General features: G+C 42.0%; 1 protein-coding gene across 2 annotated transcripts; it reads left to right on the top strand.

The window, feature by feature from the left end:
- Window positions 1-26821: 26821 nt before the first annotated feature.
- On the top strand, window positions 26822-71825 carry LOC106590934 (uncharacterized). 2 transcript variants are annotated; one of them, XM_045713387.2, is made up of 24 exons: window positions 26822-26892; window positions 44403-44480; window positions 44760-45104; window positions 45267-45479; window positions 45719-46060; window positions 46163-46381; window positions 46518-46877; window positions 46989-47204; window positions 47444-47785; window positions 47888-48106; window positions 49708-50067; window positions 50179-50394; window positions 50635-50976; window positions 51079-51297; window positions 51437-51802; window positions 51914-52129; window positions 52370-52711; window positions 52813-53031; window positions 55406-55669; window positions 55969-56059; window positions 56228-56267; window positions 56581-56634; window positions 56812-56904; window positions 57118-71825. In XM_045713387.2, exons 2-24 carry the CDS (start codon window positions 44426-44428, stop codon window positions 57139-57141), a joined length of 5157 nt encoding a protein of 1718 aa, XP_045569343.1. In that variant the 5' UTR covers window positions 26822-26892; window positions 44403-44425; the 3' UTR covers window positions 57142-71825. The 2 variants fall into 2 exon arrangements, with proteins under 2 accessions (XP_045569343.1, XP_045569344.1); XM_045713388.2 differs by lacking the exon at window positions 55969-56059.
- The last annotated feature ends 264 nt before the right edge of the window (window positions 71826-72089 follow it).

The following is a 72089-nucleotide window of genomic DNA, read 5'->3' as shown; positions in this document are numbered from 1 at the left end:
CTTGAAGGGGTCAACAGCAGAGCTGTCCTGCTCTTACACATATCCCAGTGGTACAGTCACAACAACACTTTGGTTCACTGAATGGGGGACTGGTACAGAACCTAAAAATCTAGGTCAAGACCCAAAGTATGCAGGTCGTGTGGATTATCATCTGGATAAGAAGAAAGTCTGCAACCTGAAAATCAGGGACCTGAGAGAGAGTGTCTCAGCTACGTACAGGTTCAGATTATTAACAGATCAGACCGGAGGGAAATATTCTGGAAGTCCAGGAGTCACTCTGCCTGTCACAGGTACAGTTACATTCAATATAGTTAAACTGTTGAGTTCCATATAGTTCAGGAAAAATGTATTGGATTGTATTTATGTCTGTATAACATAGGATTTCTTCCATCTTTGTGTTAGAGTGATAAGTCAGTGATAAAGGGATTTACAGTGATATTGTTTTTTCTCCAGGTCTTCAGGTGAAGGTGACTGGTGGACATCAGGATAAGACACTGACCTGTATCACCACCTGTATTCTGACTGACAACCCCACCTACATCTGGTACAAGAACGGACACAAAGTAAAGGAGGACACTTCCAGCCTGTACTCAGACTACTTAAGTGATGCAGATAGTTACTCCTGTGCAGTAAAGGGCCATGAGGATCTCAGCTCTCCTGCTGTGTGTGAGTCTGGACTTTTTTTATACATATTTTTAGGAAATACAATGTTTCAGGTTGTGAGACTAATGTCAATTAATCCTGGAATTGATCATCTTCAATAAGAGGGTGAATCTAAAAGTCATTTTGTGGAAAAGTACAATTGTGGAACATGTATGTAATATTTATAACTGACCTAATTTGTTCTCTTACTAAATCCACTGTCTTTTACATCAGATGGACCAAGGAACACCTCAGTGTCAGTCAGTCCCTCTGGTGAAATAGTGGAGGGCAGGTCAGTGACTCTGACCTGCAGCAGTGATGCCAACCCACCTGTCCAGAACTGTACCTGGTGGTACAGGAAGAATGGAGGTCACTATCAGAGTATTTCCAATCAGAACACAGAACCACAGCATGTCTTCAACGAAATCAAATCATCTGATACTGGGGAGTACTACTGCGAGGCCCGGAATGAGATGGGGACAGACAGGTCTGAGTCTATCAACATCGATGTGAAATGTGAGTAAAATTCAGCTTGGTGTTGGAATGCTAAGGCTGCTAACACGTAGTAATGAAATAAAGAAGTCCTTAAGCATAGCATCTCCAAATGTGTTCTCGTTAATGTTTTGTGTAAGTTATAGTTTTAGATAGTTCTCTGAGAATTTCATTTTGACATGTAATGTGAAGTTGTAATATAGCTACTGTCTTAATAATCTGACAAATTATATTTTACCAGATGGCTCAAAGAACACCTCAGTGTCAGTCAGTCCATCTGGTGAAATAGTGGAGGGCAGTTCAGTGACTCTGACCTGCACCAGTGATGCCAACCCACCTTCGGACAAATACACCTGGTACAAGAAGAATGTAACCTCACCAAAAGCATCAGGACAGAGTTACAGCATCAATAACATCATTTCTGAGGACAAAGGAGAATATTACTGTGAGGCCCAGAATGGAAGAGGATCTATGAACTCTACAGCTCTGATGATCATTGTAGCAGGTAAAGTTTCATCTCAATACTTCAATACAAAACTACATCTTTCAATCTAATCTTAATCATTATACTTTGGCATGTTACACCTTAGTTTATAACTATACATTGGGTTGTAAAATCCCTTAACAAGTATTGCATTAAGTTCATTTTTAGTTCATTATTTCATGCCATCTACTCATATAATCCATATTTATTACAGGGAAACAGACCTCAGTTCTGACTGCAGCTGTAGGAATCATAGTGGTTGTTCTGGTTCTCATCCTCTGTCTTTCTGGACTCATGTGTTTCAGGTGAGTGATCGTTTAACCTCTTACATCTAGACGTTCCACTAGCGGAACACCTGCTCCAATATCCAATGATGGGCGTGGTGCGAAATACAAACTCCTCTAAAATCCGAAAACTTCCATTTTTCAAACATCTGACTATTTTACAGCATTTTAAAGACAAGACTCTTGTTAATCTAACCACACTGTCCGATTTCAAAAAGGCTTTACAGCGAAAGCAAAACATTAGATTATGTCAGCAGAGTACAAAGCCAGAAATAATCAGACACCCATTTTTCAAGCTAGCATATAATGTCACAAAAAACAAAACCACAGCTAAATGCAGCACTAACCTTTGATGATCTTCATCAGATGACAACCCTAGGACATTATGTTATACAATGCATGCATGTTTTGTTCAATCAAGTTCATATTTATATAAAAAAACAGCTTTTTTACATTAGCATGTGACGTTCAGAACTAGCATACCCCCCGCAAACATCCGGTGAATTTACTAAATTACTCACGATAAACGTTCACAAAAAACATAACTATTTTAAGAATTATAGATACAGAACTCCTCTATGCACTCGATATGTCCGATTTTAAAATAGCTTTTCGGTGAAAGCACATTTTGCAATATTCTCAGTAGATAGCCCAGCCATCACGGCTAGCCATTTAGACACCGACCAAGTTTAGCCCTGACCAAACTCCGATTTACTATTACAAAAGTTTGATTAGCTTTTGTTGTCTTCGTCAGAATGCACTCCCAGGACTGCTACTTCAATAACAAATGTTGGTTTGGTCCAAAATAATCCATGCCGCGGCGTTGCGGCGTCAGCCTATCCGAAGGATAGGGCCGGCGCGCTCGTGCGTTCCTCCGTCTCGGCTGTCCCGCTGTTCTGCCCCGTAAAAAAGCGATAATATTCCGACCGGGAATCTGCGTTTAGGTAAACAGACGAAAGAAAACATAGCATGGGGTCGACGCGGGCATGCGGCTGAGTCTCGCAGTACTGTAACCAGCCACTACCCAAACGCGCAACTTTTTTTCAACCAGAGCCTGCAAAGCCACGATTCAGCTTTTTGCCGCCTTCTGAGAGCCCATGGGAGCCGTAGGAAGTGTCACGTAACAGCAGAGATCCTCTGTAATGGATAGAGATAATCAAGAAGGGCAAGAAATTGTCAGACAGGCCACATCCTGCATGGAATCTTCTCAGGTTTTGGCCTGCCAAATGAGTTCTGTTATACTCACAGACACCATTCAAACAGTTTTAGAAACTTTGGAGTGTTGTCTATCCAAAGCTAATCATTATATGCATATTCTAGTTTCTGAGCAGGAGTAATAATCAGATTAAATCGGGTACGTTTTTTATCCGGCTGTGAAAATACTGCCCCCTAGCCATAGCAGGTTAAAGATTATTTCACTCTAACACTTTTTTATTTTGACGTTCATAAATTAATTAATTAATCTGCAAACCAGGAAGAAGGCCTCCAAATCCACCTCTGACACAAGAGACACATCAGAGAATGTACAGGTGAGTCAGAATCAGATTATTTGTATTGCTTTGTGGAACATTCCTACTCCTTATTCTGTCTGTCCTCTTCCCATCAGGGAGACTCTAGTCCCGTGTATGACAACATTTCAGGCATGGCCATGGCCCCTACAACAGCACAGACAGCGGCCACCGTCGACCAGGATGATGTGCACTATGCCAGAGTCCACGTCTTTCACTCCGAAAACCAGGAAGTGCCTCTGTACTCCACCGTCCAACTGCTTCAACCCCGGAAAAAGGAAGAGGATGTCCAGTACGCTGCTGTGAAATTCAACCTCCCCAGTGCTGCCATCTGGTGAGCATATTCTGCTATTACAACAACATATAGTCATTACTACATAGAACATTGTGAACACACAGACAGCATCAAGGTCATTCATATGTTGCTGCTTATTGGAGGAGTAGACAATTATGTCATCAATAAGCAAATAAGTTGTCCCCGAGTCACCGCTCCTTGTTCCCTGAGAACTCCCTCCATCACTACCTGAAGAGTTGAAGGAGCATTCTTCAGGTCAGATGACATTTCATTGAACTCATTCTATTGTGTAACAGTGGACATTTTGAAAGTCGCAGTTTCAACGTCTAAAAGTTTCAGGGGTATTCTTCAAACCAAATGGCATTTCCTGAAACTACTCAAGACAATTACTATGACATGTCTATAATGAAGGAGTGATGTGATGTGAAGATCTGAACACAACAAACCCAGAACCAAGAAGACCTGAACACAATGAACACAGAACCAAGAAGACCTGAACACAACAAGTTTGACCAAAAGGCTCTGTAACTAGACCCGTATATTCAAACTGAGTGATAATAATATATATATAATTAATAATATACACTGAGTGCACAAAATATTAAGAACATGTTGTGTACCCTTAAAAGCACTTATATCTTTTGTCCATTCACCCTCTGAAAGGCACACACAATATGACACAGTAATCACAGACAGACAGACAGACAGACAGACAGACAGACAGACAGACAGACAGACAGACAGACAGACAGACAGACAGACAGACAGACAGACAGACAGACAGACAGACAGACAGACAGACAGACAGACAGACAGACAGACAGACAGACAGACAGACAGCGCGTTCAGTATGTGTATCATGGGGCACAGGTATGGAGTGACAGTGCCAGTGACATCAACTGTGAAATTCAATGCCATAAACTTTGTGTTAGCCAGTGTGAGATTTTTTGGGGTGGGCTTTGTGAAAAGGGCAGGAGGGTATCTGATACTTTGAGGTGAGCGTGAAAGTGTTGGTTCGTGAGGAGGAGTTTGAGTATATGTGTGTGAATACACCCCTGTTTGATGACCTCTCACCTTTGCGTTTGAGGAAGTTGAAGGAATGGCAGAATCACCCTCTGATCCCCCTCCAGCCTCCTTGGGGGTCTTGGGGCCCCCCTCATTCCACAGCAGCAGGGAGAACTCAGCCCCCGGGAGGTCGATAAGGCGCGTCACGTTACTCAGCACCAGCTCTACATACACTCTTAGAAAAAAGGGTTCCAAAAGGGTTCTTCGGCTGTCCCCATAGGAGATCCACTTTTGATTCCAGCTAGAACTCTGTTTGGTTCCAGGTAGAACTCCTTAGGGTCCCATTTCAAACCCTCTTTGGAAAGGTTCTACATAGAACTCAAAAGGGTTCTATTAGGAACCAAAAGAGTTCTACCTGATGATCAATATATATACCACAATTATCAAAAGAGAATGTCCTTCCTGATGGTAGCATATGCAGTGGCGACCCATCATTCACGCAGGTGGAGCGTGTTTTTCCTGTTTTGCATGTTATTTTGGCATTAATACATGTCACATAAAAAAATTGTCACGTAAAAAATGTTATAATTGAGTTACTTTAACCATATCTACATGTACATACTACCTCAATCAGCCTGACTAACCGGTGTCTGTATGTGGCCTCACTACTTTTCTAGCCTCGCTACTGTATATAGCCTCGCTACTGTTATTTTTCACTGTCTTTTTACTGTTGTTTTTATTTCTTTACTCACCTATTGTTCACCTAATACCTTTTTTGCGCAATTGGTTAGACCCTGTAAGTAAGCATTTCACTCTAAGTTCTACACCTGTTGTATTCGGCGCACGTGTGTCACGTCCTGGCCAGTATAAGGTCAATTGGTATTGTAGTTTGGTCAGGACGTGGCAGAGGATATTTGTTTTATGTGGTTCGGGGTGGTGTTTTGGAAAATAGGGTGTTTGATTTAGTATTTCCGGGTTTTTGGTTTATGGTCTGTGTTTATGTATTTCTATGTGTTATCTAGTTAGTTGTATGTCTATGTTTGGTTAATTGGGGTGGACTTCCAATTGAAGGAGGCTGTGTGGTGTTGCCTTTGATTGGAAGTCCTATATTAGTTGGGTGTGTTTGTTTGTCTAATTGTGGGAGATTGTCTTTGGATTGCTGTGTTGCCTTCAAGGCTGTCATTTTGTCGTTCATCGGTTTGCTTATTTTTTGTATACGTGGTTGTTTGGTTTTTTCCTTCTTTTCCGTTAAATAAAGAAGATGAGTATACACATACCTGCTGCGTTTTGGTCCGCCATTTCTAACGACAAGCGTGACAACGTGACAAATAAACTTTGATTTGATAATAAAGCCGCATACAAACATGGTCTCTTTTTTCCTTTTCTTGAGTAAGGCAGCTCCAAAATACAGGTGTTTCATCCTAGCTCAGTGCTTTTTGTGGTGGGTGGGTGGGGGGGGGTGGGGGGCAGCCAGCGGAAAATACGTAGTGTAGGGGTTGGTAATGTTCTCTAGTTGCGCTGTGATTGGCTCAGTGTTCTGTCACTCATGGGGACACTACATCACCGCAGAATCTACGGGAGAGCTTGAAAATTCAAGCCCCTTTAGGTGCTGCCATAGAGTTACATTGGAAGTGCCCATTCAAGAAGGCTAAATGTCATTGGCCACAGATAAAATGACGTCAAATCACGTTATATCTACTGTAGCTTTGATTGGACTGATCATGTCAACATCATATTTTCAAAACCTTAGCTAGCAAGCTAGCAGTCATCCTCATGAATCAAGTCAACAATATGCTGGCAAATCTTTTTCAATCCTTGTCATGTGAAGAGAAATAATGAAGAGAAATTATAGATAAAACGTATCGGTGCTCGTCGGCCATTGGACATAAACATTACACAACAAGTTGGAAATTGCAAATTCAACAATGAGTGGTTTGGAAGGAATCAGTGGCTAACTGCAAGCATTGCAAAGCAATCACTAGCCTGCTATTCAGTAATACTAATTGTAATACTAATTGTATGTTGTGTAATAAGCTGTTAGTAGCCCATGTGCCTCGCCCTAATAATTTGGTCCCTTTTCCCCTCATAACTTAGCCTACTGTTCTGACTTAGTGCACATGTAGCCTATAGCTTGTTTTAAAGAAATGTCATCATCAAAAATTGTAAGAGCTTTCATTGTCTGCATCTAGGCCACCTTTATTTATCCTAAGGTTCTGACTTGGTGTACACTGAGAATACTGTAAGAATTCTGTATATTTCAAAAGAAGCTGAACAAATAGTTACATTGACTACGTTCGTCCTAGTTCCCTCATTATTGTCTTAATCGAAATTACGAATCCGCCCGTCGTCCCTTTATGCCATAGTATCTCAATTGTAAGTAGAAACAACATTTGTTTAAGCAAGTCAGCCATATCAGCTATGTTTTTTAGAAGACAGCAAATGAGGCTGAATGACCTGTTTCGCTGCCAGACAAGGCTACGCTGGTAGGTGTTGGGACAGCTTTATGTAGGGCCTAACAGTTTGTGGGCACTGTTTGTCACCGTTTAAGTGCAATTAATGTGTTGTTTTGGCATGCATCAAAAAAATACATTTGTTTGTTTGCCCCACCAAGATGTACATGCTTAAAACGCCGCTGAGCAATGGTGTAGTGGTTAGCCAGATAGGAAAACTTGTATGTAGCCTATGTCAGGGTTCAGGTTGGGTCCAATGCTCTGAAGATCAGTAAGCTGAAGACACCTCTTTCACAAAAACACACAATTTAGTCTGCAGTTCAGAGCAGCTTGCCTCGGCATCATAACAGCTCAGCTCACTGTTGTCTAATGTCACTAGCTATCTAGATAACATTGTTAGCTATAAGTGAACTAACTCGCTGTCTAGCTAAGTAGCTCACTAGCCAACTATGCAGTCTTCCTGTAATTCAGTGGCAGCGTAATGTATTGTTCATAATCCAGTCTGTTCTAAGCAGTTGTGTGATGCAAAAATAATTATTTTTAAGTTAGTCAGATCCCTTGATTGTCAGAGCTAACAGAGTTACTAGCTAGCTAACTAAGGATAGCTAATTTCCAATAACAACAGCTGCTTCATCTAACAAGCTAGCTGATATAGCTAGTTCACCAAATTCAAATACCAGTCCCACAACAACTCTTAACAACTGTATCTTTATGTGCATGGTTTATTCTGTATACAATTAGTATATTTTCAAATATTATTTTACGTTCTATTTTGTGTACCTACCTTTGCCTGCCATATGAGTTCTGTTAAACTCACGGACACCATTCAAACAGTTGTAGAAACTTCAGAGTGTTTTCCATCCAAATCTACTAATAATATGCATATCCTAGCTTCTGAGTTTGAGTATGCCCTCCGACGAACCATCAAACAGGCAAAGCATCAATACAGGACTAAGATCGAGTCGTACTACACCGGCTCTGATGATCGTCGGATGTGGCAGGGCCTGCAAACCATTACAGACTACAAAGGGAAGCACAGACGAGAGCTGCCCAGTGACACAAGCCTACCGGACGAGCTAAACTACTTATATGCTTGCTTCAAGGCAAATATCACTGAAACATGCATAAGAGCACAAGACTGTGTGATCACGCTCTTCGCAGCCGATGTGAGTAAGACCTGCGGCCTTTGTGAATGTTGACCTGCCTTAAGCTAATCATTTAAATGTAATTAACTAGAAAGTTGGGGCACCACGAAATAATGTTTATAGAGCGGTTATCTTCCGAATAAACTCTTAACCTCTATGGGCTAGGTGGGACGAATTCGTCCCACCTACGTAACAGCCACTGCCAGCCTGTGGCGCGATTTTCAAAACCTTAAAAATCCTATTACTTCAATTTCTCAAACATATGACTATTTTACCGCCATATAAAGACAAGACTCTCGTTAATCTAACCACACTGTCCGATTTCAAAAAGGCTTTACAACGAAAGCAAAACATTAGATTATGTCAGCAGAGTACCAAGCCAGAAATAATCAGACACACATTTTTCAAGCCAGCATATAATGTCACCAAAACCCAGAAGACAGCTAAATGCAGCACTCACCTTTGATGATCTTCATCAGATGACAACCCTAGGACATTATGTTATACAATACATGCATGTTTTGTTCAATCAAGTTCATATTTATATCAAAAACCAGCTTTTTACATTAGCATGTGACGTTCAGAACTAGCATACCCCCCGCAAACTTCCGGGGAATTCGCTAACATTTTACTAAATTACTCACGATAAACGTTCACAAAAAGCATAACAATTATTTTAAGAATTATAGATACAGACCTCCTCTATGCACTCGATATGTCCGATTTTAAAATAGCTTTTTGGTGAAAGCACATTTTGCAATATTCTAAGTACATAGCCCAGGCATCACGGGCTCGCTATTTAGACACCCGGCAAGTTTAGCACTCACCATAATCATATTTACTATTATAAAAGTTTGATTACCTTTTGTTGTCTTCGTCAGAATGCACACCCAGGACTGCTACTTCAATAACAAATGTTGGTTTGGTCCAAAATAATCCATCGTTATATCCGAATAGCGGCGTTTTGTTCGTGCGTTCCAGACACTATCCGAAATAGTAAAGAAGTGTCGCGCGCATGGCGCAATTCGTGACAATAAAATTCTAAATATTCCATTACCGTACTTCGAAGCATGTCAACCGCTGTTTAAAATCAATTTTTACGACATTTTTCTCGTAGAAAAGCGATAATATTCCGACAGGGAATCTCCTTTTCGGCAAACAGAGGAAAAAATCCCAAAGGCGGGGGCGGTCGGGGTCACGCGCATAAGCCAGTGTCCCTTGATCGGCCACTTGAGAAAGGCGATAATGTGTTTCAGCCTGGGGCTGGAATGACGACATTCTGTTTTTTCCCGGACTCTGAGCGCCTATGGACGACGTGGGAAGTGTCACGTTAGAGCAGAGATCCTTAGTAAATGATAGAGATGGAAAAGAAGTTCAAGAAATGGTCAGACAGGCCACTTCCTGTAAAGGAATCTCTCAGGTTTTGACCTGCCATTTGAGTTCTGTTATACTCACAGACACCATTCAAACAGTTTTAGAAAATTTAGGGTGTTTTCTATCCATATGTAATAAGTATATGCATATTCTAGTTACTGGGTAGGAGTGGTAACCAGATTAAATCGGGTATGTTTTTTATCCAGCCGTGTCAATACTGCCCCCTAGCCCTAACAGGTTAAAGACCTGGTAATCTTTTACCTCAATAGCAGCTGATATTTAATCGTCACCTTATTTCAGTCTCATCTGAACATCGAAGAATTCTTTGCGAACCCAGGCTAACAAGTTGAATCAGCAATACAAACTTTGGTTTAGTTATTTATTTACTAAACACCTAAATAATCACACAGAATTACATAAACACAGAATGGATCATACATTGATTACTAATTATGTCCTACAAGAAAACGTCCCTGGGGGACGGAAACTGTATGATGGCTGGTAACACAAAGAGAGGGGGTTGGGCTTGAATAAATGCGCAGAAGGACTGAAGAACAAAGGGAGAAGCTATGCTATCGTAAAAACAGAATCTTATGCATTCTAAAAAAACGCCCATTTGGAAAAGGAAAATGCAATAAATATTTACTCTGAGCTGCGCTTCAATAGGTTGGTTGTAGATGGCAGGCCGTGTTGCCCAACTGAGATCTTCCTTGTCCTTTGAAGAGTGTCTCTGGTGGTAAACTGGATACGTTGTAGTATCGTTGTTGTGTGGTAGACTGGATACGTCGTCCGTCCTTTCCTATCCCATGTTTACAGCGGCTGCTGCTAACTCAATGGCTAGGAGGTATCACTTCTGGAGTGAATAAGAGTTCAAAGTTCATATCAAGTTGCCATACTTTTAGCTCATGCTATATTCTGGCTGGTATAGTCGAAATTCATCCTTTCGGCGTGTTGATCATCATCTTCACGTTGAAATTCGATGCTAATTTCGTTAGGTTACTATCTGATCCCTTTCGACGTGGGGACCGTCGTCCTCTCGTCCTCGGAACACAAAGTTACATTTTCGTCAAGGGCTTTATATAGGAGGGGAGAGAAGGGCGTGTTTCATAGTTTATAACCAATGTCTCTTCACATGGGCGGGGCCACTGTGTGAGCAGGGTTTAACCTTATGAAAACCCAATTCTCTCATTTGGAATCTAAAATTACATTACATCTTTTCACAAATAGTTTCATATTTAAACATTTAAATTGCACAACAATTTCATGTGAATCTGATAACTATAATGTGTAGACTTTCCAAGATACAGTTTATGTCATCCTATCATTCGTAAGAATGTCTCAGACGCCAACTGATCTGGCATCATATTCATTAACCCACCGTCACCCCTGGTACACCCTATCGCGCAAACGTCCCACCCCTGGTACACCCTATCACCAGTAGGTGAAATATCAAGAGCGCCAAATTTGAAAACAATTAAATGTCATAATTCACATTTCTCAAACATACAACTATCTTACACCCTTTGAAAGATAAAAATCTCCTTAATCTAACCACATTGTCCAATTTCAAAAAGGCTTTACGGCAAAAGCATAAAGTTAGATTATGTTAGGACAGTACATTGAAAATAGCTGTGTGTAATGTTTTGTCAATGCAAAGACAGGCGTCACCAAAAGCAAAAAACCAGATAAAATTATGCACTAACCTTTGACAATCTTCATCAGATGACACTCCTAGGACATTATGTTAGACAATACGTGCATTTTTTTTCTATCAAGTTCATATTTATATACAGCGGTGACGTTCAGAAAATATTTTCCCTCCAATCCTGCGGTGAATCAGCACAACAAATTAAAAAATGCTATTCATTAACGTTGATAAAATATTAAACTGTTATTCAAAGATTTATAGATTAACATCTGAACGCAATCGCGTTGACAGATTTTAAAATAACTTTACTGGGAGAGCACACTTTGCAATAATCTGAGTACTGTGGTCAGAAAAATACAGCAGGCAATTATAGACACCAGCCATCTCGGAGTCATCTAAATTCATAAATATCATTATAAATATTCACTTATATAGGCCCACTGCTCAAAAGAAGAAATGCAACTCTTTTCTGACATGTTGTTTCTGCATGTTAACTCTTGAAAGGCTGGTCCCGTATGCGGGATCAACATCCAGCGAAAAATCAGAGCGCCATATTCATAACCTAAACATAACCAAATCTAATTTTTTTTCTTCTCAAACATAGGACTATTTTACACCGTTTTATAGATACACTTCTCCTGAATCGAACCACGTTGTCCGATTTCAAAAAGGCTTTACAGCGAAAGCAAAACATTACATTATGTTAGGAGAGTACATCGTCAAAATAGCCACACCGCCATTTTCCGACCAACCACATGCATCACAAATAACCAAAAAACAGCTAAATGAAGCACTAACCTTTGACAATCTTCATCAGATGACACTCCTAGGACATCATGTTACACTATACATGCATTCTTTTGTTCGATAAAGTTGATATTTATATATAAAAACAGCATTTTACATCAGCACGTGACGTTCCGAAAATATTTTCCCTCAAATGCATCCTAAGGCTTCCACTAGATGTCAACAGTCTTTACAAAGTGGTTTGAGTCTTCTCCGGTAAAAACTGACCAAACGAGAAGGCTGGAAACTTGGTCACAGGCCGATGGCCATTACTACTATGGCGCGCCTGCAAGTGGGGACTGTTTTGTTCCGGAACATTTTATAAGACAATGCAATCATCCGCCTTGAATATTATTGAAGTTCTGATTGAAAAAGGCCCTAAAGATTTATGCTATACAACGTTTGACATGTTTGAACGAACGTAAAAAAATAAAAAAGTACTTTCGTGGCGACATGTTCCACGCGCTTCGTACATTTGGAGTAGCCTTCTGAACGCGCTAACAAGAAGGAGCTATTTGGACATAAATTATGAACTTTTTCGAACAAAACAACATTTGTTGTGGACCTGGGATACCTGGAAGTGCCTTCTGATGAAGATAATCAAAGATAAGTGAATATTTACAATACTATATTTGATTTTAGATGACTCCAAGATGGCGCTAGTCTGTATCGCCTAGCTTATTTTTCTGAGCATAGTACCTCGTTTATTGCAAAGTGTGATTTCCCAATTAAAGTTATTTTTAAATCTGGCAAAGCGGTTGCATTCACGAGATGTTAATCTATAATTCTTTGAATGACAATATTATATTTTACCAATGTTTTCGAATAGTATTTTAGTAAATTGTAGCACTGATTCACCGGCCATATTGGAGGGAAAATATTTTCTGAACATCACCGCCATTGTAAAATTCTGTTTTTGGATATAAATATGAACTTGATAGAACAAAAAATGCATTTATTGTCTAACATAATGTCCTAGGAGTGTCATCTGATGAAGATTGTCAAAGGTTAGTGCATAATTTTAGCTGGTTTTCTGCTTTTGGTGAAGCCTGTCTTTGCATTGAAAATAGCTGTGTGTAATGTTTTGTGAATGTACTGTCCTAACATATTCTAACTTTATGCTTTCGCGGGAAAGCCTTTTTGAAATCGGACAACGTGGTTAGATTAAGGAGATGTTTATCTTTCAAAGGGTGTAAGATAGTTGTATGTTTGAGAAATTTGAATTATGACATTTAGTTGTTTTCAAATTTGGCGCCCTGATATTTCACTGGCTGTTGATAGTGTGTACCGCGGGTGGGACGCTAGCGTCCCACGTAGCCCATAGAAGTTAATAGTCTTCATCAGAAGGCACTTCCAGGTATCCCAGGTCCACAATAAATGTTGTTTTATTCGATAAAGTTCATAATTTATGTCCAAATAGCTCCTTGTTGTTCGCGCGTTCAGTTCAGCTACTCCAAGTGTAGGAAGCGCCCCCAAAATTTCACGACGAAAAGTAACAAAAAAAAATCTATTTACGTTCGTTCAAACATGTCAAACGTTGTAAAGCATCAATCTTTAGGGCCTTTAGAACGTGAAAATTCAGTAATATTCCAACCGGACCCATCCTGTGTCTTGAAAAAGGTTTTGGAACCAGAGGTCCCAACTCTAATGAATGCGCCCCAATGAACAGTCGGGTCAACAGCTTCCAACTTCCTTTGTTGGCTCTGTGTTCACCATAGAATCTTCAAACAACTTTCTAAAGACTGTTGACATCTATTGGAAGTCTTAGGAAGTGCAAAATGTACCCTAACTCACCGTGTGTTTGATTGGCAATTACTTGAAAGGACTACAAGCACCAGAATTCTCACTTCCTGCTTAGATTTCTCTCAGGTTTTTGCTTGCCATATGAGTTCTGTTATACTCACAGACATCATTCAAACAGTTTTAGAAACTTCAGAGTGTTTTCTATCCGAATCTACTAATAATATGCATATTCCAGTTCCTGGGCCCGAGTAGTAGGCCGTTTATTTTGGGTACGTTTTTCATCCGGCCGTGAAAATACTGCCCCCTACCCTAGAGAGGTTAACATGTGTCAACCACAGCACTTACAGTAGGCTACTTCTTATTTCTCTGCACTGCCAGTAAGTGTTGTTGGATTAGATGAAGTGACTCAGCATCACCTTCCTGTCATCCATAGACCTCTACAGCCTGAACCATATCAGAGTTCTTTATATGGACATTATACGGTATGTACTTCATTAGCACTTTATATTCACAGAATAGTATATGGACTGCAGGCTACATTAGACTATATATGGATAACAGGCTACATTAGACTATATATAGATAACAGGCTACATTAGACTATATATGGATAACAGGCTAAATTAGACTATATATGGACAACATGCTTCTTTAGACTATATATGAATAAGGGGCTACATTAGAATATACAATATGAACAGCAGCATTCAATACTGCTAGCTAAGACTACTACAGCAATTTACACAAGGGTCAACAGTGTAACAGAATATGACAGCGGCATGTTTTACAGTGTTTGGTGCTTAAATGTGACTTTGTCAAGTAGCCAGTGTTGTGTTTCACCATTCTATCTGATGTATTGTCAGTTTGTTATGTTGATATTAGCCCAACATTATTGAGGACATTATTATTAGGAACCAGTACTGTTCAAGGGCCCACAGTGTAACAGAATATTATATTGGCATTATATATTACTGTCCAAATGAATGAGGACATCAAATCAAATCAAATATTATTTGTTACGTACACATGGTTAGCAGATGTTAATGCGAGTGTAGTGAAATGCTTGTGCTTCTAGTTCCGACCATGCAGTAATATCTAACAAGTAATCTAACAATTTCACATCTACCTTATACACACGTGTAAAGGAATGAATAAGAATATGTACATATAAATATATGGATGAGCAATGGCCGAGCGGCATAGGCAAGATGCAGTAGATGGTATAGAGTACAGTATATACATATGAGATGAGTAATGTGGGGTATGTAAACATTATATAAAATGGCATTGTTTAACTCTTTGGGCTAGCGTCCCACCTCGCCAACATCAGGTGAAATTGCAGAGCGCGAAATTCAAAATACAAATATTGTAACATTAGACATTCATGAAAATACAAGTGTTTTACATTGTTTAAAAGCTTAACTTCTTGTTAATCTAATCGCTTAATCAGATTTCCAAAAGGCTTTACGGCGAAAGCATACCATGTGATTATCTGAGGACAGCGCCCTCATTATCCAAACAAGCAGAGGCATCACGAAAGTCAGAAATAGCGATAAAATAAAACACTTACCTTTGAAAATCTTCCTCTGTTTGCAATCCTAAGGGTCCCAGCTACATAACAAATGGTCGTTTTGTTCGATAAAGTCCTTCTTTATATCCCAAAAAAGTCAGTTTAGTTGGTGCGCTTGATTCAGTAATCCACCTGATTCCCTCGTTCAAAATGCATATAAAGGAATCCCAAAAGTTAACAAGAAACTTCGTCCAAACAAGTCCAACAACGTTCTAATCAATAAAAATTAATACGGAGAATAGTATGTTCATTACCGGAAATAAATAACGAAGTGCGCGCCCTCATCCACGCATGCCACAATACTACAGTCAAATTGAGAGCCACCTAGAAAAAGTACAAATTCTAGCTCATTTTTCAAAAAACAAGCCTGAAACTCTTTCTAAAGACTGTTGACATCTAGTGGAAGCCTTAGGAACTGCAATCTGGGAGGTATTCCAATGATTTCCCCATAGACAGGCATTTTAAATCGTGTCACCTCCCCCCAAAAACATTCCGGATGGATTCTCCTCGGGTTTTCACCGAGTGACTTTGCAGAGAGCCACATCAATTTACAGAAATACTTATCATAAACTTTGATAAAATATACAAGTGTTATGTACAGAATTAAAGATACACTTCTCCTTAACCTCTATGGGCTAGGTGGCATGATATTCAAATACCTCAAAAATGCAAAAACTTCAATTTTTCAAACATATGACTATTTTACACCATTTTAAAGACAAGACTCTCATTAATCTAACCACACTGTCCGATTTCAAAAAGGCTTTACAACGAAAGCAAAACATTAGATTATGTCAGCAGAGTACCCAGCCAGAAATAATCAGACACCCATTTTTCAAGCTAGCATATAATGTCACATAAACCCAAACCACAGCTAAATGCAGCACTAACCTTTGATGATCTTCATCAGATGACAACCCTAGGACATTATGTTATACAATACATGCATGTTTTGTTCAATCAAGTTCATATTTATATCAAAAACCAGCTTTTTACATTAGCATGTGACTAGCATGTGACTAGCATTCCCACCGAACACTGCCGGTGAATTTACTCACGATAAACGTTCACAAAAAGCATAACAATTATTTTAAGAATTATAGATACAGAACTCCTCTATGCACTCGATATGTCCGATTTTAAAATAGCTTTTCGGTGAAAGCACATTTTGCAATATTCTCAGTAGATAGCCCAGCATCACAGGGCTAGCTATTTAGACACCCAGCAAGTTTAGCACTCACCAAAGTCAGATTTACTATAAGAAAAATGTTATTACCTTTGCTGTTCTTCGTCAGAATGCACTCCCAGGACTTCTACTTCAATAACAAATGTTGGTTTGGTCCCAAATAATCCATTGTTATATCCAAATAGCGGCGTTTTGTTCGTGCGTTCAAGACACTATCCGAAAGGTTAAATAAGGGTGACGAGCATGGCGCAATTCGTGACAAAAAAATTCAGAATATTCCATTACCGTACTTCAAAGCATGTCAACCGCTGTTTAACCTGTTGGGGCTAGGGGGCAGTATTGAGAATTTTGAAAAAAATATGTGCCCATTTTTAACTGCCTCCTACACCAACTCAGAAGCTAGGATATGCATATTATTACCAGATTTGGATAGAAAACACTCAGAATTTTCTAAAACTGTTTGAATGGTGTCTGTAAGTATAACAAAACTCATATGGCAGGCAAAAACCTGAGAAAAAAATAATAATTTTGTGGCTGTACTATTTTTTTTGAGTCATTGTTATAGATAACACAGTGACAAAGGATTCATTTCGCACTTCCTACGGCTTCCACTAGATGTCAACGATCTTTATAAAGTTGTTTGAAGCGTCTATGATGAACAGAGACCGGATGACAAGGAAGAGAAGTTGACCTCCCTGGGATGTCATCACTTCATTATTGGCTGCACCTGCGCAATCATGTGATGCGATACATTTTTCAAGTACGTTTTTCAAGACACAGGAGAGGTCGGGTTGAAACATTACTGATGTTTCATGTTAAAAATGGCTCTAAAGATTGATGCTAAACAACGTTTGACATGTTTGAACGAACGTAAATAGATTATTTTTTTTACTTTTCGCCGTGACTCCCCCCCCCCCGCGCTACTTTTTAGTAGCCTACCGAAGCGCTAACAACTTGGAGTTATTTGGACATCAATTATGAACTTTGTTGAAAGAAACCACATTTGTTGTGGACATGGGATTCCTGGAAGTGCCAATGGATGAAGATAATCAAAGGTAAGGGATTATTGACAATAGTAATTTTGATATTACATGGTTACAAGATGGTGCTGACCTGTATAGCCTAGCCTATTGTTCTTAGCACAGCACCCGGTTTATTGCATATTGTGATTTCCCAGTAAAGTTATTTTGAAATCTGGCAATGCAGTAGCATTTACGAAATGTTAAACTATGAATATTTGAATGACAATATTATAATTTACCAATGTTTTCGAATGGTAATTTTGTAATTTGTAACGTTGTTCACCGGAAGCATTTCAGAGAAGAAAAAAATCTGAATTTCACCGCTACTGTAAAATGCTGTTTTTGGATATAAATATGAACTTGATGGAACAAAAAATGCCAGTTTTCTCATAAAAAAGCGATAATATTCCGACCGGGAATCTGCGTTTAGGTAAACAGACGAAAGAAAATAAAGCATGGGGTCGACTCGGGCACGCGCCTAAGCCCATAGTACTCTGATCGGCCACTTGCCAAACGCGATAATGTGTTTCAGCCAGAGCCTGCCTCGATATCATTCAGCTTTTTCCCGGGCTCTGAGAGCCTATGGGAGCCGTAGGAAGTGTCACGTTATAGCAAAGATCCTCAGTCTTCAATAAAAAGAGCCAAGATGAACAACAACTTGTCAGACAGGCCACTTCCTGCATGGAATCTTCTCAGGTTTTGGCCTGCCATATGAGTTCTGTTATACTCACAGACACCATTCAAACAGTTTTAGAAACTTTAGGGTGTTTTCTATCCAAAGCCAATAATTATATGCATATTCTAGTTACTGGGCAGGAGTAGTAACCAGATTAAATCGGGTATGTTTTTTATCCGGCCGCGTCAATACTGCCCCCTAGCCCTAACAGGTTAACCTCTTCACTATAGGGGGCAGTATTTTCACGGCCGGATGAAAAACGTACCGAAATTAAACCGCCTCCTACTCAGAGTCAGAAGGTAGGATATGCATATTAGTAGATTTGGATAGAAAACACTCTGAATTTTCTAAAACTGTTTGAATGATGTCTGTGTGTATAACAGAACTCATATGGCAGGCAAAAACCTGAGAGGTATCCAACCAGGAAGTTTGACCTCTGAGGGTTGTAGTCATTTCAAATGATGTTCTATCCAAACTACAGTGTCTGTGATGTCATATTGCACTTCCTAAGGCTTCCACTAGATGTCAACAGTCATTAGAACCTTGTTTGAGGCTTCTACAATGCAATTTAATTGAATGATACCCGGAACAGTAAGTGGTTGGGCTGGGGTCATTGACTTACCTCGTGCACAGTGACGCAGGGCTAGTCATTTTTTCTTTTTCTTCTGTAATGAATCTGCTATTGTCCGGTTGGAATATTATCGAAATTCTACGTTAAAAACACCCTAAAGATTGATTGTGAACATGGTTTGACATGTTTCTACAAACGCTGAGGGAACTTTATAACTTTTCGTCAATGGTGGATAGATGCATTTTGGAATGGTGATCTGGACACGCCATCAAAACGGATTTATTTCGACATAAATGATGGACTTTATCGAACAAACGAACATTTCTTGTGGAAGTAGGAAACCTTCCGAGTGCATTCAGCCGAAGATCAGCAAAGGTAATAAAATATTTTTAACATATTTTAGAGTTTTGTGGAAGCCATGGCTGGACGGCTAACTCTATAGCTTGGGGCTCAGTACTCAGAACATTGAACAATGTGCTTTCTCCGTAAAGTTATTTTGAAATCTGACAAAGCGGTTGCATAAATTAGTAGTTTATATATACTTCTTAATTTAATTGTTGTATATTTTGTCAACATTTATGATGAGTATTTCTGTAAAGTGATGTGCCCATTCACCGGAAATTTTGGGGTGAATACATTTTCTGAACGTCACGCGCCAATGTAAAATTGTTTTTTTGGATATAAATTGATAGAGCAAAGAATGCATGTATTGTCTAACATAATGTCCTAGGAGTGTCATCTGATGAAGATCGTCAAAGGTTAGTGCATAATTTTAGCTGGTTTTGTGCTTTTGGACGGCTACCCTTGCTTGGAAAGTGGCTGTCCGTGCTAGGAAAATGGCTGTGTTGTTTTTTTTTTGCTGTGGTGGTATCCTAACATAATCTAATGTTTTGCTTTCGCCGTAAAGCCTTTTTGAAATTGGACAACGTGGTTGGATTCAGGAGAAGTGTATCTTTCAAATGCTGTAAAATAGTCATATGTTTGAGAAATTTTAATTATTAGATTTTTGATGTTTTGAATTTCGCGCCCCGCTGTTCCATTGGCTGTTGGCTAGGGGTTCCGTCTGTCCACAACAGGTTTAATGCAACAACGAACTTCAGCTGTGCCTGACTGGGAATCACACACGGCCCAAAACAAAGAAATACAAAAAACCTAGAAAAAGAACATAGAACGCCCACCCAATGTAACACCCTGGCCTAACCAAAATAAAGAACAAAAAACCCCTCTCTATGGCCAGGGCGTTACAGTACCCCCCAGGTGCAGACTCCGGCCGCCGAGGGTGGCCTCTGCCCCACCCTTGGCGTCGCCCTCTTAGGTGGCGCACCTGGCCGCGCCGAAGGTCTGGTGGGCGACCTTGACTTCGCCCGGCTGGCGGGCGACCCTGGTTGCGCCCGGCTGCCGGACGACCCTGGCTGCGCCCGGCTGGCGCGGGCGGCGATGGCTGCGCCCGGCTGGCGGGTGTCCCTTGCTGCGCCCGACTGGCGGATGACCCTGGCTGCGCCCAGCTGGCGGGCGGCGATGGCAGCTCCTGACAAGCGGGCCACTCTGGCAGCTACTGACAAGCGGGCCACTCTGGCAGCTACTGACAAGCGGGCCACTCTGGCAGCTCCTGACAAGCGGGCCACTCTGGCAGCTCCTGACAAGCGGGCCACTCTGGCAGCTCCTGACAAGCGGGCCACTCTGGCAGCTCCTGACAAGCGGGCCACTCTGGCAGCTACTGACAAGCGGGCCACTCTGGCAGCTACTGACAAGCGGGCCACTCTGGCAGCTCCTGACAAGCGGGCCACTCTGGCAGCTCCTGACAAGCGGGCCACTCTGGCAGCTCCTGACAAGCGGGCCACTCTGGCAGCTCCTGACAAGCGGGCCACTCTGGCAGCTCCTGACAAGCGGGCCACTCTGGCAGCTCCTGACAAGCGGGCCACTCTGGCAGCTCCTGACAAGCGGGCCACTCTGGAGGCCTAGTCCTGGGAGGAGGCACAGGACGGACCAGGATGGGGAGACCCACTGGAGGCCTGGACCTAGGAGGAGGCACAGGACAAACCGGGCTGTGGGGGAGCACTGGAGTTCTGGTACGGACGCTCGACATACTTACTCCAGGCTGAATGCCCACTTTGGCCCGGCACGGGCGGAGAGCAGGCATTGGGCGAACTGGACCCTCCCAGCGCCCTGGAGACCCAGTGTGCAACGCCGGCGCAGGATAACCTGGACCGAGGAGGCGCACTGGAGACCAGACGCGCTGAGCTGGCACAACCTGTCCTGGCTCGATGCCTGCTCTCGCTTGGCACTTGCGGGGGGCTGGCATGTAGCGCTCCGGGCTATCAACGCATACTGGGGACACCGTGTGCTTTACCGCATAACACGGTGCCTGACCAGTACTGCGCTGCCTCCTGTAAGCACGGGGAGTTGGCTCAGGTCTAACGCCTGACTCCGCCAATCTCCCCGTGTGCCCCCCCAAAAAATGTTTTGGGGGCTGCCTCCCGTGTCCGTTGCGCTCCCTCTCTTCGTACCAGCGCCTCTCAGCTCTCGCCGCCTCGATCTCCCACTGGGGGCGGCGATAATCCCCAGCCTGAGCCCATGGTCCTTTACCGTCCAGGATTTCCTCCCAAGTCCACGACTCCAGATAGCTTCTCTCCACTTCTTTCAACGTCCATGAGTCCCGATAGCTCTTCTCCTTCCTCCGCTGCTTGGTCCGTTTCTGGATGGGGGATTCTGTAACGGCTGTCGTCGCAAGAAAACCAAGATGCAGCGGAGGTTGTGGGTTCATTATAAATATTTAATAAAATGAACCACTAATAACAAAACATCAAACAGCAACGAAAGCTAACAGTCCTGTCTGGTCAAAACGAACGAGACATAAAACAATCCCCCACAAAACCCAAAGGAAAAACCTGCTCCTTATGTGTGACTCACAATCAACAACAACGAACTTCAGCTGTGCCTGACTGGGAGTCACACACGGCCCAAAACAAAGAAATACAAAAAACCTAGAAAAAGAACATAGAACGCCCACCCAATGTAACACCCTGGTCTAACCAAAATAAAGAACAAAATACCCCTCTCTATGGCCAGGGCGTTACATTAGTGGTATGATCACCTACGTCAATGTATGTGTGTATCAATAAGCTGAGGTTACCTTATAAGGCAACCTAGTACAGTAGCTTCTCTGAATTTATTAGAATTGTCCACTCTCCCAAGATCAAAATATCAAAACCAAACAGTGGTTACTTCTCTTTATCTAGTTTCGGTCTGACTCAGACCTAGCCTACAAGCACACTCTCGCAACAGCCAGGGCTTAACCACAAAGACAAATATAGACAGCTTGTGCAATGTTTACTGGCAGAGTTTTTAGACACATAGCAACAGTATCTTATTATAAGGCCTGCAGCAAAGCATATGAATCTCAAGGTCGCCTTAATCAATAATGAGGAGGGTCTTTGGGACCCACCCCCTACAAGTCCCTGGTTCGAAGCCAGGCTTTATCACATCTGGCCGTGTTTGGGAGTCCCATAGGGCGGCGCACAATTGGCCCAGCGTCGTCTGGGTTTGGCCGGGGTAGGCCGTCATTGTAAATAAGAATTTGTTCTTAACTGACTTGCCTGGTTAAGGTCACACACACAAACACACCGACCAAAAAGTAATTTTGTTGGCATTTACGTATGTCCCCATTACCAGTAAAACATAATCAAAACCTATTTCTATCACTTACTTGCTGTGCTGTTTCATTGTTCAGTCGTTTCTTTCTTAGCCAGGATTTCTATGGAACACCGTTTGGGTCTTTGCTATGGAACGCCGTTTGGGTCTTTGCATGTCAAAAAAGATATGCGTCAAATAACACTATTTGACGTGTCAAATAAGCTTGTTGACCAATCAGGACCTGAATGACTTTATGTCACATAACAATTTAACTCGTTCATACATTTTTTACATAGTTATTACACTATCACTCGTATTTCATATGTCACAACGATTAATCGATACGTATGCCATGATGCTGGCAAAGTTGTCTTGTGCACTTACAGTGCTGGTTATAAAAAAAATCTAGCTAGCTCATGGATGCAAACAATGTTCTTCCCCAAAAACATAGCAAAATGACATAATCTGTTTCAGTAGCTATAGTTAGCTAGCTAACTATATAGCTAGGTGTCATCATCTAAAATAACCCTAATTTATAAGACAGTTCTTATTTGATTAATGGTGGTCGGCCCCATCTATGTGACGCTAGCCACAATAAGGATTAGTCACAATGGTTGACTTTGCAGTTAGCCTTCAAAACAATACTATTTCTCTTAATTTGCATCACTGTCAATGGCATACTTTTATTTTGAAGGCAAACTGCAAATTCCACTATTATGCCTAATCCTTATTGTGGCTAGCTTCACAACACATAACCCGGTCCGGTTGAGCCTCACTAGCCAGATGAAGCTTGCTGGCTGCTTATAACATTAGCTTTGGGCAACAGGGTTAAGTAGCTGGCTAGCTATTTATTTTCATGAACTGAAGTTCAATTTCAATAGGCGAACAAGTGGCAACCTAGCTAAAACTTACTCACAAGGATTCCTAAATCATTGCTAAGAATAATGAAAATGACTGCAGTTTCTACTGGTCATTGTTTTCAGGCTGGTTCCAATAGTGCTAGCTAGGTACCAAGCTAAAGCTAGCTACCCCAGAAGTTGTGGTCAAACAAATGATGCTTTATTACCAATGCGGTATTGTAAACACATCGTTCGTGGCCGGTGTTTGCTTGTTTGTGACTTTTTGTACAGCTTTGACAGTGCTACTGTATCTTTTATGACACGCAAAGAACCAGATGGCATTCCATAGTATGTATGTCGTGAAGCTAGTAGCAGTGATGCTATCACTGTGTAACTCCGGAAGGGCAACATCTGAAAAGTAGTGCACTTGGTAGTGTGTACCGGTGTTTGACCAGTTGGCGAAAGCCAACATCACCCACGACAGAGAATGGTTGATTGTCAAGGGCAATGAACTCCATTATCTTGGCATTAATGGATTTCGCCTTTGAGTTGTGTCGCTGTGTAGCACCAAATGACTGCTCAACTTGTTGACTGATCAATCCACACAGCAGACATTGTGGGCTAGGTTAGGAATGCTGTGTTGCATGTGTAGTGCCACATTTTATGTGGCATCATTACGTCATGCAACTACGTTATATAGGTATGCACATCAGCTTTGTCATCGGTTTTGCACATCGGCGTTAAACTAGACATCGGGCCGATACCGATGTTGGCATTTATATATATATATATATATATATATATATATATATATATATATATATATATATATATATATATATATATATATATTTCATTTCTTTTTCTTTTTTCTTTTTTATATATATATATATAGAATAATATATGTACAGCACTAGTTCAATAGAATGAACTTGACTAGAGCACAGTATATACATATGAAATGGCTAAAACAGTATTTTCAAAGTGACCAGTGTTCCATGCCTATTAACATAGGGCAGCAGCCTCTAAGGTGCAGGATGGAGTAACTGGGTGGTAGCCAGCTAGTGATGGCTATTTAACAGTCTAATGGCTTTGAGATAGAAGCTGTTTTTCAGTCTCTCGGTCGCAGCTTTGATGCACCTGTAATGACCTCGCCTTCTGGATGATAGCGGGGTGAACGGGCCATTGCTCGGGTGGCTGAGGTCTTTGACAATCTTCTTGACCTTTCTGTGACACCGGGTGCTGTAGATGTCCTGAAGGGCATGCAGTGTGCTCCCGGTGACGCGTTGAATTTATTGCACCACCCTCTGGAGAGACCTGTGGTTGCGGACGGTGCAGTTGTCATACCAGGCAGTGATACAGCCCGACAGGATGCTCTCAAGAGTGCATCTGTAAAAGATTATGAGGGTTTTTGGGGTCAAGTCAAATTTTTTCAGCCTCCTGAGGTTGAAGAGGCACTGTAGCGCCTTCTTCCCAACACGGTCTGTGTGGGTGGACCATTTCAGATTGTCAGTGATGTGTAAGTCGAGGAACTTGAATCTTGTCACCTTCTCCAATGCAGCCCCATCGATATGGATGGGGGTGTGTTCACTTTGCTGTCTCCTGATGTCGATGATCAGCTCCTTCGTTTTGTTGACATTGAGGGAGAGATTATTTTCCTGGCACCACTGCACCAGGGCCCTCATCTCCTCCTTGTAGGTTGTCTCGTCGTTGTTGGTAATCAGGCATACCACTGTTGTGTCGTCTGCAAACTTGATGATTGAGTTGGAGGCGTGAGTGGCTACGTAGCCATGGTTGAACAGGGAGTACAGGAGGAGGCCGAGCACGCATCCTTGTGGGGACCCTGTGTTTAGGATCAGCGTAGTGGAGGTGTGTTTCCTACCTTCACCACCTGGGGGCAGCCCGTCAAAGTCCAGGACCCAGATGCACAGGGCAGGTTTCAGACCCAGGGCCCAAAGCTTAATGATGAGCTTGGAGCGTACTATGGTGTTGAAGGCTGAGCTGTACTCAATGAGCTTCATTCTTCCACGCAGTAGATATTCCTCTTGTCTAGATGGTATTTGGTAGTGTGCAGTGTGATTGCGATTGCATCATACGTGGATCTATTGGTGCGGTATGCGAGTTGCAGTTAGTCTAGGGTGTCGGGTAAGGGTGAGGTGATATGATCCTTAACTCAAAGCACTTCATGATGACAGAAGTGAGTGCTACGGGGTGATAGTCATTTAGTTCAGTTACCTTTGCTTTCTTGGGTACAGGAACAATGGTGGCCATCTTGAAGCAAGTGGGGACAGCAGACTGGGATAGGGAGAGATTGAATATGTCCTTAAAAACTCCAGTCAGCCGATCTGCATATGCTCTGAGGACACGCCTAGGGATATCGTCTGGGCCGGCAGTCTTGTTAGGGTTAACACGCTTAAATGTCTTACTCACATCGGCCACGGGAGTGGCACATGTCGGCGGCACTGTGTTATCCTCAAAGTGGGCGAAGAAGGTGTTTTGCTGATCAGGTTGCAAGACGCCGCTGTCCGCGACATGGCTGGTTTTCCCTTTATAAACCATGATGGTCTGGAGTTCCTGCCACATACAACACATATGAGAGTGGCATGTTGTACGACTACAGAAATCAGTGTTTGTGTGCTTAAATGTTACTTTTTTATGTGGAATCAAGTGTGTGCTGCTGATAGGGAAAGAACTAATACAATTTGCCAAACGTTTGTTCTGTTGCAAAATGTTTTGTAACATAAACTGTCTACTGTATACTCTAGTAACCAAACAGAGCAAACAGAAAGAAAACGGGAAGGGACCTACCTGATTTTGTCCAATAGACACTGTTTTTGTTGCGAAACTTTTTCCGACTGGGTGAACAGTTTCAATTTCAAAACATTTTGCAACAGTCTAAATGTTTCACAATGGTCTGTGACTAATAAAAACACACCAGGACCAGGATTAAGAAACACCAGCCTACACAGTCAATACAGCAACACTATGGTGATTATACTGATGCTGTAATGATCGTCAAAAGGAGTAGACCAAGGTGCAGCGTGGTATGTGTTCATCTTGATCTTTATTTGAACTCTGAACACTAAAACAAAATAATAAACAATGGAACACGACCGTCACGTCTTGCAGGCTTTACACAGCAGTACAAAAAAAGATCCCACAACACAAGGAGGGAAAAAGGGCTGCCTAAGTATAGTTCCCAATCAGAGACAACGATAGGCAGCTGCCTCTGATTGGAAACCATACCTGGCCAAAACATAGAAATATAAACCATAGAATGCCCACCCCACACCCTGACCTTATAAAATAGAGAAATAAACCGTCTCTCTCAGGTCAGGGCATGACAGATGCCTTTACTACCAGTAGTGTACACAAGGGTCAACAGTTAAGGTCTTAAAGAGGAAGGAAAGGACAGTTCTATACCAGCTTTTCCTGTCCTGACTACTTTAAATATGTGTCAACCACAGAACTGACACAGTTCCCACACACTGCCAGTAAGTTGACTCACTGTACAAGACCTCTCCCCTTCACTTCACTCTGTAAGTACTCTTGACAATATCTTGAAATATAGTTTTTGGTTAGAAGTCATATACTTGAGGGTAATGTATCATTTTACTTCTTGTTACTTTCATCCAATGTAAAAAACACAATTTCAAACGTTGATACATAAGACCGGTTTGAGCTGGTCAGTCACATTTGTGATGTGCATTTGTGACCCGATTCAGGAAACTAGGCGTATGTCGCAAGTCACGACTTCACAGGAGTGCCGTTTGAACGTAAAAAAATGTTTTATCAGATTGCGAACATGTGAAATTTAATGTGCCTTAATATCAAATGTGTATGTCATCTGTAAATACAAATAAAATTGTTACATTTCGAGCCAAGTTGGTTTAGCCACAGAAAAAGTGAGCAACCTCCCCACTAGCCATGATTGGCTTAGATAATGAGTGGGCTGGACATGCCGAGAGATGAGTTTGGATTGGTTTTCCATATAGCACACGTCTGTCTATTGGAGCTGGTCAGTATGCCTAGGTAATCGTGTCAAACACAGCTTTTTTTATGTATCAAGTAGTAAAACTGCATAAACCTAATGTCAAGTTAGTGTACTGTTAGCTAGCTAACATTAGCTGGCTGGCTTGCTAGCTAATGTTATGTGTATTGTTAAGTTGCGTCAATTCGATCTGGTATCAGAACAAAATAGTCAGCACATAGTAACTTCAGATTTATTTGTACTTTAATTAATGCAAACACTTGAATGGTTAATAAACTTATTATTATAGCATCTGTGTTATATTATATAGGTTATGCAAACAAATTGTTATATTATATAGGATATGCACACAAATATTTGGTCAAACCCTAACAATCCCCCTTTTCACACCTGATAGGTGTGAATACGTAAGTTCTTAAAATTTCAGGGAAATTTTGAGATTCCCCCTTTTGACACCCCCTAGGATGTCACTCAACACAATTGTAAATTACCAATTTAAGGATTATATGATTAGTTAAAAACCTTCACGTCCTTCCGGCTACACCTAACCTGTACTAGGTTGACTACCAGTCACCCAGGAACTTCAAACCCTCACATCAGGAAAGACAAATAGTACACAGGATATATTCAGAACATATTATTCAAAACGTATAAAAAGAAGACCTTCTTGCGGCAGGGGCTACACCTAACATGTGTGGGACAGACTCTTTGTCCCAGAACTTAAAACCTTCACATCCACCTGCCACTACATTCAATACATATAAGAACATTTTGGATAAGCTTTATTCAACCACTTCCTCAACAGCAAACCAAGGGTCGTCCTCAGACAGACCCTTCTTTTGCCCAGAGGTTGATTCAGTATCCACTGGGGTTACTTCCATCAAGGCATCATTCCGGTTGCCCATCTGCTCCGTTATCAATCTCTCCAGAACCCTGGAAATGAGACCTCTCGCACACGGGACCAAACAACAACCATACAACACAAACACACTCATACAGGTGAAAGCAGCCCATAACACAGTGATTATAACATTTTTCCATTTTTCCAAACATACTATCGCATCACCCAGTCAGTGAGGTATCCACCCCAGAGTTCTCTACTAACTCGTTAGCCAATGTGGTTAAACCTGCCAGGGCGGGGCCACTGATCCATCTGGAGCTGTGTTATCTGGGATGAAAGTACAGCACATTGATCCGAATATCACACACACACCACACTTCTCCACCAGTAACATATCCAATGCTATTCTATTCTGCCAAGCCATCAAACTAGTTGCCTCTGTCTGTTCTGCTAATCCTTTTATTGCATCTCTAGTATAGTTGATGAACTGCTGTTGGTTATAATAAATATAATTTATCCAATCTACATTTTTATTGAGGGTTGACCAACAGAAGATGCTTGATTCCAATCCAGCCAATATCTGATTCCTAGCTTTAAAATCATTAGGCACCCCCCTTGGAACCCCAATGCTATCAATTTAAGCTCTATTGTCTAAGGACCCAGACGGAACACTCCTTCTCTCTCTCTGTTCTATTGCGTGTTCTCACTTCCCCTACATCCCGTCCGTGTATATTGTGTCAAGCCATACAATAATAGTCTCCTCCTGCGACTGTGAAAGGGGGAAGTCTGGATCTAATGGGCACATAGGATACAGATAATGCAGATCAGTGCAACTGTTATTGTCTGGCTTCCCTGCCTTCATGACCAGCTTTACCATACAGGCCATTCCCCTTGGTAGATCAATTCCATCGAGTGGAAAGGGGATGGTTGTCAACTGAGGTTGGGCTGTTGCGGAGCCATAACATTCTTCTTTAGCTACTGATCTAGCTGTATACTGAATCCATTCCAGCCATAGGTTGGAATCCCCAAACCAAGTCTCCACATCAATCACTTCCTTAACCTCTTACATCTAGACGTTCTGCTAGCGGAACACCTGCTCCAATATCCAATGATGGGCGTGGCGCGAAATACAAACTCCTCTAAAATCCGAAAACTTCCATTTTTCAAACATATGACTATTTTACATTAGCATGTGACGTTCAGAACTAGCATACCCCCCGCAAACCTCCGGTGAATTTACTAAATTACTCACGATAAACGTTCACAAAAAACATAACAATTATTTTAAGAATTATAGATACAGAACTCCTTTGTGCAATCGAGGTGTCCGATTTTAAAATAGCTTTTCGGTGAAAGCACATTTTGCAATATTCTGAGTACATAGCCCAGCCATCACGGCTAGCTATTTAGACACCCACCAAGTTTAGCCCTGACCAAACTCCGATTTACTATTACAAAAGTTTGATTACCTTTGATGTTCTTCGTCAGAATGCACTCCCAGGACTGCTACTTCAATAACAAATGTTGGTTTGGTCCAAAATAATCCATTGTTATATCCAAATAGCGGCGTTTTGTTCGTGCGTTCAAGACACTATCCGAAGTGTAAATAAGGGTCACGAGCATGGCGCAATTCGTGACAAAAAAATTCTAAATATTCCATTACCGTACTTCGAAGCATGTCAACCGCTGTTTAAAATCCATTTTTATGCAATTTTTCTCGTAAAAAAGCGATAATATTCCGACCGGGAATCTGCGTTTAGGTAAACAGAGGAAAGAAAACAAAGCATTCGGTTGACGCGGGCACGTGCCTGAGTCTCACAGTACTGTAACCAGCCACTACCCAAACGCGCTACTTTTTTTCAGCCAGAGCCTGCAAAGCCACGATTCAGCTTTTTGCCGCCTTCTGAGAGCCCATGGGAGCCGTAGGAAGTGTCACGTAACAGCAGAGATCCTCTGTAATGGATAGAGATAATCAAGAAGGGCAAGAAATTGTCAGACAGGCCACTTCCTGCATGGAATCTTCTCAGGTTTTGGCCTGCCATAGGAGTTCTGTTATACTCACAGACACCATTCAAACAGTTTTAGAAACTTTAGGGTGTTTTCTATCCAAAGCCAATCTATCCAAAGCCAATTATATGAATATTCTAGTTACTGGGCAGGAGTAGTAACCAGATTAAATCGGGTACGTTTTTTATCCAGCCGTGTCAATACTGCCCCCTAGCCCTAACAGGTTAATGTGCACCGTCCCTGTAAAAATAAAATTAACTCCACCTGTAATTCACTTTAATGACTTGATATTTTTCCATGCAATGTTCAATTCACTGGTGTTACTAAACAATCAATATCACGAATCAATAACCAGAATTTATCACAAAACTTTTACGATTCCATTATTCAGACCAGAATCGCTTCCAGCCACATACTCATAGGAAAAAAATATTACCTCTTTTCAAACAGCGTTCTGCCTTTCCTCTATCGCAAGATTTAAAACCAATGTTGCAATTGTATCTCTCTTTCGGCTTCACACTTATGAAATGTCTATGACCTTAAATGTAACATTTAAATCGCCAAACGTACTTTTCAACTTTCTTAGTAACTTCCTTTTTCGTTCCACCCTCTGCTCCTTCCTCGTTATCTCTGTCTCTCTTTTTCTCCTTCTCAGACTTTAGGAATAATTACTGTTGTGACTTTTGATAAGTTATTAGGTCTCACACACATACGAGTTACCTTTAACTGGTCAGTAAACCTATCTCACACGCACATAATTATTTATTTTTTTCCTGCTGATATCCTTCTTCAAACTTTCTCTCTCTCTTTCTTTACACTTGCCTTTTTGCCTTCTTATCCGGGCTTTAGACAGCCATACCCTGGCTACGTCTAACCCTCGACTTACTTTTTCCTTGTCTTGTCTCCACATACCTTATGCATCTTTCTTACCATTAGTCCCAACTTTAACCCATCATTTAAAACATATTTTTCAAACTTAACCACACCCATAGTATATCAGACCAAGTAATAACTCTCCGTTAGAGCCAACATTACCCCACCATTCAAAACATATACTTTACAACCCTAGCCACGCCCGCAGTACGTGCCTTGCCAATAGCCACAATTATTGTCCTATCTAACATATTCCTCCAGTCCTTTTGATGCTTTTTCGTTAATAAATTCAAACAGTTAAATATCACCTTTTATTCTACACCTAAATGAAGCATATAATCTTATCTTCAAACTTCTATTATACTATCATTCTCTTGCCTTTACATTCCTAAGTTACTATTCCTCTTTTATCTCGTCTCCAACCTCACCTCCTTTCCTAAGAATTACTCCGCCGTCTCGCCGGTCACCCAGTATTCTTATCTAAAATTTTCCGACCCCAGTCGTACTCTCGTAGTTACAAACCTCGCCGGCAGCAATTGCTATTTCAATTATTCCCTATATCCCCGGGTCGCACCCTCTAAGTTACGATCCCAGCCGGAGATTTCAGTATTTTCTCCGGTCCTAATCGTGCCCTACAGTGTCACGGATCTTGCCGGTAGAACAATACTCAAGTTACCAAGGTAATAACAACACATTCACCATGGGTTTGCATGTCACAATAATGACTCTATAATATTTCTTATCTACTCATAATAATTCATAATTTGGTTCACTTACATCGAACAGGTGCTTCACAAAATTAATTTGGATAAAGCCAATATGCAGATCTTCAGTTATTATAACAATAGGTGTCTGCTTACCTGTTTTTAGTTGTCATGATGTTTGTGAAACACCCCTCCCACGACAGCGATGTCCAATTGGCTGATCAATACTCAGTGAAGTTCCTCTACCAGAACGTCGGGGTCACCATGTTAAGTTGCGTCAATTCGATCTGGTATCAGAACAAAATAGTCAGCACATAGTAACTTCAGATTTATTTGTACTTTAATTAATGCAAACACTTGAATGGTAAATGGGTGGCTCGTATATACGGGCTCTCTGTAACACCTCGCAGGGCAGACAGAGAACTGGTAATGACATCACATGTTCTTCCTTAAATACTGGACAGACTTAGTTCCCTCTCCATGAGGGCCTGTCATAGTAGAGGCTAGAATATGGTTTAGACTTATTCCAGCCTATCGTTGGTGTGCAGATTGGTCCCAACCTCTAGACGCACTCCTGTTTCCTGGCGTAGCTGTTGTCTCTGGCGGATGTCTCATCTTGTGACTTCACAATGCACAGTTCTCTAAAACCCTTACACCCCCTGCATATACCTTTCACCCATATCCTGTTATTGCTATTATTCTACAGAAAAGCTCTTGCAAAACCCTGTTTTAAAGCATCAGCATTCTGTCCACATGACCCACCATCACATGAGCCACTTCCTCTTAACATATAGCAGTATTCAATTATCTTATAGTTAATAAAGTTATTATTATAGCATCTGTGTTATATTATATAGGTTATGCAAACAAATTGTTATATTATATAGGATATGCACACAAATAGTTGGTCAAACCCTAACAGTATGCTCTCTACTTTCTGGAGGACCGAGTTTTGATATCAGTGGAATTTGAGCATGATAGCTAAGGACATGGAGAAAACACCAGTCTGGATTATATCGTCAAACTAAGGGCAACCATGCATGGCATCAGACAGGAAACGTGTCCAACCATGATGTATACTGGTAAGATGGTCTAGCCATCTACATTTTCAGATATTACACATTTCTAATTTTGACAGGAAGTTGTTTCATTTCAAGTGCACTGTTAGCTAGGTAACGTTAGCTGGCTGGGTCGCTAGCTAACGTTGTGTATGATCTTATTCTTTGTATCTCAGACACATTTGCTTGATTATTTATAACAATATAACCTGGTTGGTTAGCTAACTGCAGATTCATGCAGAGTAGTAACGTCATGAGTTGTGATTATGGTCCATTGTTTTGCTAGCTAGCTACATGTCTTAACAAAAGACTCCACTCTAATTTTGACAAAGTATTTTAATTTTAGGTTAGCATACTGTTAGCTAGCTAGCTGGCTGGCTCGCTAACTAATGTTAAGTCATGCATTGGGATTCATTGTTGAGCTATCTGTCTAGCTGCATTTCTTAATAAAAGACTCTCGTCTTAGTGTGCCAGAGTGCAGAATAACTGATGCATTTTTGAATGCTCAACACCCATTGAATATGTCTGGTGTCAGTAAACGTCTGCAACAAAGCATAATTAAATTGTTGCCAGCAGCACAGTTAGTCACCAACGCTCCGGATAACATGAAAACTGCCTAACAGGCCCTGCTAGGGGGAGTAAAATGGTCGGAGTGGGGTGTTCTCTCGTTATGTGTTTGGAAGTAGCTAGCCAATGTTAGCTAGTTAGCTTGGGTGCTTGACTGTCGTTGTGAGGTCAGAGCTTTCAGAACAACCCTACTTATTGGCCAGAGAGTCCAGTGTGCGCTCTGAAAGCGAATCGCTCTGAATTTACTAACGTACAATCTGACAGCACAGTTGCAGTCACCAACACTCTGGATAACATAACAGCATAACCAGCTTTACTAGTGCGAGTAATGTTCAGTGAGCTGTTCTCTCTCTCTCTCTTAGATGTCTGGAAGTAAACTCAGCAAAAAAAAAAACATCCTCTCACTGTCAACTGCGTTTATTTTTAGCAAACTTAATTAACATGTGTATATATTTGTATGAACATAACAAGATTCAACAACTGAGACATAAACTGAACAAGTTCCACAGACATGTGACTAACAGAAATTTAATAATGTGTCCCTGAACAAAGTGGGGGTCAAAATCAAAAGTAACAGTCAGTATCTGGTGTGGCCACCAGCTGTATTAAGTACTGCAGTGCATCTCCTCCTCATGGACTGCACTAGATTTGCCAGTTCTTGCTGTGAGATGTTACCCCACTATTCCACCAAGGCACCTGCAAGTTATCGGACAACAGGTCCCAGACGTGCTCAATGGGATTCATATCCGGGCTCTTCGCTAGCCATGGCAGAACACTGATATTCCTGTCTTGCAGGAAATCATGCACAGAACGAGCAGTATGGCTGGTGGCATTGTCATGCTGGAGGGTCATGTCAGGATGAGCCTGCAGGAATGGTACCACATGAGGGAGGAGGATGTCTACCTTGCAACGCACAGCGTTGAGATTTCCTGAAATGACAACAAGCTCAGTACGATGATGCTGTGACACACCGCCCCAGACCATGACGGACCCTCCACCTCCAAATCGATCCCGCTCCAGTGCACAGGCCTCGGTGTAATGCTCATTCCTTTGACAATAAATGCGAATCCAACCATCACCCCTGGTGAGACAAAACCGTGACTCGTCAGTGAAGAGCACTTTTTTCCAGTCCTGTCTGGTACAGCGACGGTGGGTTTGTGCCCATAGGCGACGTTGTTGCCGGTGATGTCTGGAGAGGACCTGCCTTACAACAGGCCTACAAGCCCTCAGTCCAGCCTCCCTCAGCCTATTGCAGACAGTCTGAGCACTGATGGAGGGATTGTGCGTTCCTGGTGTAACTCGGGCAGTTGTTGTTGCCATCCTGTACCTGTCCCGCAGATGTGATGTTCGGATGTACCGATCCTGTACATGTGTTGTTACATGTGGTCTGCCACGATCAGCTGTCCATCCTGTCTCCCTGTAGCGCTGTCTTAGGCATCTCACAGTACGGAAATGTCAATGTATTGCCCTGGCCACATCTGCAGTCCTCATGCCTCCTTGCAGCATGCCTAAGGTATGTTCATGTCACGCTCTGATCTGTAAAATAAAAGTTGAAATGAGCACTCAACCCGCTGCGCCTTGGTCTACTACATACGACGACCGTTACAGAACTTCCCACCACCAACGGACCAAGCAGCGGGGTAAGGAGCTTGAAAGGAGTGATTTTGAGTCGTGGACTTGGGAGGAGAATTTAGCCGGAGAGGGACCATGGAGGAAGCCTGGATTGGACCGGGACTGTTATATTAGTACACAGTTGGCATTTAAGCCTGAGAGGCAGCCCCAATAAATATTTTTGGGGGGGCACACGGGTAGTTTGGCTGGGCCAGGGTTAGGCCACAAGCCAACTCTCCATGCTTACCGGAGGCAGCATGTTACTGGTCAGGCCCCGTACTATGGAGTGATGCGCACGGCGTCGAGGCCGAGCATTCACTGGCCGGTGTGCGCGGTGCCAGCGCCCCGCATTTGCCAGGGGGAAGCGGGCATCCAGCCAGTAAGGGTGGTGCCAGTACTGCGCTCGAGACCGCCAGTGCGCCTTCACGGCCCAGTGTATCCTGTTCCCGCTCCTCGCACCAGCCCCGAGGTGCGTGTATCCAGTCTGGCATATACAAAGCCAGCACCATGCACCAGGCCTCCAGTGCGTCAGCCCAGTCCAACTCGTCCTGTTCCTGCTCTTCGCACTAGCCCTGAGGTGCGTGTCTCCAGTCTGGTACCTCCACTACCAGCACCACGCACCAGGCCTCCAGTGCATCAGCCCAGTCCAACTCGTCCTGTTCCTGCTCCTCGCACTAGCCTTGGGGTGCGTATCTCCAGTCTGGTACCTCCACTACCAGCCCGATGCATCAGGCTTTCAGTGCGCAGTCCCTGTCCAGAGCTTCCAACGACAGTACCCCATCCAGAGCTTCCGGCAATAGTGCCTCGTCCAGAGCTTCCGGCAACAGTTCCCCGTCCAGAGTGTCCGGCAAAAGTGCCCCGTCCAGAGTGTCCGGCAACAGTGCCCCGTCCAGAGTGTCCGGCAACAGTGCCCCGTCCAGAGTGTCCGGCGTTATATCCAAATAGCGGCGTTTTGTTCGTGCGTCCCAGACACTATCCGAAATGGTAAATAAGGGTCGTGCGCATGGCGCAATTCGTGACAAAACAATTCTAAATATTCCAATACCGTACCTCGAAGCATGTCAACCTCTGTTTAAAATCAATTTTTATGCAATTTATCTCGTAAAAAAGCGATAATATTCCGACCGGGAATCTCCTTTTCGGCAAACAGAGGAAAAAAACACAAAGACGGGGGCGACCAGTGCACGCGCCTAAGCCCACAGTCCCTTGATCGGCCACTTGAGAAAGGCGATAATGTGTTTCAGCCTGGGGCTGAAATGACGACATTCAGGTTTTTCCCGGGCTCTGAGAGTCTATTGGAGCCGTGGGAAGTGTCACGTTACCGCAGAGATCCTTTGTAATTGAATGAGATGTCAAAGAAAGACAATAAATGGTCAGACAGGCCACTTCCTGTAAAGGAATCTCTCAGATTTTGACCTGCCATTTGAGATCTGTTATACTCACAGACACCATTCAAACAGTTTTAGAAACTTTGGAGTGTTTTCTATCCAAAGCCAATAATTATATGCATATTGTAGTTACTGGGCAGGAGTAATAACCAGATTAAATCGGGTACGTTTTTTATCCAGCCGTGTCAATACTGCCCCCTAGCCCTAACAGGTTAATACTAGCACACAGCTCGGACACCAATGCATAACCCACAAGAGATGCCACCAGAGGTTTCTTCATAGTTCAGAAAAGACTATGGGAGGCACACAGTACTACATAGAGCCATGGTTACACGGAACTCTATTCCACATCAAGTAATTCACACAAGCAGTAAAATCAGATTTGAAAAACAGATAAAATACACCTCATGGAACAGTGAGGACTGTGAAGAGTCACAAACACAGGTACAAACACACATATACACACTATACACACACGTACACCTGGATTGTGTATTGTGGTAAAGTAGTGGCCTGAGGGCACTCGTATTTTTAAATCTGTTGTAAAACGTATTTTAGTGTTTAAATATTATATTATAATGTATATTACCACTTTAATTGTTGCTGGACCCCAGGAAGAGCCTTGGCAGCAGCTAATGGTGATCCATAATAAATACAAATACAAAATATTAAGGAAGGAAGCAATCTCTGCATCAGCTTTTTGGCCCCTGGCATAGAGTTGGATAGAGGCCACATCTTTGCATCTTTACCATGATGGAATGGAAAGGGAAATGGGGATACCTAGTCAGTTGTTCAACTGAATACATTCAACTGAAATGTGTCTTCCGCATTTAACCCACCCCTCTGAATCAGAGAGGTGCGGAGGGCTGCCTTAATCGACATCCTCGTCTTCGGCGCCCGGGGAACAGTGGGTTCTGTAACAGTCAATTTCTTCTTATTTTACTACTTCTATGTGTTTAACGACAGTCGTTAAACAAACTGAATGGGTGCATACAATTGCCGCTGCCCTGTAACAATGGTTAATGCAGTTCTGATGAATAAAAAAGTATACCAGTTTCATTTAAGTTTCAAATAATTGTCAGATGTGCTATATAGATGGCAAAATAGTTGGGAAAAGGTTTTTGATGAACTGACACACAAAATGACACCAGAGTTTTTCAATTGAAATTGTTATAGAAAATTATTGCAACGAATAGATTGTTAAATATATGGGGGATACAACCATCCCAGCTCTGCAGATTTTGCTGTGAAGAGACAGAATTATTAGATCATTTGTTTTGGTACCGTCCATATGTAGCTTGTTTTTGGTCGCAGCTACAGGAATGGATGAAGAATTGAAACATTTACCTGGAGCTAACTCTGCAAATAGCACTGCTGGGTGATTTAAAAAGTCATAGTCAATCTATCAATAATATAATAATCCTCTTAGCAAAAAAATGTATCTTTAATTTACAATCGTTATAAACAATGAGAATAGAAAGGTTAATAACTTTTGTGAAACATCAAAGCACAGTAGGGAAATATATAGCAAATAGACATCAAAACTGGATGAAGGGACAGAAAAAAAGATAACTCTTGTAAAATACAGTGCAGTGGGAAAGTATTCAGACCCATTGACTTCTTCCATATTTTGTTACGTTACAGCCTTATTCTAAAATGTATTTAAAAGAAAATCTCTCTCATCAATCTACACACAATACAACATAATTAGAAAGCAAAAACAGGTTTTTAGATTTTTTGGGAAAATGTTAAACAAATTTGAAATGTAAGTATCATATTTACATAAGTATTCAGACCCTTTACACAGTACTTTGTTGAAGCACCTTTGGCAGTGATTACAGCCGCACATCTTCTTGGGTATGACGCTACAAGCTTGAGACACCTGTATTTGGGGAGTTTCTCCCATTCTCCTCTGCAGATCCTCTCAAGCTCTTTCATGTGTGATGGGGAGTGTCGCAGCACAGCTATTTTCAGGTCTCTACAGAGATGTTCGATCGGATTCAAGCCCGGGCACTGGCTGGGTCACTCAAGGACATTCAGAGACTTGTCCCGAAGCCACTCCTTGGTCATCTAGGCTGTGTGCCCAGGGTCGTTGTCCTGTTGGAAGATGAACATTCACCTCAGTTTGAGGTCTTGGGCGCAGGTTTTCATCAAGTATCTCTCTGTACTTTGCGCCATTCATTTTTCCTTCGATCCTAACTAGTCTCCCAGTCCCTGCCGCTGAAAAACATCCCCACAGCATGATGCTGCCACCACCAAGCTTCACCATACGGATGGGGCCATGTATGATTGGTGGAGTGCTGCAGAGATATTTGTCCTTTTGGAAGGTTCTCCCATCTCCACAGAGGAACTCTGGAGCTCTGTCAGAGTGACCATTGGGTTCTTTGTCACCCTGACCAAGGCCATTCTCCCCCAATTGTTCAGTTTCACCGGGCAGCCAGCTCTAGGAAGAGTCTTGGTGGTTCTAAACTTCTTCCATTTAAGAATGATGGTCGCTCTGGATAAGAGCGTCTGCTAAATGACTAAAATGTAAATGTAAATTTCGAGTCTCATAGCAAAGGGTCTGAATACTTAAGTAAATAAGATATTTCTGTTTTGTATTCTTGATAAATTGCAAATAATTCTAAACCTGTTTTTGATTTGTCATTAAGGGTTATTGTGTGCGGATTGATGAAATTTTCCACAAAATGTGGAAAAAGTCAAGGGGACTGAATAACTTACAAATGCACTGTAGATAACAGTTAACATTTTATTATATATAGAAAACAGACACCATTCGATTATATATAAATAGCAGACTACATTTGACTATATATGGATAACATGCTACATTATATATATTAATAACAGACAAAATTAGACTTAATATGGATAACAGGCTACATTAGACTATATATGGATAACAGGCTACATTAGACTATATATGGACAACAGGCTACATGAGACTAAATATGGATAACATGCTATATTAGACTGTATATGGACAACATGCTACATTATATATATGGATAACAGACAAAATTAGACTATATATGGATAACAGGCTACATTAGACTATATATGGATAACAGGCTACATTAGTCTATATATGGACAACATGCTACATTAGACTATATATAGATGACAGGCTACATTAGAATATATATGGATAACAGGCTACATTAGACTACATATGGATAACATGCTACATTAGACTATATATGGATAACATGCTACATTAGACTATATATAGATGACAGGCTACATTAGACGATATGGATAACAGGCTACATTAGACTATATATGGATAAAATGCTACATTAGACTATATATGGATAACAGGCTACATTAGACTATATATGGACAACATGCTACATTAGACTAAATATGGATAACATGCTACATTAGACTATATATGGATAACATGCTACATTAGACTATATTTAGATGGCAGGCTACATTAGACTATGTATGGATAACAGGCTACATTAGACTATATATGGATAACATGCTACATTAGACTACATATAGATGACAGGCTATATTAGACTATATGGATAACAGGCTACATTAGACTATATACGGGTAAAATGCTACATTATATATATGGATAACAGACAAAATTAGACTATATATGGATAACTGGCTACATTAGACTATATATGGATAACAGGCTACATTAGACTATATATGGATAACAGGCTACATTAGACTATATATGGATAACAGGCTGCATTAGACTATATATGGATAACTGGCTACATTAGATTATATATGGACAACAGGCTACATTAGACTAAATATGGATAACATGCTACATTAGACTATATATAGATGACAGGCTACATTAGACTATATGGATAACAGGCTACATAAGACTACATATAGATGACAGGCTACATTAGACTATATATGGATAACAGGCTACATTAGATTTTATATTGACAACAGGCTATACTAGACTATATATGGATAACAGTCTACATTAGACTATATATGGATAACAGGCTACATTAGACTATATATGGATAACAGGCTACATTAGACTATGTATGGATAACAGGCTACATTAGACTATATATAGATAACAGACAAAATGAGACTATATATGGATAACTGGCTACATTAGATTATACATGGACAACAGGCTACATTAGACTAAATATGGATAACAGGCTACATTAGACTAAATATGGATAACATGCTACATTAGACTATATATGGATAACATGCTACATTAGACTATATATAGATGATGACAGGCTACATTAGAATATATATGGATAACAGGCTACATTAGACTATATATGGATAACATGCTACATTAGACTATATATAGATGACAGGCTATATTAGATTATATGGATAACAGGCTACATTAGACTATATATGGATAAAATGCTACATTATATATATGGATAACAGACAAAATTAGACTATATATGGATAACAGGCTACATTAGACTATATATGGATAGCACGCTACATTAGACTATATATGGATAACAGGCTACATTAGACTATATATGGATAACAGGCTACATTAGACTATATATGGATAACATGCTACATTAGACTATACATGGATAACAGGCTACATTAGACTATATATGGATAGCAGGCTACATTAGACTATTTTATGGATAACATGCTACATTAGACTACACAGTATATGGACAGCAGCAGTCAATACAGCAGGCTATGGTGATGATGATACTGATTCCTCTGCTAACTAATGCTACTACCAGTACTGTACACAAGGGTCAACAGTGTAACAGAAGATGATCAAATCAAATGTTAATGGTTGCATACACATATTTAGCAGATGTTATTGTTGGTGTAGCAAAATGCTTTTTTCTTAGCTCCAACTGCGCAGTAGCATCTAACAATACACAACAATACATACAAACCTATTAGTAAAGTAATGGAATTAAGAAATATTGAAATATTAGGACGAGCAATGTCATTTTCCGGAGTATAAATACATAGAATAGTATGTGTACAGCAAAAGTCCAATAGGATGGACTTGAGTAGACTACAGTACTTACATATGAAATGGCTAAAGCGTGTGTAATTTTTTTTAAGTGACCAGTGATACATTACTAAAGTGACCAGTGTTACATTAAAGTGACCAGTGTTACATTATTAAGGTGACCAGTGTTCCATGTCTATTAACATACGGCAACAGCCTATGTTGCAGGATTGAGTAACCCACCCGGCTAGTGACCGTGACTAAGTTCAGGGCAGGGTACTGGGTGGAGGCCGGCTACTGATGGCTATTTAACAGTCTGATGGCCTGAGATAGAAGCTGTCTTTGAGTCTCTCGGTCCCAGCTTTGATGCACCTGTAATGACCTCGTCTTCTAGATGATAGTGGGGTGAACAGGCCGTTGCTCGAATGGCTGAGGTCTTTGATTATATTTTTCTTCCTGTGACACCAGGTGGTGTAGATGTCCTGAAGGGCATTCAGTGTGCTCCCGGTGATGCGTTGGGCTGATCGCACCCCCCTCTGGAGAGACCTACGGTTGCGGATGGTACAGTAGCCATACCAGGCGGTGATGCAACCCGACAGGATGCTCTCAATGGTGCATCTGTAAAAGTTTGTGAGGGTCTTAGGGGACAAGCCACATTTCTTCAGCCTCCTGAGGTTAAAGAGGACCTGGTGCGCCTTCTTCACAACACTGTCTGTGTGGGTGGACCATTTCAGATTGTCAGTGATGTGTACACCAAGGAATTTGAAGGATTTCACCTTCTCCACTGCAGCCCTATCGATATGGTTTGAGGTGTGCTCCCTCTGCTATATCCTGAAGTCCACGTTTAGCTCCTTCATTTTGTTGACGTTGAGGGAGAGGTTATTTTCCTCGCACCACTCCGCCAGGGCCCTCACCTCTTCCCTGTAGGCTGTTGTGTCATCTGCAAACTTGTTGATTGAGTTGGAGGCATGCGTGGCCACACTAATGGGTGAACAGGGAGCACAGGAGGGGGCTGAGCACGCATCCTTGTGGGCCCCTGTGTTGAGGATCAGCATAGTAGAGGTGTTGTTTCCTACCTTCACCACCTGGGGGCGGCCCATCAGGATGTTCAGGACCCAGTGGAACAGGGCGGTGTTCAGATCCAGGGCCCCGAGCTTAACGATGAGCTTGGAGGGTACTATGGCGTTGAAGGCTGAGCTGCAGTCAATGAACAGCATTCTTACATAGGTATTGCTCTTGTCCAGATGGTATAGGGCAGTGTGCAATGCGATGGCTATTGCATAATCCGTGGATTTATTGGGGCGGTATGCAAATTGCAGTGGGTCCAGGGTGTCGGGTAAGGTTGAGGTGATGTGATCCTTAACTAGCCTCTCAAAGCTCTTCATGATGACAGAAGTGAGTGCTACGGGGCGATTGTCATTTAGTTCAGTTACCTTCGCTTTCTTGGGTACAGGAACAATGATGGACATTTTGAAACAAGTAGGGACAGCAGACTAGGATAGGGAGAGATTGAATACGTCCATAAAGCCAGCTGATCTGCGAATGCTCTGAGGACCCGGCTAGGGATATCGTCTGGGCTGGCAGCCTTGTGAGGGTTAAAATTCTTAAATGTCTTACTCACGTCGGCCACGTAGAACGAGAGCTCATAGTCCTCGGGAGTGGCCCGTGTCGGCGGCACTGAGTTATCCTCAAAGCGGGCGAAGAAGATGTTTAGCTTATCAGGTAGCAAGATGTCGGTGTCCGTGATGTGGCTGGTTATCTCTTTATAATCTGTGATTGCCTAGAGTCCCTGCCACATACGTCACATACAATAGTGGCATGTTGTACTACCACAGACATCAATGTTAATATCCTTAAATGTGTCAATTAGTAGCCAGTCTTGTGTTTCACCATTTTATGTGATTTGTTTCCAGTTTGTTATGTTGTTTTTAGCCAAACATTATTGAGGACATTATTATTAAGATGGTGCCATAATATTGAGATGCCAGTAGGGAGAGGTCTATAACACTGGACACTTTCGTAGGTGAGGAGGAGTGTACATTGAATTGATTAGTAGAATAGAATGAATGATATCATGGAACTGACCACATGTAAATTAAACTTTGACTTGTTACATATAGAACATTCCAAATAGAATAGTGAACAAATAGTTAACATGGTTCTGTATTTAAAGAAGTGTAAGGTCTATCATTTGGAAGTGTATGACCCACTCTTATACACTAACCTCCCCTTTCTGATGTGCTGGTCTGGTCATTATACATGTTAATGTCTTAAAGAGGAAGGATAGTTCTGCATCACCTACCTGTGCCCTGACTACTTTAAATATGTATGAACCACAGTACTCCCATGCACTGTTAGTAAGTTGACTTACAGTACAGACCTCTCCCCTTCACTCTGTAAGTACTCTTGACAAAATCTTGAAATATAGTTTTAAGTTATTTGTATATAGTCATAAGTCATATACTTGAGGGTAATGTATAGGCCCATTTACTTCTTGTTATGTTTTGAGCTGTGTTTTGGTTGTTACATCAGGGCCAGTATTCAATAAGTGTGTCAGTGTAGGAGTGTTGATCCAATCAAATCAAATCAAATGTTATTTGTCACATGCGCCAAATACAACAGCCTTACCGTGAAATGCTTACTTACAAGCCCTTAACCAACAATGCAATTCAAGAAATAGAGTTACATCGGGATGAGATGATTAACCAGGTGGAACACGACATGCTCAGTGTAACGCTGTAGTGTGTGTGTGTGTGTGTGTGTGTGTGAGAGAGAGTCACTTGCTGTTTATCCTCATATCTTGGGGATTGGAGCTATCATTGAACCTGGTGGTCAGTCTTCAGGCTGCTATACAGCTTGACGGACCATAGAGAATTTAACATTTATCCTCCTATATTTGGGGTTCTGAGAATAAAACAGCTTCAGAACAATCAAGGTGGAAAAATGTGTAAACAGTACAGCAGATCTACAGATCTGTTCAGGAAGTGATTGTTGATGATGATGATGATGATGTATGTTGTATTTCACCAGCTAGTGAGTTGTTGTTTATGTTTTTAAGACTGCAGGGTGGGAGACGCAACAATGGCTTTGAGAAAAGCAGGAAGTGTGTTGGTGGTCTTTTTCTGGTCTGTGGCAGGTATGCTCCCTTTCATAACTGTTTTAGTTGCCCTGTGTTTCAATTTACAAACATGTCTAAAAGGTTAAGAGCCATAATGTTATTCTGTTGTTCTGTTTGGCGTGTCTACTTCACTTTATATAGTTGTCTTTCACTCCTCATTGAGAGATGCTTATCTGTGGTTTCCATTCACACTCAACTCAGCAACTATGGCAACAAAATGTGGACACAACCTTCTGTTATTGTGAGCCATTTTGGCTTAATTGTGATACCCTTGTGTTGTGTGACTGTGGGTTTCAGTTGTACTGGGTCAGGATGGCTGGAGTGTGACATACACCCCTCAGAGTATCTGTGCCTTGAAGGGGTCAACAGTTCACCTGACCTGCTCTTACACATATCCCAGTGGTACAGTCACATCAATCTTCTGGTTCACTAAAATGGAGACTGGTGTAAAACCTGAAGATCTATGTCAGGACCCAGAATATGCAGGTCGTCTGGAGTATCATGGGGATAAGGAGAAAGACTGTACCCTGAGAATCAAAGACCTGAGAGAGAGAGACTCATCTACGTACTTGTTCAGATTATTAACAGATCAGGAAGGAGGGACATATACTGGAAGTCCTGGAGTCAAACTGTCTGTCACAGGTATAGTAAAAAATTGCTTTTCTTTTGAATTCCAATTAGTTCTGGACAATTGTTGTGGTGTGTATGTATAGTAGTCTGTATAACATAGTATTTCTTCCATCTTTGTATTAGAGTGATAAGTCAGTGATAAAGGGATTTACAGTGATATTGTTTTTTCTCCAGATCTTCAGGTGAAGGTGACTGGTGGACACCAGGATAAGACACTGACCTGTATCACCACCTGTACTCTGACTGACAACCCCACCTTCATCTGGTACAAGAACGGACAACGTCTAGATGAGCCCACTTCCCAGCAGTACTCTGTCAATAGTTATTATTCAGACAGTTACTCCTGTGCTGTAGAAGGCCATGAGGATCACCACTCTCCTGCAGTGTGTGAGTATGAATGAAACTAGTATTTTATGTAGTATCATATAGAACCAATAAGAATGGTATTACTTTCTCTATCAATATTCTTAACAATATACATTGGAATGATAAACAGTTTTATAGATGTATGTACAGTACATTTATGTCAAAAAATATATATGATTCAAAAATGAAACTGTCTAATACATCTAAAACACTTAGTCTAATTATTGTTTCATGAATTGATCAACTACATTTTGTTTCAGGTGTTCGGGGTGAGAGCTGTTTCAATGTGACTTACACCCATCAGAGTATCTGCGCTTTGAAAGGGTCAACAGTGGACATATCATGCTTTTACACACATCCCAGTTGGCATAACGTCACAGAGGTATCCTGGTTCAGCAAATGGGAGTCTGGTGTAACTAAAGACCTGAGCCAGGACTCAGAGTATACAAGTCGTGTGGAATACCATCGACAAACAGAAAAGGACTCCACCCTGAGAATCACAGACCTGAGAGTGAGTGACTCAACTGAGTACAAGTTCAGATTTACAACTAATGAGGCAAGATGGGGGTACAGCTTCCCTGGAACAACTCTGACTGTCACAGGTAACACTGAATAGCACATTATAAAGTTTTGAAGAGTCACAACGTTAATAATTAACACCAATTATGAACCATGTACTCTTTTTTTGCTCTCCTTTCATCCAGGTCTTCAGGTGAAAGTGACTGGTGGACATCAGAACAAGACACTGACCTGTATCACCACCTGTACTCTGACTGACAACCCCACCTACATCTGGTACAAGAACGGACAACATCTAGATGAGAGCACCTCCCCCCAGTACAAAGACCCAGTCTACAGTAACTATGTAGACAGTTACTCCTGTGCTGTAAAAGGCCATGAGGATCTCCACTCTCCTGCAGTGTGTGAGTGTTTCTTTAATTAACAATGTACAACCTCTGTGTGTTTTGGTTTCACTATGTAATATTAGAACTGTTAGCATTTCTAGAAAGAACTGAGAATACAATCCAGTTGACCTCTTGTTATGTCACTGTGTTTCAGGTGTTCAGGGTCAGATCTGCAAAAGAGTGACTTACACCAAGAGGAGAATCTGTGTCTTGAAGGGGTCAACAGTGGACATATCCTGTACTTATGTTGGTTATGTCACATCATCACTTTGGTTTAGTCCTAAACGGAGTGCTAGTTGGATAAATAAGTTGACACCTGAGGACCTAACCAGAAACCCAGGGTATGCAGGTCGTGTGGAGTACGCTGGAAGAGAGAGTGGAACATACAAAGGTCCCTTCACCCTGAGAATCACAGATCTGAGAGAGGAGGACTCAGCTGAGTATCGCTTCACTTTTAAAACATACAACTTTGAATGGGGTCATAGTTTCCCAGGAACAACTCTGTCTGTCACAGGTAATACTACACTGTATGATACAACTGTATATCATATTGAATTACAGGAGAAAATAAATGAACTATCCTGTTAACACAGAGGTGTATGTGGTATTATACATATTGTTTCAGGTCTGCAGGTGAAGGTGACTCCTGCTGCAGAGGGACAGAAGACACTGACCTGTATCACCACCTGTACTCTGACTGACAACCCCACCTTCATCTGGTACAAGAACGGACAACGTCTAGATGAGCCCACTTCCCAGCAGTACTCTGTCAATAGTTATTATTCAGACAGTTACTCCTGTGCTGTAGAAGGCCATGAGGATCACCACTCTCCTGCAGTGTGTGAGTATGAATGAAACTAGTATTTTATGTAGTATCATATAGAACCAATAAGAATGGTATTACTTTCTCTATCAATATTCTTAACAATATACATTGGAATGATAAACAGTTTTATAGATGTATGTACAGTACATGTATGTCAAAAAATATATATTATTCAAAAATGAAACTGTCTAATACATCTAAAACACTTAGTCTAATTATCGTTTCAGGAATTGATCAACTACATTTTGTTTCAGGTGTTCGGGGTGAGAGCTGTATGAATGTGACTTACACCCATCAGAGTATCTGCGCTTTGAAAGGGTCAACAGTGGACATATCATGCTTTTACACACATCCCAGTTGGCATAACGTCACAGAAGTATCCTGGTTCAACAAATGGGAGTCTGGTGTAACTAAAGACCTGAGCCAGGACTCAGAGTATACAAGTCGTGTGGAATACCATCGACAAACAGAAAAGGACTCCACCATGAGAATCACAGACCTGAGAGTGAGTGACTCAACTGAGTACAAGTTCAGATTTACAACTAATGAGGCAAGATGGGGGTACAGCTTCCCTGGAACAACTCTGACTGTCACAGGTAACACTGCATAGCACATTATAAAGTTTTGAAGAGTCACGAAGTTAATAATTAACACCAATTCTGAACCATGTAGTCTTTTTTTGCTCTCCTTTCATCCAGGTCTTCAGGTGAAGGTGACTGGTGGACATCAGAACAAGACCCTGACCTGTATCACCACCTGTACTCTGACTGACAACCCCACCTACATCTGGTACAAGAATGGACAACATCTAGATGAGAGCACCTCACCCCAGTACAAAGACCCAGTCTCCAGTAACTACGAAGACAGTTACTCCTGTGCTGTAAAAGGCCATGAGGATCTCCACTCTCCTGCAGTGTGTGAGTGTTTCTTTAATTAACAATGTACAACCTCTGTGTGTTTTGGTTTCACTATGTAATATTACAACTGTTAGCCTTTCTAGAAAGAACTGAGAATACAATCCAGTTGACCTCTTGTTATCCTCTATGGGCTAGGCGGGACGAATTCGTCCCACCTACGTAACAGCCACTTGAAGCCTGTGGCGCGATTTTCAAAACCTTAAAAATCCTATTACTTCAATTTCTCAAACATATGACTATTTTACAGCTATTTAAAGACAAGACTCTCGTTAATCTAACCACACTGTCCGATTTCAAAAAGGCTTTGCAACGAAAACAAAACATTAGATTATGTCAGCAGAGTACCAAGCCAGAAATAATCAGACACCCATTTTTCAAGCTAGCATATAATGTCACAAAAACCCAGAAGACAGCTAAATGCAACACTAACCTTTGATGATCTTCATCAGATGACAACCCTAGGACATTATGTTATACAATACATGCATGTTTTGTTCAATCAAGTTCATATTTATATCAAAAAACAGCTTTTTACATTAGCATGTGACGTTCAGAACTAGCATACCCCCCGCAAACTTCCGGGGAATTCGCTAACATTTTACTAAATTACTCACGATAAACGTTCACAAAAAGCATAACAATTATTTTAAGAATTATAGATACAGACCTCCTCTATGCACTCGATATGTCCGATTTTAAAATAGCTTTTTGGTGAAAGCACATTTTGCAATAATCTAAGTACATAGCCCAGGCATCACGGGCTAGCTATTTAGACACCCGGCAAGTTTAGCACTCACCATAATCATATTTACTATTATAAAAGTTTGATTACCTTTTGTTGTCTTCGTCAGAATGCACTCCCAGGACTGCTACTTCAATAACAAATGTTGGTTTGGTCCAAAATAATCCATCGTTATATCCGAATAGCGGCGTTTTGTTCGTGTGTTCCAGACACTGTCCGAAATGGTAAAGAAGGGTCGCGCGCATGGCGCAATTCGTGACAAAAAAATTCTAAATATTCCATTACCGTACTTCGAAGCATGTCAACCGCTGTTTAAAATCAATTTTTATGCCATTTTTCTCGTAGAAAAGCGATAATATTCCGACCGGGAATCTCCTTTTCGGCAAACAGAGGAAAAAATCACAAAGACGGGGGCGGTCAGGTCACGCGCCTAAGCCCAGAGTCCCTTGATCGGCCACTTGAGAAAGGCGATAATGTGTTTCAGCCTGGGGCTGGGATGACGACATTCAGGTTTTTCCCGGGCTCTGAGCGCCTATGGACGACGTTGGAAGTGTCACGTTAGAGCAGAGATCCTTAGTAAAAGATAGAGATGGCAAAGAAGTTCCAGAAATGGTCAGACAGGCCACTTCCTGTAAAGGAATCTCTCAGGTTTTGACCTGCCATTTGAGTTCTGTTATACTCACAGACACCATTCAAACAGTTTTAGAAACTTTAGGGTGTTTTCTATCCATATGTAATAAGTATATGCATATTCTAGTTACTGGGTAGGAGTGGTAACCAGATTAAATCGGGTACGTTTTTTATCCAGCCGTGTCAATACTGCCCCCTAGCCCTAACAGGTTATGTCACTGTGTTTCAGGTGTTCAAGGTCAGAGCTGCAAAAGAGTGACTTACACCAAGAGGAGAATCTGTGTCTTGAAGGGGTCAACAGTGGACATATCCTGTACTTATGTTGGTTATGTCACATCATCACTTTGGTTTAGTCCTAAACGGAATGCTAGTTGGACTAATAAGTTGACACCTGAGGACCTAACCAGAGACCCAGGGTATGCAGGTCGTGTGGAGTACGCTGGAAGAGAGAGTGGAACATACAAAAGTCCCTTCACCCTGAGAATCACAGATCTGGGAGAGGAGGACTCAGCTGAGTATCGCTTCACTTTTAAAACATACAACTTTGAATGGGGTCATAGTTTCCCAGGAACAACTCTGTCTGTCACAGGTAATACTGCAGTGTTTGATACAACTGTATATCATATTGAATTACAGGAGAAAATAAATGAACCATCCTGTTAACACAGAGGTGTATGTGGTTTTATACATATTGTTTCAGGTCTGCAGGTGAAGGTGACTCCTGCTGCAGAGGGACAGAAGACACTGACCTGTAGCACCACCTGTACTCTGACTGACAACCCCACCTACATCTGGTACAAGAACGGACAACATCTAGATGAGCCCACTTCCCAGCAGTACTCTGTCAATAGTTATTATTCAGACAGTTACTCCTGTGCTGTAGAAGGCCATGAGGATCACCACTCTCCTGCAGTGTGTGAGTATGAATGAAATCTAGTATTTTATGTAGTATCATATAGAACAAATAAGAATGGTATTACTTTCTCTATCAATATTCTTAACAATATACATTGGAATGATAAACCGTTTTATAGATGTATGTACAGTACATGTATGTCAAAAAATATATATTATTCAAAAATGAAACTGTCTAATACATCTAAAACACTTAGTCTAATTATTGTTTCATGAATTGATCAACTACATTTTGTTTCAGGTATTCGGGGTGAGAGCTGTTTCAATGTGACTTACACCCATCAGAGTATCTGCGCTTTGAAAGGGTCAACAGTGGACATATCATGCTTTTACACACATCCCAGTTGGCATAACGTCACAGAAGTATCCTGGTTCAACAAATGGGAGTCTGGTGTAACTAAAGACCTGAGCCAGGACTCAGAGTATACAAGTCGTGTGGAATACCATCAACAAACAGAAAAGTACTCCACCCTGAGAATCACAGACCTGAGAGACAGTGACTCAACTGAGTACAAGTTCAGATTTACAACTAATGAGGCAAGATGGGGGTACAGCTTCCCTGGAACAACTCTGACTGTCACAGGTAACACTGCATAGCACATTATAAAGTTTTGAAGAGTCACGAAGTTAATAATTAACACCAGTTCTGAACCATGTACTCTATTTTTGCTCTCTTTTCGTTCAGGTTTTCAGGTGAAGGTGACTGGTGGAAATCAGGATAAGACACTGACCTGTATCACCACCTGTACTCTGACTGACAACCCCACCTACATCTGGTACAAGAACGGACAACATCTAGATGAGAGCACCTCCCCCCAGTACAAAGACCCAGTCTACAGTAACTATGAAGACAGTTACTCCTGTGCTGTAAAAGGCCATGAGGATCTCCACTCTCCTGCAGTGTGTGAGTGTTTCTTTAATTAACAATACTGTTTAAACTGTGTGTGTGTTGGTTTCACTTTGTCATTTGAGAACTTTTAGCATTTCTAGAAAGAACTGAGAATACAATCCAGTTGACCTCTTGTTATGTCACTGTGATTCAGGTGTTCAGGGTCAGAGCTGCAAAAGAGTGACTTACACCAAGAGGAGAATCTGTGTCTTGAAGGGGTCAACAGTGGACATATCCTGTACTTATGTTGGTTATGATACAGTCACATCATCACTTTGGTTTAGTCCTAAACAGAGTGCTAGTTGGACTAATAAGTTGACACCTGAGGACCTAACCAGAAACCCAGGGTATGCAGGTCGTGTGGAGTACGCTGGAAGAGAGAGTGGAACATACAAAGGTCCCTTCACCCTGAGAATCACAGACCTGAGAGAGGAGGACTCAGCTGAGTATCGCTTCACTTTTAAAACATACAACTTTGAATGGGGTCATAGTTTCCCAGGAACAACTCTGTCTGTCACAGGTAATACTGCAGTTTTTGATACAACTGTATATCATATTGAATTACAGGAGAAAATAAATGAACCATCCTGTTAACACAGAGGCGTATGTGGTTTTATACATATTGTTTCAGGTCTGGAGGTGAAGGTGACTCCTGCTGCAGAGGGACAGAAGACACTGACCTGTAGCACCACCTGTACTCTGACTGACAACCCCACCTTCATCTGGTACAAGAACGGACAACGTCTAGATGAGCCCACTTCCCAGCAGTACTCTGTCAATAGTTATTATTCAGACAGTTACTCCTGTGCTGTAGAAGGCCATGAGGATCACCACTCTCCTGCAGTGTGTGAGTATGAATGAAACTAGTATTTTATGTAGTATCATATAGAACAAATAAGAATGGTATTACTTTCTCTATCAATATTCTTAACAATATACATTGGAATGATAAACAGTTTTATAGATGTATGTACAGGACATGTATGTCAAAAAAATATATATTATTCAAAAATGAAACTGTCTAATACATCTAAAACACTTAGTCTAATTATCGTTTCAGGAATTCATCAGTTACATTTTGTTTCAGGTGTTCGGGGTGAGAACTGTTTGAATGTGACTTACACCCATCAGAGTATCTGCGCTTTGAAAGGGTCAACAGTGGACATATCATGCTTTTACACACATCCCAGTTGGCATAACATCACAGAAGTATCCTGGTTCAACAAATGGGAGTCTGGTGTAACTAAAGACCTGCGCCAGGTCTCAGAGTATACAAGTCGTGTGGAATACCATCGACAAAGAGAAAAGGACTCCACCCTGAGAATCACAGACCTGAGAGAGAGTGACTCAACTGAGTACAAGTTCAGATTTACAACTAATGAGGCAAGATGGGGGTACAACTTCCCTGGAACAACTCTGACTGTCACAGGTAACACTGCATAGCACATTATAAAGTTTTGAAGAGTCACGCGTTAATAATTAACACCAATTCTGAACCATGTACTCTATTTTTGCTCTCCTTTCATTCAGGTTTTCAGGTGAAGGTGACTGGTGGACATCAGGATAAGACACTGACCTGTATCACCACCTGTACTCTGACTGACAACCCCACCTACATCTGGTTCAAGAACGGACAACTTCTAGATGAGAGCACCTCCCCCCAGTACAAATACTCAGCCTCCAGTAACCATGAAAACAGCTACTCCTGTGGTGTAAAAGGACATGAGGAGCTCCACTCTCCTGCAGTTTGTGAGTGTTTATTTATCAACCTCTATGGGCTAGGTGGGACGCTTGCGTCCAAGGCCATGGAGGAGTACATTGAGGACTCTCTGGCTGCTGGGAGAATCCGTCCTTCTGCCTCCCCTGCTAGCGCAGGGTTCATCTTTGTGTAAAAGAAGGACAAGACCCTGCGTCCATGTATTGACTACCTTGGACTCAATGAAATCACAGTTAAGAATCATTACCCTCTACCACTTTTGTCCTCGGCTTTTGAACATCTCCAGGGGTATCCTTTTTTTCTAAGTTGGACCTCAGGAACGTCTACCACCTAGTTCAGATATGCGAAGAAACCGTGTGGAAGACACAGCTAACGGACACTATGAGTACCTGGTCATGCTGTTTGGACTGTTCCAGGCCCTGGTTAACGATGTGCTCCATGACATGTTGAATCGGTTTGTTCTTCTACCTCATCAACATCCTTTGTTTTCTCCCATTCTGCTCAAGAACATGTTCGACAAGTCCTCCAACACTTCCTGAAGAACCAGTTGTTTGTGAAAGCAGAGAAGTGTGAATTCCATCGCTCCACAATCTCTTTTCCGGCTGGCGGGTGTCCCTTGCTGCTCCCGGATGGCGGGCCACTCTGGCAGATCCGGCACGGCGGGCCCCTCTGGCAGATCCGGCACGGAGGGCCACTCTGGCAGATCCGGCACGGAGGGCCGCTCTGGCAGATCCGGCACGGAGGGCCGCTCTGGCAGATCCGACACGGCGGGCCGCTCTGGCAGATCCGGGCAGACGGGCCGCTCTGGCAGCTCCGGGCAGACGGGCCGCTCTGGCAGCTCCGGGCAGACGGGCCGCTCTGGCAGCTCCTGACAGGCGGGCGGCTCTGGCAGCTCCTGACTAGCGGGCGGCTCTGGCAGCTCCTGACTAGCGGGCGGCTCTGGCAGCTCCTGACTAGCGGGCGGCTCTGGCAGCTCCTGACTAGCGGGCGGCTCTGGCAGCTCCTGACTAGCGGGTGGCTCTGGCAGCTCCTGACTAGCGGGCGGCTCTGGCAGCTCCTGACTAGCGGGCGGCTCTGGCAGCTCCGGACAGACGGGCCGCTCTGGCAGCTCCTGACAGGCGGGCGGCTCTTGCAGCTCCTGACTAGCGGGCGGCTCTGGCAGCTCCTGACTAGCGGGCGGATCTGGCAGCTCCTGACTAGCGGGCGGATCTGGCAGCTCCTGACTAGCGGGCGGCTCTGGCAGCTCCTGACTAGCGGGCGGTTCTGGCAGCTCCTGACTAGCGGGCGGCTCTGGCAGCTCCAGACAGACGGGCCGCTCTGGCAGCTCCTGGCAAGTGGGCGGCTCTGGCGGCTCCTGACTGGCGGGCGGCTCTGACGGCTCCTGACTGGCGGGTGGCTCTGGCTGCTCCTGACTGGCGGGCGGCTCTGGATGCTCCTGACTGGCGGGCGGCTCTGGCGATGCCTGACTGGCGGGCGGCTCTGGCGGCACCAGACTGGCGAGGCTGGGCTGACGCACTAGATGCCTGATGCATGGGGCTGGTACAGGATGTGCCAGTCTGGGCACACGCACCTTAGGGCTAGTGCGGGGAGCGGGAACAGGCCGAGTCAGACTGGGCTGATGCACCTCAGGGCTAGTGCGGGGAGCTGGCCTGGGGCTCCATCCTCGCCCCGCCAAACTGCTCTTGTGCCACCCCCAAAAAAATTATTGGGGCTGCCTCTCGGGTTCCCTTACCATCCGTGTTCCCCGGTCCTCGCCAGATATCCTCCGCTGCTTGTTCCTGGTATGGTGGGTAGTTCTGTCACAGTTGTCGTACTGGAAAGAAGACCAAGGCACAGCGGGTTGCGTGCTCATAATTTATTCCATACACGTGAACACGAAAAAACAATAAACAAAAGAGAACGACAGACCGACAGTTTTACAGGCTAGGTACTTACATACAGCAGTGCAAAATCAACTACCCACAAAAAAACTAACCAAACACACACCTCTATATAGGACTCTCAATCAGAGGCAACTAGAAACACCTGCCTCCAATTGAGAGTCCAACACCCAATCCTAAACATAGAAAAACTAAACTAGACAGAACATAGAAATGCATACACAACACAAACCCTCTGCCACGCCCTGACCAAAACGAATACAATTACTCCCTCTGCTGGTCAGGATGTGACAATGTCATAGATGTATGCATGTCTATAGTTAGAATGTTCAGTACCTCAAACACTTGAAGAAAAGTTTAGTAGACACTCCGGTCCTAAAGTATCTCCAAATGTATGCTTGTTCATGTTTTTGTAAGTGATAGTTTTAGATAGTCCTCTGACTTTAGATATAATTTATTTTACACATGACGTCATTTGAGGTAGTATACTATAGTCCTAACCCTCTGACAAATTCTGCTTTACTAGATGCTCCAAAGAACACCTCAGTGTCAGTCAGTCCCTCTGGTGAAATAGTGGAGGGCAGTTCAGTGACACTGACCTGCAGCAGTGATGCCAACCCACCTGTGGACAAATACACCTGGTACAAGAAGAATGTAGCCTCACCAAAAGCATCAGGACAGAGTTACAGCATCACTAACATCATCTCTGAGGACAGAGGAGATTATTACTGTGAGGCTGAGAATACAATAGCATCTATGAACTCTACAGCTCTGATGATCATTGTAGCAGGTAAAGTTACATCTTCAATACTTCAAAACAAAATGATGTTCAATAAGAATTATGTTTTAAGGTAATCTTCTTCTAGTTTGCCTTGTTACATGTTTGTTTACAACTATACATACATGCTTAAAGGCTTATATATACAAGTATTGTATTGCATTAATGTCCTGTATTGCCGTATATTCATTTTCAGTTTATAATAATATGCACTCATGTCATCTAAGGTGAATGCACCAATTTGTAAGTCACTCTGGATAAGTGTCTGCTAAATGACGTAAATGTAAATGTAAATCTATATTCTATTATAGTGAAACAGACCTCAGTTATGACTGCAGCTGTAGGAATCATAGTGGTTGTTCTGGTTCTCATCCTCTGTCTCTCTGGACTCATGTGTTTCAGGTGACTTAAAATGCATATTTTTATGATTGTTAGCACTCTGATTTGTTATTTACTCCTTTCATTCGTTTGTTAATTTTTAATGAATTAATGTTCAAAATTGTATTTGTGACATGTCAACTTCCACTAGAGGTCAGTAGACAGCAGAAATCACTCTGTTCCTCATTACAGGAGACCCACAGGTGGAAGTGATGCCACAGCAGACACACAGGTTATTCCATCAGTTACACCAGGCTTTCCCAAAATCGGTCCTGTGGCCCCCCTCTCTTTTGGGTGCACGTTTTGTTTTTTGCCCTAGCCCTACACAGCTGATTCAATAAACCAACTCATCATCAAGCTTTGATTATTTGATTAAACTGTGTAGTGTTAGGGCAAAACGTGCACCCAGAGGGGACCCAACCCCGAGTTTGGGAAACCCTGAGTTACACCTCCACCTTCACATCTGCCGGAATTAATTTACCGTGTCACGACAGTCTCTTTCATACTATTTTTATTGTTACCTCTCTCTCTCTCTCTCTACACAGAGTGTCCGTCCTGACTGTAACAGTGACACGTCCCCTGACTACGACACTCTGGCAGTAAGTCTCATATAATTCATTTTGATTGTTTGTGAATGTGTTTGTGTTTTACACATGGATGTGTAGAGAGAAAATTATGGAAAGACTGCTGTCTCAAAGAACTCATGCATTTCCTCTCTCCCTCCCTCTCCCCCTCTCTATCTTTCTCTCTCATGCTCTCTCTCTTTCTGTCCACAGAGTGTCCATCCTGACCCTAACAGTGACCCCAACAGTGACATGTACACACCTCTGAACATGAAGACCAGGTCACCAGAGTATGACACTCTGGCAGTAAGTCTCTTATAGTTCATTTTGACTGTTTGTGTGTGTGTGTGTGTGTGTGTGTGTGTCTGTGTGTGTGTGTGTGTGTGTGTGTGTGTGTGTGTGTGTGTGTGTGTGTGTGTGTGTGTGTGTGTGTGTGTGTGTGTGTGTGTGTGTGTGTGTGTGTGTGTGTGTGTGTGTGTGTCCAAAGAAGGAATGCTAAATCAGAATGTCTTCTTTCAGAATGTGAGGGGACTCTACCACTGAAGACAATCCCCACAGGACCTGGACTGAAGAGCTACAGTTCCAAGCTAAAGCTAGGCCTCACTCCTCTATTCTCTTGCTATCATATCTATTATGTTTTCCAGACCATGAACTTTAGCTTTTGAGTTAATGCTGGAATTTATGATAAGCATGTATATTAATGATAAATGGGATGGGTTATGCTTCTGCTTTTTTTCTATGGGATTTTTCCATTTTCATATTTTTGATTATATAAATGGCTTACCTTACATGTGTACCAATCTGTTTACTACAGTTGAAGTCGGAAGTTTACATACACCATAGCCAAATACATTTAAACTCAGTTTTTCACAATTCCTGACATTTAATCCTAGTAAATATTCCCTGTTTTAGGTCAGTTAGGATCACCACTTTATTTTAAGAATGTGAAATGTCAGAATAATAGTAGAGAGATTGATTTATTTCAGCTTTTATTTCTTTCATCACATTCCCAGTGGGTCGGAAGTTTACATACACTCAATTAGTATCTGGTAGCATTGTCTTTAAATTGTTTAACTTGGGTCAAATGTTTCGGGAAGCCTTCCACAAGCTTCCCACAATAAGTTGGGTGAATTTTGGCCCATTCCTCCTGACAGAGCTGGTGTAACTGAGTCAGGATTGTAGGCCTCCTTGCTCACACACGCTTTTTCAGTTCTGCCCACAAATGTTCTATAGGGTTGAGGTCAGGGCTTTGTGATGGCCACTCCAATACCTTGACTTTGTTGTCCTTAAGCCATTTTGCAAGAACTTTGGAAGTATGCTTGGGGTCATTGTCCATTTGAAGGCCCATTTGCGATCAAGCTTTAACTTCCTGACTAATGTCTTGAGATGTTGCTTCAATATATTCACATAATTTTCCTCCTCATGATGCCATCTATATTGTGAAGTGCACCAGACCCTCCTGCAGCAAGGCACCCCCATAACATGATGCTGCCACCCCCGTGCTTCACGGTTGTGATGGTGTTCTTTGGCTTGCAAGCCTCCCCCTTTTTCATCCAAACATAACGATGGTCATTATGGCCAAACATTTCTATGTTTGTGTAATCAGACCAGAGGACATTTCTTCAAAAAGTACGATCTTTGCCCCCATGTGCAGTTGCAAGCCGAAGTTTGGCTTTTTTATGGCGGTTTTGGAGCAGTGGCTTCTTCCTTGCTGAGCGTCCTTTCAGGTTATGTCGATATAGGACTCGTTTTACTGTGGATATAGATACTTTAGTAACTGTTTCCTCCAGCATCTTCACAAGTTCCTTTGCTGTTGTTCTGGGATTGATTTGCACTTTTCGCACCAAAGTACGTTCATCTCTAGGAGACAGAACGTGTCTCCTTCCTGAGCGGTATGACGGCTGCGTGGTCCCATGGTGTTTATACTTGCGTACTATTGTTTGTATAGATGAACGTGGTACCTTCAGGCTTGTGGAAATTGCTCCCAAGGATGAACCAGACTTGTGGAGGTCTACAATTTTTTTTCTGAGGTCTTGGCTGATTTCCTTTGATTTTCCCATGTTGTCAAGCAAAGAGGCACTGACTTTGAAGGTAGGCCTTGAAATACATCCACAGGTACACCTCCAATTGACTCAAATAATGTCAATTAGCCTATCAGAAGCTTCTAAAGCCATGGCATAATTTTCTGGAATTTTCAAAACTGTTTAAAGGCACAGTCAACATAGTGTATGTAAACGTCTGACCCACTGGGATTGTGATACAATGAATTATAAGTGAAATAATCTGTCTGTGAACAATGGTTGGAAATATTACTTGTGTCATGCACAAAGTAGATGTCCTATCCGACTTTCCAAAACTATAGTTTGATAACAAGAAATTTGTGGAGTGGCTGAAAAACGAGTTTTAATGACTCCAACCTAAGTGTATGTAAACTTCTGACTTCAACTGTATCTATAGTTTAAGATTGTGTTGCTGATCTTTTTCTATGGGATGTTGCTATTTACAGATTATTTATAATATCGATAGTCCTACTTTCCTCAGCAACTAATATGGATAATATTGATAACAGCTTTTTAATATTTTTAGCTCTTTGGCCAAGTTTCTGTTGCTGTTGATGATAATATTAAGTAATACTATATTGTTCAGTGTCATGATATTGCTCTTTTTTTTCATCAGTACATTACATACATTTAAAAATTTGCAGTTTTTTACATTGTGGTTCAGTGTCAATACAGTACAAGCGCCATGTTGTAAATAAGGTCAAAGATGAAGATAATAAATTCATTGATTATTTTATCAACTATTAATACATTGATTCAGAACTATACTCACTCAGCTCTTGTTTCTTGTATTTCTGCCTATTGGACACATAATGGAGCCATTGAATCATTGAACTCTGAGTGGCTAGGCAAGCGTTTCCTAAACTCGGTCCTGGGGACCCCACGGGGTGCACATTTAGGTTTTTGCCCAAGCACTACACAGCTGATTCAATTAATACAATCTTGATGACGGTTTGATTACACACACACAGAGGCAGTGTTACTTAGTTTTCTCATTGACCTCAGAATTATTATTTATAGTCTCTAAAATGACCCTAGTTTAACCCTTTGTGTGTGTGCTCCTCCAGAGAAGGATATTCAGCTGTATAAGCATGGCCAGTACTCTCAGGCTGTGGACATGTTCTCTGAGGTTATCCACTAAAACAGATTGTTTTGTGATGAAGGTCTAAAGTAGCCTCAACAGCACCATGTCAACAGATTTCGGGACTGTTAGCATAAAACAAGATTGAGATTTGAATGTGTTCTTATTTCATTTTAGAAGAGATGATAGACAAAACAACCGTTTTCTTAAAAAGGTCTTCTGAATGAGAATGTACCAGTGTTTGAGCTTGCGTGTTGCTGCTGATGTCCACCTGACAGCACTGTAGAGATCACAATGGTGAGTTAGACATCTCTGCATGAGTCAAGAGCCTTCAGTGTAGAGCTTGAGTCTTGCACATAAATAGTATCACCATTGTCCAACACAGAGAGAAAAGTACAACGAAAAGTACAAGTACTTTCAGGCTGCAAAGGAAAAACAAGCTTTGTGCCAGTAATAAAACCCTATTCAATGCCATTGGTTCCATTGTATGTATTTTGATTGTGGCTGCTATTTTGTGTTCCTGTCCAGGGGATGGAGCTGGAGAGCACCAGGCTGGTGATCAGGTACCCAGACCACTAGATACAGGGAACCCCTCCCTCTCCTCAGAGGACCAACCCTATAGGCCTCAACACCTCAGCCTCCCAGTACGCCGCCACAGGGTAAGGACATCCATCTGTCTGTCAAAACGTCAACTATCATTTATCAACATATATAAGCATTTAAAATGGTTAATTATGAGTTATTCTAAAGTGTTACCAATCATCTCATATAAACTTTGGAAATGTACAAAGTGATGAAAGGAGGGAGCAGGAGCACAGGTGCAGGTGTTTGTCTCTCTCTCTCCCAGGACCAGGAGGATGGCTCCCATCAATGGTGACGAGTGTTTCTTCTGGAGGACTACCGGCTGTTTCTATGGTGACAAGTGTCACTTCAAACACAAGCCGGATCAGACGTAAACTGAACAAGTTCTACAGACATGTGACTAACATAAATTGAATAATGTGTCCCTGAACAAAGTGGGGGTGAAGATCAAAAGTAACAGTCCGTATCTGGAGTGGCCACCAGCTGCATTAAGTACTGCAGTGCATGTCCTCCACATGGACTGCACCAGACTTTCCAGTTCTTGCTGTGAGATGTTACCCTTCTCTTCCACCAAGGCACCTGCAAGATCCAGGACATTTCTGTTGGGAATGGCCCTAGCCCTCACCCTCCGATCCAACAGGTCCCAGACGTGCTCAGTGGGATTGAGATCCGGGCTCTTCGCTGGCCATGGCAGAACACTGACATTCCTGTCTTGCAGGAAATCACGCACAGAACGAGCAGTATGGCTGGTGGCATTGTCATGCTGGAGGGTCATGTCAGGATGAGCCTGCAGGAAGGGTACCACATGAGGGAGGAGGATGTCTTCCCTGTAACGCACAGCTTTGAGAATGCCTGCAATGACAACAAGCTCAGTCCGATGATGCTGTGACACACCGCCCCAGACCATGACGGACCCTTCATCTCGATCCCGCTTCAGAGTACAGACCTCGTTGTAACGCTCATTCCTTCGACGATAAAAGCAAATCCGACCACCACCCCTGGTGAGACAAAACCGCGACTCGTCAGTGAAGAGCCAGTCCTGTCTGGTCCAGCAACGGTGGGTTTGTGCCCATAGGCGACGTTGTTGCCAGTGATGTCTGGTGAGGACCTGCCTTACAACAGGCCTACAAGCCCTCAGTCCAGCCTCTCTCAGCCTATTGCGGACAGTCTGAGCACTGAAGGAGGGATTGTGCATTCCTGGTGCAGTTGTTGTTGCCATCCTGTACCTGTCCCGCAGGTGTGATGTTCGGATGTACCGATCCTGTGCAGGTGTTGTTACACGTGGTCTACCACTGCGAGGACGATCAGCTGTCTGTCCTGTCTCCCTGTAGCGCTGTCTTAGGTGTCTCACAGTACGGACATTGCAATTTATTGCCCTGGCCACATCTGCAGTCCTCATGCCTCCTTGCAGCATGCCTAAGGCACGTTCACACAGATGGGCAGGGACCCTGGGCATCTTTCTTTTGGTGTTTTTCACAGCCAGTGGAAAACCTCTTTAGTGTCCTAAGTTTTCATAACGGTGACCTTAGTTGCCTATAAGCTATTAATGTCTTAACGACCGGACCGTTCCACAGGTGCGTGTTCATTAATAGTTTATGGTTCATTGAACAAGCATGGGAAACAGTGTTTAAGCCCTTTACAATGAAGACCTGTGAAGTGGATTTTTACAAATTATCTTTGAAAGACAGGGTCCTGAAAAAGGGACATTTCTTTTTTTGCTGAGTTTATGTATGGTCATTTGACTGAACATGTGACCTGACCTAACCCTAACCCTAACCCTTGTGATGTCACTGTGAGACTCACTGCCAGCCTGATGCCATAGGGTGCCTAGTAATTGCCCCTACAGGGGATAAATAAATGCTATTATTTAATTGAATTACAGTTGAATATGGGGCATGTTCCAGGCAGACTATATTGCAGTCACCTGCCTGCTCTCACAAACATTAGTCCTTCTCCTTTTTTTCCTAAAGGGGTACTATAATTCAAAATCAAATAGCTAATGATCCATGGTATGACCACCTTAAAACAATTCCATATGTCAGCTAGTAGAACCCTCCAAACGGCTTAGACTTTTAGAGGTTCAGAAACCCAGTGTCAGAGGGAGCAATGTCCAGTACCTAAACACACAAATCAAATCAAATTGTATTAGTCACATGCGCCGAATACAACAGGTGTAGACTTTACTGTGAAATGGTTATTAAATGGTTATTAAGTAACAATGCAGTTGTTAAAATGCAAAAAAATAAAAAAATAAAATAACAATAAAATAACAATAACAAAGCAGCAATAACCAATTACATGAAAGATTATTCATTGTCATTTTTAAAAAAAACACGCATCATGCAGACACAATAAAACACAATAATCCCAGACAGACAGACAGACAGTCTTAGTTATATGCATGTCAGGGTTCACTTTGGGTCCATTGCTCTGAAGATCAGTGAACTGAAGACATCTCTTTCACACAAGCACACACTGGAAATTCAGAGCAGCTTGCCTTGGCCTTGGCCTTGGAATAATGACAGCTCACTGTTGTCTGTTGTTTTTATCTTGCTAGCTAATGATGATAGCTAAATGTTAGCTAACTAGCTAGCTCACTGTTGTCTGTTGTTTCTAGCTAGCTAATGTTGATAGTTAAAAGTTAGCTAACTAGCTAGCTTACAAGCTAACTATGGAGTCTTGATGTAATTCAGTGGCAGATTGTTCACAATCCAGTCCATTCAGAGTAGCTGTGTGATGCACAGAAATTCGTGTTTTATCGCTGAATAACAGCAGCTTCATGTAGCTAACAAGCTAGCTGAGCTCACTAGTTCGTTCAATTCAAACGCCAGTTCAACATATCTCCCAATGACAGAGTATTTTTATGTGTGTGCCTTGTTTATTCTATGTGTATTTTTTTACATTTTCTACCTTCTATTTTGTATATTTTCATCAGACTAGTAGGGACATATGAAGCCTGGAGGCTGCAGTAATGTTGAGATGTCTGTAGGGAGAGCTGTAGTCTAGAACACTGGAACCAAAGATACTCCCCTTTCATCTGTTCTGGAACCTTCAGTACCAGCTGATGTGGAGTGATAGGAATGGGTCACATTTTGTCTCTTGTAAAACATGTAGGCCCACTTCTCAAATAAAGAAATGCAACTACAGTATGCTGACTTTAGCCCATTTTCTATTTAGATACAGTAACATCCCTTATGTGACATGCTGTTCATGCATGTTAATGCCCTGACTAGGCTACTTTAAAATGTGTCAACCACAGAACTCACACTTAGGCTATGCCTGTTTCTACTAATACTTACAGTAGACTACTTCTTGTTTCCACGCAGTGACAGTACGTTGACTAACTGTTCAAGACCTCTCCCCTTCACTTCACTCTGTAAGAACACTAGACGATATCTTGGAATATAGTTTTTGTTTTGATGTTTTTAGCCATACATCACATGACTTAATGTATCTTGTTGATTTATTTTGAACTGTGTTTTGGTTGTTACATCAGGGCCTGTATTCAAAAAGTGTCTCAGACGGTCCATATAATTATGATCTAAAAGGCTAAACTGATCCCAGATCAGCTCTGCTACTCTGATACACTTTGTGAATACTGACCCTGGACTGTGGTTTCATGTGTTTAGTTTAGTTCAGTTTATTCAATTGCATGTTTAAAACATGATCAGTAGGGTAGAGTATGGCAGTAACACCAAGATGGATTTCTGCCAAAGGGTCCCGGACCTCAATTCAATAGGGTCATGTTCACGGTCAAAGTATAACAGGGTCAAGTATAACTGTGTGTGTGTGTGTGTGTGTGTGTGTGTGTGTGTGTGTGTGTGTGTGTGTGTGTGTGTGTGTGTGTGTGTGTGTGTGTGTGTGTGTGTGTGTGTGTGTGTGTGTGTGTGTGAGAGCATACATGTATTTTGACATATTAATCTGATTGTTGGATTTACAGTCACGACCAAAATGATTGGCACACTTGACAAATACTGACCTATATTGTGTGCTACAAAAGATGGGAAGTACATTGTACATGTTGTTTCACATGAAGACTTTATCATGCTATTTTAAGAGTTCTCAGAGCAACAGAGTGAAAGTATGAGTAAGAGTGATTGAGAGGATGCTTAGTAACAGCTTTAGTAGTAGTATTAACATGAAACACAGTGACGGTGGGTTGTGTTTAGAAGTAGTATTAACATGAGACACAGTGATGGTGGGTTGTGTTTAGGAGTAGTATTCACATGAGACACAGTGATGGTGGGTTGTGTTTAGGAGTAGTATTAACATGAGACACAGTGATGGTGGGTTGTGTTTAGGAGTAGTATTAACATGAGACACAGTGATGGTGGGTTGTGTTTAGGAGTAGTATTAACATGAGACACAGTGACGGTGGGTTGTGTTTAGGAGTAGTATTAACATGAGGCACAGTGATGGTGGGTTGTGTTCAGGAGTAGTATTAACATGAGACACAGTGATGGAGGGTTGTGTTTAGGAGTAATATTAACATGAGACACAGTGATGGTGGGTTGTGTTTAGGAGTAGTATTAACATGAAACACAGTGATGGTGGGTTGTGTTTAGGAGTAGTATTAACATGAGACAGTGATGGTGGGTTGTGTTCAGGAGTAGTATTAACATGAGACACAGTGATGGTGGGTTGTGTTTAGGAGTAGTATTAACATGAGACAGTGATGGTGGGTTGTGTTTAGGAGTAGTATTAACATGAGACACAGTGATGGTGGGTTGTGTTTAGGAGTAGTATTAACATGAGACATAGTGATGGTGGGTTGTGTTTAGGAGTAGTACTAACATGAAACACAGTGATGGTGGGTTGTGTTTAGGAGTAGTATTAACATGAGACAGTGACAGTGGGTTGTGTTTAGGAGTAGTATTAACATGAAGCACAGTGATGGTGGGTTGTGTTTAGGAGTAGTATTAACATGAGACACAGTGATGGTGGGTTGTGTTTAGGAGTAGTATTAACAATAGACAGTGATGGTGGGTTGTGTTTAGGAGTAGTATTAACATGAGACACAGTGATGGTGGGTTGTGTTTAGGAGTAGTATTAACATGAAGCACAGTGATGGTGGGTTGTGTTTAGGAGTAGTATTAACATGAGACAGTGATGGTGGGTTGTGTTTAGGAGTAGTATTAACATGAGACACAGTGACGGCGGGTTGTGTTTAGGAGTAGTATTAACATGAGACACAGTGATGGTGGGTTGTGTTTATATCAAATCAAATGTATTTTTATATAGCCCTTCGTACATCAGCTGATATTCTCAAAGTGCTGTACAGAAACCCAGCCTAAAACCCCAAACAGCAAGCAAAGCATGTGAAAGAAGCACGGTGGCTAGGAAAAACTCCCTAGGAAAAACTCCCTAGAAAGGCCAAAAACCTAGGAAGAAACCTAGAGAGGAACCAGGCTATGAGGGGTGGCCAGTCCTCTTCTGGCTGTGCAGGGTGGATATTATAACAGAACATAGTCAAGATGTTAGAATGTTAAAATGTTCATAAATGACCAGCATGGTCAAATAATAATAATCATAGTAGTTGTCGAGGGTGCAACAAGCACGTCCGGTGAACAGGTCAGGGTTCCATAGCCGCAGGCAGAACAGTTGAAACTGGAGCAGCAGCATGGCCAGGTGGACTGGGGACAGCAAGGAGTCATCATACCAGGTAGTCCTGAGGCATGGTCCTAGGGCTCAGGTCATCCGAGAGAAAGACAGAAAGAGAGAAATAGAGAATTAGAGAGAGCATATTTAAATACACACAGGACACCGGATAAGACAAGAGAAATACTCCAGATGTAACAGACTGACCCTAGCCCCCCGACACATAAACTACTGCAGCATAAATACTGGAGGCTGAGACAGGAGGGATCAGAAGACACTGTGGCCCCATCCGATGATACCCCCGGACAGGGCCAAACAGGCAGGATATAACCCCACCCACTTTGCCAAAGCACAGCCCCCACACCACTAGAGGGATGTCTCCAACCACCGACTTACCGTCCTAAGACAAGGCCGAGTATAGCCCACAACGACCTCCGCCATGGCACAACCCAAGGGGGGGGCGCCAACCCAGACAGGAAGACCACGTCAGTGACTCAACCCACTCAAGTGACGCACCCCTCCCATGGACGGCATGGAAGAACACCAGTAGGCCAGTGACTCAGCCCCTGTAAAAGGGTTAGAGGCAGAGAATCCCAGTGGAAAGAGGGGAACCGGCAAGGCAGAGACAGCAAGGGCGGTTCGTTGCTCCAGCCTTTCCGTTCACCTTCACACTCCTGGGCCAGACTATACTTAATCATAGGACCTACTGAAGAGATAAGTCTTCAGTAAAGACTTAAAGGTTGAGACTGAGTCTGCGTCTCTCACATTGGTAGGCAGACCATTCCATAAAAATTGAGCTCTATCGGAGAAAGCCCTACCTCCAGCCGTTTGCTTAGAAATTCTAGGGACAATTAGGAGGCCTGCGTCTTGTGACCGTAGCGTACGTGTAGGTATGTAGGGCAGGACCAAATCGGAAAGATAAGTAGGAGCAAGCCCATGTAATGCTTTGTAGGTTAGCAGTAAAACCTTGAAATCAGCCCTTGCCTTAACAGGAAGCCAGTGTAGGGAGGCTAGCACTGGAGTAATATGATAAATTTTTTTGGTTCTAGTCAGGATTCTAGCAGCCGTATTTAGCACTAACTGAAGTTTATTTAGTGCTTTATCCGGGTAGCCGGAAAGTAGAGCATTGCAGTAGTCCAGCCTAGAAGTAACAAAAGCATGGATTAATTTTTCTGCGTTTAGGAGTAGTATTAACATGAAATACAGTGACAGCGGGTTGTGTTTAGGAGTAGTATTAATATGAGACACAGTGATGGTGGGTTGTGGTTAGGAGTAGTATTAACATGAGACACAGTGACAGTGGGTTGTGTTTAGGAGTAGTATTAACATGAGACACAGTGATGGTGGGTTGTGTTTAGGAGTAGTATTAACATGAGACACAGTGATGGTGGGTTGTGTTTAGGAGTATTATTAACATGAGAAACAGTCATGGTGGGTTGTGTTTAGGAGTAGTATTAACATGAGACACAGTGATGGTGGGTTGTGTTTAGGAGTAGTATTAACATGAGACACAGTGATGGTGGGTTGTGTTTAGGAGTAGTATTGGTACATTAGGCTATATATGGATAACAGGTTACATTAGACTATATATGGATAACAGGCTACATTAGACTATATATGAATAACAGGCTATATATGAATAACATGTTACATTAGACTATATATGGATAACAGGCTACATTAAACTATATATGGATAACAGGTTACATTAAACTATATATGGATAACAGGCTACATTAAACTATATATGGATAACAGGCTAAATTAAACAATACATGGATAACAAGCTACATTAGACTATATATGGATAACAGGCTGCATTAGACTATACAGTATATGGACAGCAGCAGTCAATACAGCAGGCTATGGTGATGATGATACTGATTCCTGTGCTAACTAATGCTACTACCAGTACTGTACACAAGGGTCAACAGTGTAACATAATATGATAGTGGTACGTTGTAATACTACAGACAGTGTTTGTGTGATTAAATGTGACTTTGTCAAGTAGCCAGTGCTGTGTTTCACCATTCTATCTTATGTATTGTCAGTTTGTAATGTTGTTATTAGCCCAACATTATTGAGGACATTATTATTAGGATGGTGCAGTAATGTTGAGATGCCAGTAGGGACAGCTCTAGTCTAGAACACAGGAACCTTCAGTACTACTTTGATGCAGCTGATGAGGATTGTCAACTGAATGGGTTTGTAGTATAGAATGAAAATCTAATCAAAAGGTTATAATACCTTGACTTTATTGTCCTTAAGCCATTTTGCCACAACTTTGGAAGTATGCTTGGGGTCATTGTTCATTTGGAAGACCCATTTGCGACCAAGCTTTAACTTCCTGACTGATGTCTTGAGATGTTGCTTCAATATATCCACATCATTTCCCCTCATGATGCCATCTATTTTGTGAAGTCCACCAGTCCCTCCTGCAGCAAAGCACCCCCACAACATGATGCTGCCACCCCCGTGCTTCACGGTTGGGATAGTGTTCTTCGGCTTGCAAGCCTCACCCTTTTTCCTCCAAACATAATGGTCATTATGACCAAACAGTTCTATTTTTGTTTCATCGGACCAGAGGACATTTCTCCAAAAAGTAAGATCTTTGTCCCCATGTGAAGTTGTAAACCGTAGTATGGCTTTTTTATGGCGGTTTTGGAGAAGTGGCTTCTTCCTTGCTGAGCGGCCTTTCAGGTTATGTCGATATAGGACTCACTTTACTGTGGATATAGATATTTTTGTACCTGTTTCCTCCAGCATCTTCACAAGGTCCTTTGCTGTTGTTCTGGGATTGATTTGAACTTTTCGCACCAAAGTACGTTCATCTCTCCTTCCTGACGGCTGCGTGGTCCCGTGGTGTTTAAACTTGCGTACTATTGTTTGTACAGATGAACGTGGTACCTTCAGGCATTTGGAAATTGCTCCCAAGGATGAACCAGACTTGTGGAGGTCTAAAATTATTTTTCTGAGGTCTTGACTGATTTCTTTCGATTTTCCCATGATGTCAAGCAAAGAGGCACTGACTTTGAATGTAGGCCTTGAAATACATCCACAGATACACCTCCAATTGACTGAAATTATGTCAATTAGCCTCTATGGGCTAGGTGGGACGCTGGACCTACGTAACAGCCACTTGCAGCCTGTGGCGCGATTTTCAAAACCTTAAAAATCCTATTACTTCAATTTCTCAAACATATGACTATTTTACAGCTATTTAAAGACAAGACTCTCGTTAATCTAACCACACTGTCCGATTTCAAAAAGGCTTTACAACGAAAGCAAAACATTAGATTATGTCAGCAGAGTACCAAGCCAGAAATAATCAGACACCCATTTTTCAAGCCAGCATATAATGTCACCAAAACCCAGAAGACAGCTAAATGCAGCACTCACCTTTGATGATCTTCATCAGATGACAACCCTAGGACATTATGTTATACAATACATGCATGTTTTGTTCAATCAAGTTCATATTTATATCAAAAACCAGCTTTTTACATTAGCATGTGACGTTCAGAACTAGCATACCCCCCGCAAACTTCCGGGGAATTCGCTAACATTTTACTAAATTACTCACGATAAACGTTCACAAAAAGCATAACAATTATTTTAAGAATTATAGATACAGACCTCCTCTATGCACTCGATATGTCCGATTTTAAAATAGCTTTTTGGTGAAAGCACATTTTGCAATATTCTAAGTACATAGCCCAGGCATCACGGGCTCGCTATTTAGACACCCGGCAAGTTTAGCACTCACCATAATCATATTTACTATTATAAAAGTTTGATTACCTTTTGTTGTCTTCGTCAGAATGCACTCCCAGGACGTCTACTTCAATAACAAATGTTGGTTTGGTCCAAAATAATCCATATTCTTCCCGCCTAGCCCATAGAGGTTAAATCGGGTCCGTTTTTTATCCAGCCGTGAAAATACTGCCCCCTAGCCATAAGAGGTTAATAAATCCAAGGGCAAAATCCATATACGGCTGGGAGCACAACAGTCAAAAAGACTAAAAGAAGCTCCGCTCAAAAGGCAGACGGGGCGCAGCCCGGCAACCCTAATGCCTATACAATAAGTAGTAAACCAAACAATATAACACCACACGTAACAAAGAACAATCCCGCACGAATCCTAACTAAACACAGACAGACTAAATCCCCCCCCCCCCCCCCCCCCACTAATGACAAACACGAAACAGGTGCAATCAAAAAACAGACATAACTAACAGACACTGAAACACAGATCGGTGGCAGCTAGTAGGCCGGCGACGACGACCGCCGAGCACCGCCCGACCGAGGAGAGGCGCCACCTTCTGTGGATGTTGTGACACTCAGGAACAATACATTTCTTATATTCTGTTTATATTATATTCTATTACATTCTACAGAACTGTACTATTCTTGTATACCGTACTGTACTATTACATTCTACAGTCCTGTACTATTCTATTACATTCTACAGTCCTGTACTATTCTATTACATTCTATAGTCCTGTACTATTCTATTACATTCTACAGTACTGTACTATTCTATTACATTCTACAGTACTGTACTATTCTATTACATTATACAGTACTGTACTATTGTCACGACTTCCACCGAAGTCGTTTCCTCTCCTTGTTCGGGCGGTGTTCGGCGGTCGGCGCCATCGTCGATCCACTTTTCATTTTCCATTTGTTTTGTCTTGTTTTCTTACACACCTGGTTTCCATTTCCCTCATTAATTGTTGTGTATTTAACCCTCTGATCCCCCCCATGTCCTTGTGTGGAATTGTTTGTTTGTAAGTGCTTGTACTCTATGTTACGGGTGCACGTCGGGTTTTGTACCCATGTAGGTTCTTTTTGTATTGCCGTGGGTTTTGTATTAAACTGCTCCGGCTATTACCTATTTCTGCTCTCCTGCGTCTGACTTCACTGCCACCAGTTCCGCAACGCTTACAACTATTCTGTTACATTATACAGTACTGTACTATTCTATGACGTTATACAGTACTGTACTATTCTATTACATTCTACAGTCCTGTACTATTCTGTCACATTATACAGTACTGCACTATTCTATTACTGTCACGGGCGGATAGAACAGTTTTAAGGGTGAGTCAAGCGCAGGAGACTGAGGTCCGTTGGAACAAACGTGATTTAATAAATCCAAGGGCAAAATCCATATACGGCTGGGAACACAACAGTCAAAAAGACTAAAAGAAGCTCCGCTCAAAAAGGCAGACGGGGCGCAGCCCGGCAACCCTAATGCCTATACAATAAGTAGTAAACCAAACTACATAACACCACTTTCACCACACGTAACAAAGAACAATCCCGCACGAATCCTAACTAAACACAGACAGACTAAATACACCCCCACTAATGACAAACACGAAACAGGTGCAATCAAAAAACAGACATAACTAACAGACACTGAAACACAGATCGGTGGCAGCCCGACCGAGGAGAGGCGCCACCTTCTGTGGACGTTGTGACAATTACAGTATACAGTACTGTATTATTCTATTACATTATACAGTACTGTACTATTCTATTACATTCTACAGTCCTGTACTATTCTGTTACATTATACAGTCCTGTACTATTCTGTTACATTATACAGTCCGGTACTATTCTATTACATTATACAGTACTGCACTATTCTATTACACTATACAGTACTATTCTATTACATTATACAGTACTGTACTATTCTATTACATTATAATGTTAGATGATACATAATATATGTTTACTTGGAATGTTCATATACATTTATTATTGGTTTTATGACAAAGTTATGGTAATATTTTGCCTCAGTGTCCTGATGCAATGTCTCTTGTCGCTTTTATAAAAACACAAAATACTGGAAACTATCAAGTGTGGATTGTGTTTAATAAACTGTTCAGATTAAACTTCATTGTCATTGTTTCACCTTGTTAGAACAGTAACTTCAAAGTAGCTTTCAAAATCACACCTTTTGTACTGTACATACAGTAACTACAAATAAAACATTTACATTGGTTTGCATAGCAATAGTGGTTTATTCACTTCCATCATCATATCATCATGTCAGTACAAAATATACACAGACACCTTCAGAAGGAGCAATGTCCAGCACCTACAGTACACACACAACCAGTTACATTAAATATTACTTATTGTCATTTTTAAACACA

This window comes from Salmo salar, chromosome 02 (assembly GCF_965601325.2).
Source record: "Salmo salar chromosome 02, fSalSal1, whole genome shotgun sequence".
Classification (NCBI taxonomy): Eukaryota; Metazoa; Chordata; class Actinopteri; order Salmoniformes; family Salmonidae; genus Salmo; species Salmo salar.
This window is presented reverse-complemented; position numbering and strand designations above follow the sequence as displayed.

Bases quoted from the DNA above. Each gene is read 5' to 3' on its own strand.
- LOC106590934 (XM_045713387.2), top strand. From the start codon at position 44,426: ATGGCTTTGAGAAAAGCAGGAAGTGTGTTGGTGGTCTTTTTCTGGTCT. The intron at 51,803-51,913 runs GTAATACTGCAG...ATATTGTTTCAG, and splicing joins AACAACTCTGTCTGTCACAG to GTCTGGAGGTGAAGGTGACT. The intron at 52,712-52,812 runs GTAACACTGCAT...CCTTTCATTCAG, and splicing joins AACAACTCTGACTGTCACAG to GTTTTCAGGTGAAGGTGACT.